This window comes from Dysidea avara, chromosome 5, assembly GCF_963678975.1.
Source record: "Dysidea avara chromosome 5, odDysAvar1.4, whole genome shotgun sequence".
Taxonomy (NCBI): Eukaryota; Metazoa; Porifera; class Demospongiae; order Dictyoceratida; family Dysideidae; genus Dysidea; species Dysidea avara.
The window spans coordinates 35,068,357-35,124,061 of record NC_089276.1 but is presented as its reverse complement, the minus strand read 5'-3'; the positions used below and the strand labels follow the sequence as shown (position 1 = coordinate 35,124,061).

Below are 55,705 nucleotides of genomic sequence, written 5' to 3'. Positions count from 1 at the left end.
AGGATCTATATCAAAACTGGAAAAAATCTATGGAGGGATATGCCACATTTACTTTACGAAGGAAAAGACTCCTAAAAGTTCTTTCAAACATTTCCTTGGTGAAGTAAGAATTACAGAGTATTTCATGGGCCATTCCAGTGGTGTGTTCCTCAATCCATTGTGATAGACCTTTCTTTGCTCCACAGAGTGAGTATGCACTGGTTAACAACTGATCTGGATAATGGCAGTATGTAGAATACGATTTTAGTTGGAGTCGTGTATTGCAGAAATGGCAGATGTGGAGACCCGATTGCATATAAAGACTTCATAGCTCCTCCAAAAAAACAGACTCATCAGTGATATGTAAATAACATCTTAATGTAGGCACAGAGGGTAAAGTGTAGGCACAGAGGGTAAAGTGTAGGCACAGAGGGTAAAGTGTATATATCAATCGAAAGCCTATCCATCGGGGATTCCATTAAACATTATCCCATCTCCATGCATTGAAGTATGCGGATATTCCAGAGGTTTGTACACGACCATGTTTTAGAGTCACTATAGTGGCATTCAAGGTTAAAGAGGTAATAACAGTCCATGGAAGTCTATCACAGTTTATACTAGTAATCCAGTCAATTCTGAAATGTGAATTGTGTGCCTCTAGCTATATTTTATACAGTGAAAGAAAAGAACAGCTAGGCCACACATATATGAATGTGCCTGCTTCTTCTTCAATATTTACATACAGTAAATAGCTAGATCATGACATAACCCTTCAAAGTTATGTCTGTTGAATTTGGTTTGATGGCCATTTCTGTTGTTCTCCTACATTTGCGTGCTGCTCCTAATGGATGATCATTTTGGTAACCTTGCAATTTAGCATGTAAGAGAGAACTTTCAATGACATATAAAGCACTCAGCATTTCAGTCAATTTGACCAAATTTGTAAGAAAATCTTCCACACACACCAAATTTTACCAACTTCCAATGATTCACAACTTTTATAAGCTATAGATTTAAATTTAAATTAGTGAGCCATAAGACAGAGCATGGGATAAAGAAAAATTCATATATATTTGTATGTTACTTTGAAACAAAGTTATTCATGCAATTGCAATTGGACGTGTGCAGTGGAATACACAAATACAACCATTTAGAGCATCCATCACATTATAATTATTGTAAGTGTGATTTGCAGTTGTTGTTTATTTAAAAGCATTTGACATTATAATATAACTTAAATGACTTCCCTGCTACCACTAATTTGCTCTACTAATGTTTTCCTTTACTACTGGCATTTATTCAACAGCACCAGCAATAGCATTCCATATGTATTATGTGTGTGGCACACAGCGTAGTTGGTTAGCAATAAACTAGATGCAGTATACAAACTTGGATTTGCAAATAATTCATAATAGTGCACACTGACTCTGCATTCTGTTTGTACAGTATCTGCACAGGGTGCATGCAGTGGCAATGAACTGTATTGTTCAGAGTTATAAACTAAAAATGTTGGTGTAAAAGCTGCTATCTAGTCACTGCAACAATTTCTTAATTAGTTGCTGCTTTTATCATTAAAGTCTGTCACAGCTTTGGCTATTCTGTTACAGCTTGACTAATCTGTCACAGCTTGGCTATTCTGTCACAGCTTGGCTATTCTGTCACAGCTTGGCTAATCTGTCACAGGCTAGTTAGTCACAGCTTGGCATTGATCTCATCACACACTACTTTTCACGTGCTCTATTCAAGGTTCAACAGGGCACCTGTGATCCTATTAACAGGTTTTATTGTATAGTTGAATATTATGAAGTATTGTGCAATCACAAATGTAATATAATACCTACGGTAAATCAAACAGCCATAAGATCAAAGGAATCAAATGAAACTTAGTGTATGACTTTGTCACATGATAGCTACATGCACTGTCTTTGTGCCAATTTTGAAGAAATTTTAGAAGAGTGGGTTAACATTTTAATTTCTCTGAAAAATTAACATGGAATAACTAAAATACTAGAATTTCCTGAATTAATATCCCATTTGCCCAATGCTGACAGATGTCCAGCAGGTGGTTTTGAGTCAGTAGTCCATAGTATGACAAAATATTTTGTGACAAAATAAACTATAGACCATATTGCAAGGTTCCACTGTGAAAAAAGAGGGATATAAGATGGTATTTCCAGTGGCTTATTGAATACAAAAAAGCTTGGTATAACCTGTATTATACTAACAATCCCTATAAGGCTTTAGTAAATGTGTTAAACATACTGAAACCTTATATGTGAAAGTATAGTGTGGGCATTATTTCAGATATAAGCTATTCCAAGTATTGTGGTAATTAAACTGAAACCATACATGTTATAGTATAGTATGCATTATACTAAAGTATAACATGAGTATAATACAGGGTTTATATTAAGCCTTATTTGTATTCAATAAGCCACTGGAAATACCATCTTATATCCCACCTTTTTCACAGTGTTCACCAAAAAGTCCCAGATTGTAATAATACAAAACAAGTAAACACTCATGCCAAGATCTATACACAAATACTTTGGGGAAAAGGCAACTGAGGAATTTATTGAGTAGAGTGTAATAACTTGCACAAGCCAGGCAAATAGGATTAACAGTTGATCATGAAGCAGATATATATGTCTTCCAATATGTAGTACTAGATTGCAGCAATGCATAGCAACACAATGTGATATAGCAAGTTATCAATAAAATTATACTAAGGCTGCTCTCTTACAGTCTTGCAGCGTTCTGAGCTATTTAGACACAGTATTCAGGGCTTGAAAGACCTGTCCCACATTGCATCATCAACTTTCATTGCACATAACCTTACATCATGTACTTCCATTGCACCAGCTGTAAACAAATGTATACATATACAGTCAAAAAAATTCTAAACTGCAACTATAAGGCATTTGTAGCAATTAATTCTTCACCCATATTTCCCCGGTAGCTATATTCTGAGGATTCTATGATTGTTTCATTATAGAGTGGGTGACTGTTTTGATCTATTATACCTCTATATTATATATATCTGATCCAAAACAGCCAAGCTGTAAAAAAGGTGCAGCCACCAATAAGCCATGACCATGGTGAAAAAAGATGTGAAATCCAAGTTGGCAGCCAAGAAATGGCTGTGATGGTAAGTAAATGGTAAAAATGTTAATAATGACAATTCAGGTGAATTTGTACTGCCTCCTCCAAGGACTTGACAACAAATTCACCTGAATTGTTGTTATTAAAATATGGTCATTTATCTACCATCACAGCCATTTCTTGGCCACCAACTTGGATTTCACATCTTTTTTTTTGTCATGGTATTTGGGGGGAGGGGGGGGGGGGGGGGGGGGGACTGCACACTTTTTTTTACCACTTGGCTGTTTTGGATTAGATATCACCTCCTTTTGTATTAATTTTGTATACTCCAAAGCAGGCCATAGGCCAGCTTTGGGGTTTCTATTTACCTGTCTTTTTTCTTTACTACAGGAAAGAGAATCATGATGTAAAGCAGTTGAAGATTAAACATACATTTTTTATTGTTTTACAAACTTTTATGTAAATGAACTTTTTCAACAGGCTAACAGTATGTGTAACTACCCAAGTTGTTACGATTTTGAACAGTTAATCCTTGTACAAATTACTATGTAACTAGTTATATTACTGTAGTTACCTTAATCTACTACTATAGGTGAGCTGCTTGTAACTGAATGCTCTACTAGATATCTTGTTTGAAGCTGGATTCTTTACTGGTGACTAGCTTATAGCTGAACTTTCTACAGGGCGATTTGTTTCTAGCTCAACTATCCACAGGGTGATTGGTTGAATCTTTACGCGTTGATTATTTTGTAGCTGAATTAACTCACTATAGGGTAGCTTGTTTGTAGCTAAGCACTCTACTGTGTGACTTGTTTGTAGATGACTCTCTAGAGTGCGATTTTTTGTAGCTAAACTCTCTACAGAATGACTTGTTTGTAGCTGAACTCCACAGGTGACATGTTTTTGGATGGCTTCCTTGTAGCTAGACTCTTTACTCAGTGTTTTGTTTGTAGCTGAATTCTCTACAGAGTGATTTGCTTGTGGCTGAATTCTACTGGGCGACTTGTTCATAGCTGAACTCTCTACTGAGTAACGTGTTTGTTGTTAGACTCTCTACTGGGTGAGATATTTGTAGCCGAACACTCTACAGGTTAGGGATGCCACAATAGTCGCAACATATGACATGTCATGACATAAAGCTCCATGATATGATATGACATAGGCTTCTTTATGTTGTGACATAAATATCTCCTAATAATGCACACTTCCATTCATTTTGATCAAATTTGATGCAATAATATGAGAAAAATTGACAAATAAATATGAGCAATTGTTGGTTGTTGATGCCATAGTTTATATTGCTGATGTTTAAGTTGATATTTTTGCATGTTTGAATCAAAATAGCTATACAGTTTCATAAGTAACAGCTTCAGTTGTGAAACTTTAAGAATTGCTTAGCTATGTTGTGACATACGACATGTCGTGACATAAACCTCGATGACATGTGACATAAAAATTCCTATGTTGTGGCATCCCTACTACAGGTTACTTGTTTGTAGCTGAATTCTCTATGGGGTGACTTGTTTTGCAGCTGAACTCTCTACTGTATGACTTGTTTGTAGCTGAATTCTCTATACTGGGTGACTGGCTTGTAGATGAACTCTCCACAGGGTGTTTTGTTGGTAGCTAGACCCTCTACAGGCTCTAAAGATGTGCTGAACTCTCTACACGGTGGCTAAGTTTTAGTTGAACTCTCCACAGGGTGATTTTTTGTAGCTGAACTCTCTACAGTGTGACTTTTTGTACCTGAACTCTCTACTGGATGACTTGTTTGTAGCTGAACTCTCTACAGGTAACTTATTTGTAGCTGAATTTTGTCTAGGAGACTTGCTTGTAGCTGAACTTGATTGGTTTGTAGTTGAACTCTCTACAGAGTGACTTTTTTTGTAGATGAATTCTCTACATGCAGTATGATTTTTATGGCCAAGCTCTCTACTGGGTGACTTGTTTGTAGCTGAACTCCCTACACGGTAATTTGTTTGTAGCTGAAATTTCTGGATGATTTGTTTGTAGCTGAACTCTACAGGTGGGCTTGTTTGTAGCTGAACTCTCCACAGGGTGATTTGTTTGTAGTTACATGAACTCTTTACAGTGTGACTTTTTATTTATAACTGAACTTTCTACCGGATGACTTGTTCATAGCTGATCTCTACTGGGTGACTTGCTTGTAGCTGAACATTCCAAAAAAAAGTTTGTAGCTGGTTCTACTTGTTTGTAGCTAAATTGTCGTTTTCAGAACTTTAATAACGACAATTCAGATAAATTTGTGTTGCCTCCTCCAAGTTTCACTATAATTTGGCTCTAAATTCACCTGAATTCTAGTTATTAATTTTTTTGCCATTAACCTACTACTATCATAGCAAATTTCTTGGCCACCAACTTGGATTTCACATCTTTGTTCACCCTGGCTTTTTTTGGAGGCCGCACTCTTTTTTACAGCTTGGCTGTTTTTGGATTAGATATCACTTCTTTTTGTAACTCCATACCTAAAGCCAGCATATGGCCAGCTTTAGGTATTTCTTTTAACTTGTCCTTCTCTTTTCTACAGGAATGAGGATTATGAGGGAGAAGATTTATTTAGCTACTGTACACATGGTTAATCAAAGCTCACTATATACAGGCTAATTATTTGCAGCTGAATACTCTATAGAATGCATAGATATATATAGCTGAAATTTCTACAGGGAAACTCATATCATAGCTGTACTCTTAAACTACATGGTGAATGGTTTGTAGTTGAACTCTCCTCCATCTCATTCTTACGTTATTTCCAGTATCCACTATCAAAATTCACGTATCCCAATATATTAAATACGCTTGTGAAGCAAACCAGTAGTTTCCCACGTGCACATGTGTATATAGGTGATTAACCCATGTGGCACATATTAGTTATACCACAGGCACTCGTGGTATATAACTTTTACATATAAGCATGACTGATTATTCATTAGGGACACTGCCATAATTAATTGTCTTATTTTCTTAGAAACTCTTCCAAATAATGCACTTGTCTCTTTGGATCCTTCAGATTCCATTGTAACAAAGTCCTGCAAATAAAGCTCCCATAAGAAGAAGGGGTGGAGTATCGATGCTAACAAATGCCCCAAAGAAATATGTATAGTCAAAAATGATTGTCCTGGAACCTGGCAGATTGAATGTAGTAAATGCAAACAATGGCATGAAAATATGCAAAAAGAAGAAAGCTGCTAAAATGGAATTTTTGTGTTGCAAGTATTGCTGATATGCACAACAGAGACAGAAACAATTATACATGCATATGTAATAGTAAAGATGTTGATGTTGTTAAACATGTGAAATGTCTTCTTAATAATAGTCATGTTTCTTGATGTAATCATGGACAAGGGTTCAATGTTATCAAAAAATAAAAATAAAATAATTACATCTATCTTGGAATATGTGAGGGAGGGGGCATGCACTGAGGATTTTACAAAATTAAGGGAGCAAGCAACTATGTCCTATGGCTTCTGCGAATAAAACTATGTGTTTTATATGAAGCTGTAAAACCAACATAGATACTGTTCTCCACCCCATGAATAAAGTATGTTTTAGCTGAGACATTGAACATCCTCTGAAGTATGTACAGATTATGGTGGTACAGTTACAAAACACAGTAATTTTACCACTAAAATTGATTCTCCTCCTACAGTTAATTGTGAACTCCCCAAAAATTCTTGTAGTGGCTTGCAATAACATTATCTTAAAAGTATGGAAAAAGGCTTTTAGAAATGACTACTATGGCTTTAAAAGAAGAGATTACTGTTTTTCATAAAAAAATTTAGAGAGTTCAATAGTTCATTTGATAAAGTACTTCACAAAATTACTTCCATACTTTTGTTACAAACATACTTAGGTAGCAGATGACAAAGTTTATGAAGTGTAGAACTAAAACTGTGAGACTAGATCCAAAATTTGTAGAATTCTCATTCTTTAGGTCTAAAATACTAAACTGAGTCTTAAAGTCAGTACTTCTAACTGGAGGTGGTAATTACCACATGCGAAAGGGGATGGAAAGCAAGCACAGATCAATGAAAACCAACATTTTACATGTGAAGACATAGGAATTAGTAGCGTGTCTCCATTTTTTTACCCCTTTGCAAAATTGAATCTAATGTTGTTTAATGTTAAAAGCCAAGACAGAATGGAACTGATTGTGATGTATGTCATACATTATTTATGACCCAGTCTGGGAAAACTGGTCTTATCGCCCATGTCAGCAGATTGGATTTTTCACCTAGAACACAAAGCTACATGAATAGACTACCTAATTTCACAATCAAAATCAGCTAGACTGGTTTTGTTGGCTGCTTTTCTCAAGCCCAGTGGCGATCCATACATGCAGTGTGGGGTCTTAATGAAGCCTGGGGATGGCTGTATGTGGCTGTACAGCTCCATGGTGTTGAATAAATATCTCTGCTGTGAATTTCCTTTCATTTTACCCCGTTTTGAGACCTGATTGGCCCATAACTTGGCTTAATTGATTCCTATGCCTTCCTTTCTATTTTTGAACAGCCTCTTTCCCTCCTTCCAGGCCCCCACCTCCCTCCCCTTTTGAAGCTCGCCTGATACAGTCAATCACGGTTTAAAAACTATCTAAAATGGCAAGAAACTTAGTTGTTGGCTACTTGCACAGTGGATGCTCCTGAAGGTGAGGAATTGGTGTAAAATGTGTGAAAATTTGGTACATATAGCTTCAACCATTGGTGAGCTACGACACATTAAATAAATACTTAAAACCGGCATTTCTTGATACTTTTAAATAGGTGATAAGACCGGTTTTCCCAGACTGGGTCACATTTACAATTACAAATTACTCTTTGCATTCACCAATTGTGATCCTTTTCATTGGCACATTTAACTGAAATAATGCACATGACTATTGTGATTAGTATAGTATGCTGTAAATTATTTAATTGTGAACTCCATTCCCCATAAATACGTACTTTCTATTTCTGCATGCATGCTAGAAAGTTGCTTTAAGCTGCATAACCTTTTTAACAGGACCATGGAGTTGATTCTAATTAGTGCACCAAAAGCTAAAGTATGTCAAATTAATAACTCGTTTCAACTATAATGTGCACTGCATGAAAAGTAAAATTTTCTGCTAGTGTCAGCATGTAGGATTTTTTCTGGTGATTTCCTATAGAATTTCCTGCTTGCAGGAAATGTTTTTGAGCATTTTCTGTACAATTTCATGTTAGCGTTACTAACGGGTGTATCCATTCACTGGACTGGACTACTGGACTGGAATACTGGACTGGTATATATTTGGTTTTTGCACATTCTGTGGTTAAAATTTATTGAGTCTCACAAGTCAAGGGTCCTGAGGGAACCTACAGCCCACTACTAAATGCTGAATATGAGCAGTAGAGTACATGATGCGATAACTGTCTTTTAATATTTTCGCTGTGATTTATTATGTCCTACAACACTTATTCCCTACCCTGGTGTACAGTAATGCTGTAGGGAATGTATATCAGCAATAATTAACCAGCGATTGACTTGCTAGTTGACAATATCCTTCAAGATATCCTTAGTGTGAGCTCAGGAATTGAGCTAGCATGGATGGACTTGGTTTCAGTGCCGCGGGACGCAATGATTATAATTAAGTATACGCTGAAAAAATTTCTAATCGGTAAGCCTTTTTCCAGAAGTAAAGGTCTTGCCACGCAAGACTATACTATATATAGCTTGCTCCTTGAGCTCACACTAAGGATATCTTGTCAACTGACAAGTTGATTGCTGGTTAACTATTGTTGATATACATTCCCTACAGCATTACTATATATCAGGGTAAGGAATAAGTGTTGTAGGACATAATAAATCACAGCGAAATTATTAAGACAGTTTTCGCATACTTCACTGCTCATATTCAGCATTTAGTAGTGGACTGTAGGTTCCCTCAGGACCCTTGGCTTGCGAGACTCAATAAATTTTAACCACAGAATGTGCAAAAACCAAAAATATGCCAGTACAGTAGTCCAGTCCAGTATTCCAGTCCAGTAGTTCAGTCCAGTGAATGGATACACCCGTTACTAACCTTGTTTTAACATTTACAAGAAATTTATATTTTGATTTTCACCACATTCATGACTAGTGAAATGCAGCTGTCAATGGTAACCTGGGACTTGGTTGTCAGAAGATAACAGTTAACCATAAAACAATAAATGCACTGATTGTATCATGAATACAACAAAGGATGTAGCTAACTGGCTATGAATATATACACAATAAGAATTTCCCTACTGTACTGAAAAAAATCAAAAAATACAGATTCTGAAGTACTTTAAAAATGCAATGTTTGAACATCAGTCAGGTAAAACTTTTTTGCTGGCATTTACTTGGAATCAAGACAGACGGTAGTGTGTCGTGCGGCCCAAGAAGCCGGCGCACCACATCGTGAGTATATTAACAGGAAGAAAGAAAACGCGGTTTTCACACCTTTGTAGCTCCGTGATCCCTTATCCGATTGAAACCAAATTTGCTACAGAAGTGCCGGCTGGGTGGGGGAGTCCATATTCCAAATTTGAAGAACATCGCTCAAGCCATTTCCGAGATACGAGCGCCCAAAATGTGGGTTTTTTTCTTCTACTTCTTTTCGCACACTTCGCAAAATTCGCCATAAAACACGAATCGAAGGTCTGTCACGCCCACAGGGTAAACCGCTTGAAGGAATGAGCTGACAATTGCTATGTAGATGGAGTAACTATCGTAGGAGTGCCTTTTTGTGGTTTTAAAGGAATCCAGTTAAAGGCCATCGAGATATGACACAAAACTCAACCTGTGTCACAATTACGCGATCGATTTTTTATGAATAAAAAAACTAAGGTAAGTGCGCCCAACTCCGGACAGTTTTTGCTTTCGGTGCTCTATCTCCGCCATGCAAGCGAATTTCTCAATCCTTAGAATATGGTGATAAAGCCTATCCTATGGTGCATCAGTCCTGCAAGTTTCATCAAAATATCTCCATCCGTCGATCGCGAGGAGCTGCACTCCAATATTCAACTATGTGTAAATTTCGCGCATGCTCCTAACTCCGGACACTTTTTACCACGCCTGATACAGCACTTCCGAAGTTGATTTCGAATTTTAAACATCGCCACGTTAAACGTGCATCTATTGCCCACCTCATACTCGATTTTGAGAGTCATAGTACCTTTCGTTGCCGAGTTATGCGCAAATATTTATGCAGCTTCAATGAAACTGGCTCTTACAAAATCGTCCATAGCAAGTGTTTGGCTGATTGTTTGCAAACGAAGCTTGGTACAGTGGTAAGTCATAGTTATCCCTCTGCACTGTATGAAAATCAGCTAGATAGCTCTTTGAGTATGGGAATAAGCAGCGATTATCGAAGAATTTTTGATAATTTTACCACACACGGCAATAAATAATCATCTCGTTTAGAAAAACTAGCATGACTTTTAAGCTGATTTTAGGATTACAGCATCATTGTAGACTATATGAAGCATTAACCGCCTAAAATTTTAAGTAAATGCTGTAGATAGTTTTGGAGACATGACGCCAAACATTGGAAGTGTCCGGAGTTAGGAAGTGTCCGGAATTAGGCGCACTTACCTTATTACTAGTTTTCACGCCTACCAGGCAAACCGCTTAGAGCAATGAGCTGAAAATCGGTGTGTAGCTGAAATAATTATCATAGAAAGTCCTTGCAGTAGTACAGAAGAATCGGATTACAAACCACTGAGTTTTGATTCCAAAGCCAACTACGTGTAGCACATGCGAGATCGAGATACTCTAATAGAACAGTCACCCTTCAGCTACGTTTATAACTTACTCCATTACAGAATTATATTACATTGCAAGTTATTCTGTAGGGAGTTCAGCTACAAACAGTTAATCTTATAGACAATTCAGCTACAAGCAAGTCACCTTGTAGAGAGTTCAGCTACAAATATGTCACTGTAGAGATTCAGAACATTATAAGTCACACTGAAGAGAATTCAGCTATAAACAAGTCACCCTGTAGAGATTTCAGCTACAACAAGCCACTCTGTAGAGAATTCAGCTACAAACAAGTCACTACGTAGAGAGTTCAGCTACAAAAGAGCTACCCAGTAGATCAGCTACAAACAAGTTACTTTATACATTGTTCAGCTACAATTAAGTCACTCTGTAGAGAATTCAGCTACAAACAGGTCACTCTGTAGTCTGTAGTACAAACAAGTCACCGTGTAGCTGGAGAGTTCAGCAACCAATCAAAAAAAAACACTCTGTAAAGAGTTCAGCTATACAAACATGTTATAACTCTATAGAGAAAGTTATAACTCTATAGAGAGATCAGCTAGAAACAAGTCATCCAGTAGCGAGATAAGCTACAAGACATCACTTTATAGAGAGTTCAGTTACAAAGAAACCAACATGTAGGGAGTTCAGCTGCAAACAAATCACCCTGTAGAGAGTTCAGCTATGAACAGATCACACTGTAGAGAGTTCAGCTAGAAAAAGTCATCCTGTAGAGAGATCAGATAGAAGGATCACTTTGTAGAGAGTTCAACTACAAACAAATCACCCTGCAGATATTTCAGCTACAAACAAGTCACCCTGTAGAGAGATCAGCTAGAAGAAGTTACCTTGTAGAGAGTTCAACTACAAAGAAACCATCATATAGAGTTCAGCTGCAAACAAATCACCCTGTAGAGAGTTCAGCTACAAACAGATCACCCTGTAGAGAGATCAGCTAGAAGAAATCACCTTGTAGAGAGTTCAGCTACAAAGAAACCACCATGTAGAGAGTTCAGCTGCAAACAAATCATCTGTAGAGAGTTCAGCCAGAAACAAGTTCACCCTGTAGAGAGATCAGCTAGAAACAAGTCACCCAGTAGAGAGATCAGCTACAAAGAAACCATCCTGTAGAGAATTCAATTATAAACAGATAACCCTATAGAGAGTTCAGCTAGAAACAAGTCACCGTGTAGAGAGATCAGCTAGAAACAAGTCATCCAGAGATCAGCTAGAAACAAGTCACCCTGTAGAGAGATCAACTACAAAGAAACCATCCTGTAGAGAGTTCAGTTACAAACAGATAACCTTATAGAGAGTTCAGTTAGAAACAAGTCACCGTGTAGAGAGATCAGCTAGAAACAAGTCATTCAGAGATCAACTAGAAACAGGTCACCCTGTAGAGAGATCAGCTAGAAACAAGTCACCCTGTAGAGAGATCAGCTACAAAGAAACCATCCTGTAGAGAGTTCAGCTACAATCAAGTTTCACTATAGAGAGATCAGCTAGAAACAAATCATCTTGTAGAGAGTTCGGTTGCAAACAAACCATCCTGTAGAGAGTTCAGTCACCCTGTAGAGAGTTCAGCCACCCTGTAGAGAGTTCAGCTAGAACAAGTCACGTTGTAGAGAGTTCAGCTACAAAGAAACCACCTGTAGAGAGTTCAGCTGCAAACAAATCACCCTGAAAACAGTTCAGCTACAAACAATGAGAATTTCAGCTACAGTTCAGTTATGTAAGAAATTACCTTATTAACTACTGTAACAGTATGTGATAATCATCATTCAATGTTAAATATACAAATATTTCATCAGACAAAAGCTATACACACAATTACTTCCTTTGTTCAACAATTCCTGCAGTAAAGAAAAAAAACAAGTTAAAAGGAAGCATCAAAGCCATATGGCCAGCTTTGTGGCTTGCAATACAAAAAGAAGTGATATCTAAACCAAAACAGTCAAGCTGTAAAAAAAGAGTGTGGCCCCCAAAAAGGCCAAGGTGAAAAAAGATGTGAAATCCAAGGTGGCGGCCAAGAAATGGTGTGATGGTAGGTTAATGGCAAAAATTTTAATTACGACAATTCAGGTGAATTTGGTGCCGAATCCTAGTGGAGGAGGCAATGCAAATTCACCTGAATTGTCGTAATTAAAATTTTTGCCATTAACCTACCATCACAGCCATTTCTTGGCCGCCACCTTGGATTTCACATCTTTTTTCACCTTGGCCTTTTTGGAGGCCGTACTCTTTTTTTACAGCTTGGCTGTTTTGGTTTAGATTAGATGATTACAAGATTACAAACCAATGTCTCAGTTACCACTTCTAGAAATTTGCACAATTGCATCATGCAATACTGATTCATGTACATACCATTGACCACTGAAGTAAATTCATTTCACTGGATGCTCCTCAGTATTGATAGTGGACCAAACCACGACAATCTCTTAGCCAGTGGACATGTCGTTTGACATTTTTGTCTGGCAATGCTTCAAAGTTGGTGGTGGCAAGTGTAACGGTGTATATTAGAAAGGGCAGTGTTCTACACCCTACTCAGTCCTTGGGTGATGGCACACACCTCTCCATGCACATTAAATTGCTGCCTTAGGAAAGGCAGTGCCAATTATATTCAAATGTTTGTAGACTTACTTTCAAATGTTTGTAGACTTACTTTAAAATGCTGTTGGTTTAACTATAAAAACTATACTCGAGTTTCTGGTTAGCTAATATGTGTGCACACCAAAACTCTGTTAAACAGTGTCTGCATGTCAGAAACATGCATTAAACAAGTAGCTTATTATAATCTCAGCTCAGATGCTCTTAAAATGGAAGGCAATTCATCCGTGTACATATGTCCTACTTAATTATGATCCTGCAACTTTATGATTTGTGTCCAAATTGTGTGTTTGCCAAGTGTTCATTATTGGTACAGTGGTATGTGAAGCATATTGAGTAAAGCTCTAATAGCTCTGGCACTGATGTGCAGCATAGTAACCTGCTCTATGAATTTGTATACTGGGTACCACAGCACATTATATCATTAGTGTTAATATGTTATATCCATTTAGTGGCTTAATGCAACATCTGTTTGTATTTGTGTCACCAATGGGAACTTTGCCTTGGAACAATATGCTTGGAAGGACTTTAAAAAAGCGCTTTGATACAGGTATGTGGTGTGACAGGCCTGGTACACATTGTATTCAATTATGATTTATTTAATGTTGCGTTGTGTAGTATGTGTGTGTGTGTGTGAATAGATAATAATCGTTAATTATCTATGGTGTGTGTGTGTTAGTCTCGCAAGCCAGCCTGTACTTTTCTTTTTGTCATTTGGTTGAAAAAAAGACACTCTGATATATAGTGCCAAGATTATTATTTACTCCAATATCCATAGCACTTAGTAGAGCTTATAAGGTTTGAGGTTGAGCTTGCAAGGTTTGAGGTTAGCCAACTCAATTTTCTGTCCATCGAAAAGCTCAGACAGCTGGCAATGTTACCAGACTGTCTTTTTCCTGACCAAATGACAAAAGAAAAAAATACAGGCTGGCTGGTGAAACTGTGTGTGTGTGTTAGGCTTTGCTTAGCTTTGTTAGTGTTAGTGTAGCTAGTGTAGTGGTAAAGGCAAAACGCACACACAAACTGTCAAGAATTAGTGATGAACCAGATCATTAGAAGAAAGTTGCACTCAACCCTATGACTCAACTGACTCAAGTACACTGTTAAAATGAGGTGTTAAAGGTACACCCATTGTAAAGGTATTCATGTACACCCATGGTATTTATAACACCCTAAGGAAGTATTGTAGCACTCAGGGTATTGTTGAATGCCAGAAATGTTATTTTACTCCCCATTATTAGCTGTTGAGCCACTGTAAGGGTGTTTGTCCAGTGCATGGTGGACAAAAGACTTATATATCTGCCAGTGATGAAGTTGTGATCACAACTGCACCAGCAAATTGTTGACTTGACGCCAATTGACTTACTCTACGGTTTGACTCATCATACTATTGCTTCCAAGGCAGATTTATGAACTGTTCAGTAGTCAGTAATTATCTATCCAAATACTCCACTGTGATGTCAGTAAATATGTGGGCAGTGCATGATGTCAACCATTCGGATGATGTACATATTTTGAATCTTTTGATAGCATAATTATAGGATGCATGATTTTGCGCATGTAATGCCTTCTTGTTTGTTACAAAGAATCGTAATGTTTGTAAACATGCATATTCAAAATGGACACAATAAGTGTTGCATAATTATGATTAATTAAGTACAATATAAAAGCTTGAATGTTTTATGTTTAATAAAGAGTTCAATATGATTAGCTATTAAGTAGAGAAGAGAGTACCAACTGCAGTACGTTCAGCAAAAACAGCAGTAGCTAGCCTATAGCTTTCTCTAACAACAAACACAGTGACTTAGCTAACACACTAACACAATACTGACAAAGACATGGTAGCTAGCTAACTAACCAAAAATCACACAAAAGTGAATTTGTACAGGAAATTTTGTGCAGGCAATTAGACACTAGCTCTTCTCTGTTAATTTGTCTTATGCATGCCATTGCTGTAACATGTAAAGTACGTTAATGAACGAGGTGGTCTATAGGTGCATTTTAATTGCAATTGGTCATGTTGCAAGGCTCCATCAGGATGGAATCCGTGTCTGTATACAGTGGCGGATACAGTCGGGGGGTTGCAATGGTTTCAGCTGAAATCCCCTCTGAAAAAATGCGCGCGCCCCTAATTTATTTACGACTTGTTTGAGTGATAAAATCACCAACAGTTATGCATAGTGTATCCTTTTCTACTGGCCAAACCTCATACTTTTACCTTTGAAATCAGCAAAAATCGTCTTGTTTCATCAAGGAAGCACAGAGCTACGGAGGTGCGAAAATTTCGTTTTCTTTCTTCCTGTCAATATACTCACGGGTGTTACGCGCCGGCTTCTTGGGCCGCACGACACACTACCGTGTGTCTTGATTTGATATTTAGACATATTAACACACAAACTCCAACTGAGAATCAAGTTTCTGTAATCCGATCATTAGATCGTCTACCAAATAAACAGTTTTGTCAACTCTGCTGTTTTGCATACAAAAATATTGAGAAAAATAAGTTAAGGCCCCTATTCGGTGATTATTAGTTTCTCATCCAGCCTTTCTAATTATTATGATGCGGGCGGGAGGGTATTACCATTATGCCATTATTTTATAATATTAACACACTGATGTACAGACCTTGTCCAAATTGTCTTTCTTTCTTACTACAAACATTTCCTTTACCAGCTGATTCTACTTTTCGTGATCGCCAACTGTTTTTCGACAGTCAACTGAAAGCCTGCTTTGATGAAGTCGATAGAGCACGATTGCAACTGGCACTGCAGCAATTTGCTAAGGAAAACAACAGTTCTCCTGGTGATATATAGCGCATTGTAGCGTTCATCAACAAAAATTATAACAGTTTGGTATCACGTGTTCTTCTGAGCATGCGCAGAGTAAATAATGGCTCACCATGCGGTAGCTTAAGAAGGATGCGGGCGGTGGATGAGAAACTAATAATCACCAAATAGGGGCCTAATATTCACATCACAAGATCTTGATGATGTAGGCATTGATGAGAATCAGATTAACAATATTGGACTATTAGTAACTGCTCCTAGTTTTTCCATATTTGGTATTGAAGTCATATAATTTCATGCACAAAACAGTACAAGAATTTGTGCAGCATTTTCCGGCATTACTGCGTTGAAGCGTGTTAAGCGCCTCTAAAAATAATTATCGATTTGGTGTTTTGTTTCAAAACTTTTTGCGAAGGCCTGGAGCAATTATGAAACAATGTTTTGGAGTGATTTTTATGGATCTATGTAGCTATAGGCTACTTAGTACAGCAGATTGGTGAAAGAATCGTGCTTTTGATGATAAAAGCATAAAATTTGGCACAATGGTAGATTTTACTCTTATGAATATTTTTAGCTATAGGGGCATCTCAGATTTGACCTTTAGTGACCTTTACGGCCATATTTATGTTGAAAAATAAGGTTATTTGCCAATATATTATGTAGGATTAATCTAACATGTAAAAGTAAGGTACCAAATTATAGGTCTCATTGAGTAGAACATTTCAATGTTTATTCCAAGTCCATAGCTTACTCTGTTCCTGAGTTATGGACTATTTAGTATTTTAAAAATTACACACCCCTGCAATTATTAATGAATATGTTATATATACAGTTCTGTGTTAAACATGTGATGTATTCCTGTACTATTTAATTAAGGAAATTGATATAAAGGTATTGTATGGTTATTTCTTTAACTAATTAACAAAGGCAAACGTAAACAATCATTATAGTAAGAAGGTAGTATCATTCACCACATAGTCCACCACAAAAACAAAGCGTGGTACACTGCAATGCAGCTAATCAACATTTGCATCGTCCCCGACATCCTTTCTTACATCCGCAGCATATAAGTTCCCTACACACTTGTGATACCTCTGGTAATGCTGTCCAGTATACTTCCCAGTACATTTCTGCACCATCCCTAGGTATTTGGTAATTGAAGCGCTGGAAATGCAATCATTGCTTGGTTCCAGCTTGGTATACAGCTATTTTTGATGTGCTGTATGAGGGCAGCCGGTGTTGGAGGAAAGGCATCTATTGCTCTACCTTTTGAAAGTTAAGAGCTCCTTTCTGGCTTCATTGACATGCTCTTTATCACTAGTGCGGTCATACAACAACACAACAACTCGTACTAATAAATGCAACCAATTCTCTATAGTTTCTACACTTGGGCAGGCAGTTAAAGCACTAAATACTGGAGTGACGTATTCATATGCTTTCCAGGTTTCCCATGCAGTCTTCTTTCCTCTTCCCCCAAAGCTTGACACTGTGTCACAACCAGTAAAGGCATGAAACATTGGTAAAGCAAGACAATGTTGTAGTCCAAGTACCTTAGCCATCTCATGAATGGCAAAATTACCAGTATCAAATGTAATCCACAATTCTGAAATGTCTGGATGATCAACTGCTGCAATAGCTAGAACTACAACACCAGTGTCAACTGTACGTATCAATACTGTTTTGTATTCTTTTCTTGCTGCATCCTCTAGATGAAGAATGATTTTAGTATTGGCCTCTTCATGTGTGCATGGAGCTAAATCTGAAACATCTGGATGATTTATGCACAGCACTCCAGAATCTTGAGTTGTGATAAATTCTTTGTTAGTTTTAATGCGAGCTACACTTAACATTGCAAGAAGTAAAAATAGTTAATTTTTTGTTGTCATTGATTCGAAGAAATTCCTGCCAATTACCTGGGATTGTGCTAGAATGCTCAATACGCTTCCTTATACCTTTCCCTCTCGTGTTTCGAGCATCTGTTTTCAAGCTATCTGGTTGGTAAACATCCCAGATGATGTCTAATCTGAGCAAATTCTGAAGTTATGTTGTGACTTAGGGTATAAAAACACATTTGGTAAAATCATCAAATGTCCTTGCGGTACCAGGTTGCAGCATGATAACTATAGCTACACCATCAAGAATGCTCACTTGTACTGTGGGTGATAAAAACGATTATTTACAGAATTTGCTTCTGCTAAACAGCGCAATAGATCTGACTTCTTTCCAGTTCTCAATTTACCCATTTGTGATAGTGTGATAGTGATGGTAGATAAGACTGATTTTTTATGCTTAAAAAGTTCATCCAAATCACCATTGCGTGTTTGAGAGGCTACATACAGTCTAGAAAAAAGAACAACCAATTCTAAGAGACTTTAGTTGCAGCTGTGATTTCCCTTTGACTGAAGTTGGCTGAAAAGACAGAGGTTGTACCTTTAATAGGATCCATTATTGGTACTTAACTAACCTTTCAGTGACGCACAATTCATACTGGTCATGTCCCAGTGTCTCAATACAGCGCACTGTCTGCCATTGCAGAGTCTATAATGTTTCTACTATCCAAAACAAGATCATCACTACATTCAGCAAAAGGATTCCCCATTTGCTGTATGAAACACTGTAGACTCTGCAGTGGCAGACACAGTGTGCTGTATTGAGACACTGGGAGGTGACCAATATGAATTGTATGTAACTGAAAAGTTAGTTAATCAAAATGTACCAATAAACAGATTCTATTAAAGGTAACAACCTCTATCTTCTTCAATGATTTCACATCTTGTGGAGATGTTTCTTCTGTTCATGGTGACAAAAATCTGAACTCTGCAACTTTTGAATAGAACATTCAAATTCATCAATTAAATGAGCCATTTCTGAACCAGATACCATCCATTGATGTAAAGCAGCTGGATTCTCTGTTAAGCCCACTGTACTGCTATCACCTTTTACTGATGCATTATTTTGCTCATGAACCTGATCAATAGCGATAGCTGAGAATACCCTCCTGGATTTCCTCACAGTGAAATTGCCTTTCACAAACCCTGCATAGACATCTGGATGGTACTCAGTGTTGGGAGTAACGCGCTACTTATGTAACGCGTTACGTAATATTATTACTTTTGTGGTAACAAAGTAATATAATGAAATACGCTATAAAAACAGGTAATATAACGCAAGCTACTTTACTTACAAATGTAACGCGTTACCTAAGTAATATAGTTACTGTAACGAATCTAATATTACGTAATATTATTACTACAAGTAACGAAGTTACTAATCTCGTTAGTTATCCTCTGAGTAATGCCTAGCCACAGCGAAGTAACGAGGCCTACTGAATGAAGCTCATTCACCAGCTTCTTACTTATAACCAAAATTTGCATATTGTCCAACAGCGCAATCATGTCACGTGATAAGGTGGTAGTTTCACACGTGACAGCTTAAGGCTGTGGACACAAAGTAATATAATATGTAATATTATTACAGTTACTTTATTTTATGGGTAATATGTAACTGTAACTAAATAGTTCAGTTGCAAGTAATATGTAATATGTAACTAGTTACTTTTACAAAGTAACTTGCCCAACACTGATGGTACTCTAATAGTGAAACTAAATCACGTAAATGAATTGGTATCCATCTGGCATGGTCTAAAGCAAAAAACCAAGGAACAATTTTGGTCAAGGCTTCAATGTATAGCTGGAAATCTCCTTCCCGTATTGCTCTTACTTATATAAGTACAAACAATTCCAATTGTAATACAATGTGCCAGAATTGAAAGTGTGGACACATACCAGCTCTATCTATGCACCATTTCTCCAGTGATGACACTTTGTCACTATCCTCTCGAATTCCCTTGCAATAATCACTGAATGAATTTTCCAGAAGTATAGACTGCTAGCAGTCACTTGATGTGCTCGTCTGGTGCGTGTGAGATGGGAAACCTTTAGAAATGATCCGCTGTCCCATATGTGGAAACTCCAGCCTGAACAAGTGCCTCTGTCCATCCACTGCATTCCAACAGATCACCAAGAATCTTAAAAGCTTTTAGGTAAACCCTCTACAGGGTGACATGTTTCTAGCTGAATTCTCTACAGGGTGACTCGGTTCTATCTGATCACTCTAAAAGGTGATTTGTTTCTAACTGATCATTCTATGGGGTGGTAAGGTTTGTGACCTGTCCCATCAGAAGTACACTTAGACTCAACTGGACAATGGAGCACTTCAGATGTATATTCCTGACACAATATGCATAGGCTCCAATCTGTTTGATTAGAATCTGATGATATGCTAGGTTGTCGAGGATCCACAATCTTATAAATTTTAGCCATTTTATCATAACTGCAACATTAAAAATACAAAAAATTCACTACATGTCCATTCTAGTTAATGCACTTTTGTTTGACAGTGATGGATCAAGAAATACAGATAGCTATCTTCATGAAAAGTTCACATTCTGCTAATTGTGTATTATTAGATACAGTATATGCTGTTGTATGATGCACTCACCTTAATGAGTAAAGGAAAGACTACATTTTTCCAATATCCCAATGGCAGTTAAAATTGGTTACTAAGCACATGGTAAACAGCTGCTTGTAGTACAAGGAAGCAGCTGCTTATCATCATGCAACAATATTAGTGTTTATAAATTTTTTGTATTGATATTAATGATTAAAATTTTTCATATCCACAAAACTTCTGTACCAGAAAAAGGGAAAACCCCTTTTTGTCCCCTGTGGTGTTCACCCATCTCCATTAAAGCTAAGAACAAACATATTCCACTAAAATTAGCCACTGAATATACTGAAGTTTTGGCTGCTATGTCTGATTAAAAATCCAGATAGCCTAAAAAGTAGCCATAAAGCAAGTGTCACGCCCACAAATAGGACAAATCTGGGATGCCCCTATAGCTAAAAATCTTTCTAAGGACATGTCCTAACACTGTGCCAAATTTCATGTTTTTATCACAAAAGGCACAATTCATGCAAAAATTGTCACAAATCTGCTGTACTAACTGAGCTATAAGACTGAGTTAACAACCCCAGCAGGACTATTGCTAAGTGGGATCACAGTTATTGAAAACTTCCTGACCCTGAAACCCCCTCTGAAAATTCCTAGATCCGCCACTGGTATACTTCAACCTTTTACCATACTGTTTCTGTCCAGACCTTCCGGAATCTCCCTTATTCATAAGAATTAAAAAATAAAAGTAAATATCCCAAGCGGAATTTCCCGTCTGACGGTCTGCCGTAAAATAGACACGCCCTTGTATCTACAAGCCAAGCTACAAGCTTTACAATATCATGGAGGAGACAATGGTGAGGTCATACGACCCTCTAGCCTACTATGTCAACAATGTAGAGGATCTAGACCCAGAGATACGCCAAGCACACATCGACAAAGATACTTCAAAAATCGCTGAGCTGACGGCTTCAAGAAAGAGCAACTTTGATGTCTACATCTGTGTCAACAGGCATGCCCATGCCTTTGTACTCTGTGCTCCCATAGGGGACCTTGATGGCCCATTTGCTGACGTGCTTTCAACGGATGTTAACCTGATTCCAGGCCTCACCTTGTGCTGGAAGTTTGAAGTTTGCTACGAAAATATCGAGCTGAAATTGTACAAAATCAAGAAAGATTTCGAGCTCTTCAAGGAGATTGAGAAACAGATAAAGTACTCCTACCATATTGGCCGCTACAAGAACACCTCCCCCAATGCCCTCCAGTTTGCAGCTCTCAGGGCCGCCCCTCATCGCTACAACGTGCTTCTTAACGACTGCGTTGAGTTTGCCAAAGAATTCTGCATTTGTCTGCTCAGCTACTGCAGCAACTACAAAACATTGGAGCCTGATGTGACTAGTAGAATCCGTGAAGCCTCTGCGACTGGACTGAGTATTGAGCGTCTATCTAGAAATGTCTACTCATCTGGTCTCCTTGGTAACTCGTTTCTCGTGGGCATGGACATGAGTGCTTTGACAAAACGACTTGGACCGAGGGGCATGATTGCTCTGGGATTGGTGATCCTGCTGATGCTGTTCGTATACCCGATATTCGTCGCACTTGCCATTGTCTACCTCTTCAAATTACCCCAAATCTATCCGCGATTGGAACAATTTACCAACTGACACAATAGAATCCCAATCTCTACAAGTATTTTTAGATAAATTATAACTGACTCATCTATGTGATTTGTAATGTTTTTTCCTTACCTGAACATATCAGTTTGTAACTGTGTTTTCAGTAATCATAATCATAATCATAAATGATCACACGACTGTTTCATTAGTTAAGACACTCTGCTGCATTGTAGTTCGTTTAGTAATTAGTTATGACCACAACCGTGATACCTTCATCCCATAATTACGTTTAAGGTGGCTCGGAACAGTTTTCATAAGGTTTCAACGGTGTTATGCAAGCAATCACATTAGCTATGAGGCTTAAATATAATCATTACTGTGGTTGACCACCAGTTGCAAATGAATATAATTATGTTGCGTAAGCACACATCATCACAGCATTTAACAAGATCGCCGCGCGCTATTATTACAAGCCTCCATACAAAAATGAACTAGTTGCCGGTTTTTCAAGATACGACTGTCGAATTTTGGATGGGCAAGCAGTAGTAAATAAGCTGCAATTGTGCGGAAGCCGATTTTTAGTATTCGCTTCGACCTGGCAGTGGCGAATTTAAAAAAAAATCCGTTTCAAATCTTTGTGTGACATGGGTAGAATTAACGCGTGAACTAAAGACCTGGTAGGAAAAGTACCTCCGCACAATGATAGATAATCAGGTAAATAGTGTCATAGATAATATATTCTATGATAGTGTCTAACAGCGAATCCAGCCCCATAGCGCCAAGCGCGGAGGAAGAGTTCACTTTGAAGGGCTAAATTTGTAACTTGCGCTACACGCATCCCAGAGAGCTCCTGTTTGTTGTATTTAAAATGGTAGAGAACAAACTACTTCATAGATTTCTGTTAGTTCAATGCACTTCGTGAAGATAGCTTGCTTGTTTTAGGCCCTGTAAATTTCATGGTGAAGCCATACGGAAACTGTTCCCAGCGACCTTAATTGCTGATGAACCTATAAGGCCCCTATTTGGTGATTATTAGTTTCTCATCCACCGCCCGCATCCTTCTTAAGCTACCGCATGGTAAGCCATTATTTACTCTGCGCATGCTCAGAAGAACACGTGATACCAAACTGTTATAATTTTTGTTGATGAACGCTACAATTCGCTATATATCACCAGGAGAACTGTTGTTTTCCTTAGCAAATTGCTGCAGTGCCAGTTGCAATCGTGCTCTATCGACTTCATCAAAGCAGGCTTTCAGTTGACTGTCGAAAAACAGTTGGCGATCACGAAAAGTAGAATCAGCTGGTGAAGGAAATGTTTGTAGTAAGAAAGAAAGACAATTTGGACAAGGTCTGTACATCAGTGTGTTAATATTATACAATAATGGCATAATGGTAATACCCTCCCGCCCGCATCATAATAATTAGAAAGGCTGGATGAGAAACTAATAATCACCGAATAGGGGCCTAATTGCAAATTTGTCATATACTATCTCCATGAATACAACCTTATGATGTAATTTCCCCCACCCTTTGCAGGCTGGTACTACACAGAGGCTAGGTGACAATCTGCATAGCTGTTGTCTACAGTGAATGTACATTAATTTGTGTCTTTACTGTTTGCATAATTATAATCTAATCCAAAACAGCCAAGCTGTAAAAAAAGAGTGCAGCCCTCAAAAAGGCTATGGTGAAAAGAGATGTGAAATCCAAGGTGGCGGTCAAGAAATGGCTGTGATGGTAGGTTAATGGTAAAAATTTTAATAACAACAATTCAGGTGAATTTTGTGCAAAGACCAAGCGGTACCAAATTCATCTGAATTGTCGTTATTAAAATTTTTACCATTAACCTATCATCACAGCCATTTCTTGGCCGCCACCTTGGAAGCGGCACCAAATTTATCTGACTTGTCGTTATTAAAATTTTTACCATTAACCTATCATCACAGCCATTTCTTGGCTGCCACCTTAGATTTCACATCTTTTTTCACCATAGCCTTTTTGAGGGCCACACTCTTTTTTTTTACAGCTTGGCTGTTTTGGATTAGATAACAATAAATTAAAATACAGTAATCTATTGAACATAGAGACTAAATTCAGTTTGAAGCTGCCACTCTCACGAGTCTTCTCTAAGACTGCCCTTCACGTGATCCACACTTGCGGATATTCTTGGATACCGATGTCTGGACTCCACACTTCCCTCCTCCTTTTTTGGCTGATCCATTGGGAGAAGCCACTTCATTAAATCGTGCTGATGGGCGAATCACTCGTCCTCTTCTGGTGACTGCGACATTTGTAGACTGTTGCTGTGTTTCACTCACTACTGACTGATCTGTAGAGTTAGGTCTAGCTGTCTTCCTGATTTGTCTCCTTCTCCTGGATCTACCATGACCCATCCATGGTACTTCTTCAGATAACTGTCTGTCACACTTTGACAACCTCTGTAAAGAGACATTCAGTTTCTCAGAATCAGGATCATTAACCTTCTGTATGATGGCATTAGTAGAGGTGACATCCAACACTCAATAAGATCCTTTGTAAGTGCGGTCCAAACGGAACTTGGGTTCAACCTTCATCATTACTAGATCTGCACACACTATAGGAGATTCCTTACTAGTCTAGTCATAGTGATGCTTTTGGTTCTGTTGAGCCTTAACAATGCATTTCTGTGCAAGCTGTCTAGCCTGTATTAGCTCCTTAAATAATTCCTTAGCATACTGAGACTCTTCTGCTGGCAATGACATTGCTGGCTGGTAAAAGTCCATACTGGTAGGAACCCTAGGGTCTCGACCATACAACAATGAAAAAGGTGTCTCACCTGTACATGAATGAGGTGCAGTTCGATACGCTAACAGGACAGGTCCCAACAGTTCATCCCAGTCCTTGCCTCCTTTGGTAACAATTTTAGATAGCATCTGCTTCAATGTTCTGTTAAGTCTCTCTACAAGCCCATCTGTCTGCGGGTGTGCTCCAGAAGTTGGTAACTGGGTCAAACCAAATATCCTGGCAGTCTCCTGCAACACACCACTCATAAACTCAGCTGCCCTGTCATGGATAATACGGTTAGGCACACCATGTTTACACACAAAATCAGTTAAACACTTAGCTACTGTCTGAGCTGATCTGTCCTTCACAGCATAGACTTCAGGCCACTTCGTTAAGTACTCTTGGAACACAAGAGCATACTTGTTCCCACTCTGGCTCAGATTCATCTCTTTAAAGTCCATTCCCACAATTTCAAAAGGACCTGACACAGGAATATTCTTCAATGGTGGCTTGGATCGTCTACCTTGACCCTGAACAGAAACACATACAATACAAGATGTACATTTCTTATATACATCTCTCATCATGCCTGGCCAGTAGCATAACAGAGCAAGCTTCTTCTTCAACTTTTTGGCTGAGAAATGGCCAGCAAATATAGCATCATGATTCTCATCTAGGATTTGCTGTCTCAAATGTTGAGGTACCACTATCCTTCTTCGATCAGGCACATCTGAACTCTCATAATACAATATTCCATCAACAAGGTAATAACCTTTCTTTCCCAAATTGACAACTCGGACAGCTTGTTTTGGATCCTCTGGTAAAATCTTGTCCTGCAGGTAAGTGATAAGCCTCTTTAACTCTTCATCTTTCCTCTGTTCATTCTGTATTTGATCAACATGTTATCTGATCCATCCATAACAATCACTAAGCATACGTTAGCCACTTCAGTTGGTGATCGTGATAATGCATCAGCAGCTCCGTTAGTAGTTCCTGGTTTAAACTGTAACTCAATGTTAGGAAGAAATCTAGACAACCTGAGATACCAACGTGCCAATAATCCTTTTGTTTGACTTTTCAGGTGAGTCAGAAAAGCAGATACTAAAGCTTGATGGTCTGTAAAACGGTGACTTTGTTTCCTAATAAGTATACTTCAAATTGTTCTACTCAAAAAACTAATGCTGCCACGTCCAATTGAGTGGGAGCATACTATTTCTCTGCATCATTTGTCTGTCTGCTGACATAAGCTATAGGATTATCCTCACCTTCTTGCTCTAAAATAGCCCCAAACCCTGCTTCGCTAGCATCTGTCCACAAGAAGAACGGTTTGGACAAATCTGGGCACTGAAGTACTGGAGCGGTGATTAGTAACTTCTTAAGCCTCTGAAATGCCTGCTCACATTGAGGCGTCCAATCAAAAGCAACCCATCCTCCACTGCTCTTATCTCTTCTGGTCAATGCTGTGAGAGGTCTGGCAATAGCTGCTAAATTAGGAATGTGTCTCCTATAAAAGTTAACAAGACCAAGAAATTGTTTAACAGACTTACAGTACTTTGGTTGTGGGAACTCCTGAACAGCTCGAACCTTCAGACTGTTCAGTTTCACTCCTTCTGGTGACAGAGTAAATCCCAGATATTCTATCTCCTGTCGAGCAAACTTACACTTGCTGGGTTTCAGTCTCAGTCCAGCCTCATCCAGGCGACACAATACTTTCCTCACATGAGCTATATGCTCCTCTATTGTAGCAGAAACCACTAAAATGTCATCTAAATATATAAACACAAAGTTCCATTCATCATGATCACCACAAAACAACTTGTTCACAAGTCATTGAAATGTAGCTGGGGCGTTAGTGAGCCCAAACAGCATACGACGATAGTGAAACAAACCAAGATGGCAAGTAAATGCTGTCTTACATTTGCTATCCTCAGCCATCTGAACTTGATGATAACCTTTCATCAAGTCTAAGGAAGTAAACCACTTTCCTTTACAATTTCCAACAGCATCAATGAGTTCATCTATCCTTGGTATCGGATATCTGTCAGCAACTGTGTCTCTGTTAAATGCACGGTAGTCTACACATATCTTCAAATTCCCATCCTTCTTGCGCACTGGAACTAAACCAGAAACATATGGACTGTTTGACGGTTCAATGCACTTTGTCTGCAGTAGCTTCCTCAACTCTTCTTCTAGTTCAGCTCTTAGAGAGTACAGCAATCTTCTAGGGATAGTCTGGGTTGGTTTGGCTTGCCCTGTGTCAATCACATGTTCTACTAGTCCAGTCTCACCTAGTTCCTCATCTGTAAGAGCAAATATGTGATTCAATGACAACAAGCATTCAATGAGAGACATTCTCTCCTCTTCAGCACAATTATTACCCACATATAACTGCCTCTGTAACTCTTCTCTTCTGACTTGCCCATCACTAGTTGCCTGAGTAGAATCCACTCTACATAATCTGGGTACTTCACTGGTGTTTGTCCACAATGTATCTTGTTCCTCAACTAGAGATACTTCTTCCAATCTCCCAACAACAGTTCCATTCTCTAGTACCACTGGTTCCTGAGTCCAATTGGTCAGGGATACACTAAAAGCCTTCTTACCATTCTATAATTCATCAGGGAAGTCACATAACCTTTCCTTCATAAGGTCATCAGAAGGTGACAACACACCAGTTTGCATTGTATTTGTAGTAACCTCATCAGACAAACTTACATCTGTTGTTTGTGTTTGATATGGGCCAAGTCGTAATGATTGTTGTAGGGTAACACAAAACATTGATTCCTACTCAACCTCAGCTTTACTTTCTACGGGTGACACTACTGTGCCATCTATGTGTGTTACAGTGAATCCTAAACTGGTTAAGGCATTCGTGCCCAAGATAATACTACAGTTTCTCACTTCTCCCTGTCATATCGGCTTACTAGAGTCGAGCACATAGCAAGGAATTAGTTCACTTGCTCCTGTCTCCTCTACCTCAATTGGCAATGATACTAGAGCTATTGCTCCTAAAGGTCTACCACTTGCTCCAATAGGCTGCACATCAAGAGGGAGATTATGAGCATGAAATTGCCCCTTGGACCACCCTAGTTTCTCTATTATCATTGGCAGTAACTCTTTCCTTGCCAATGTAACTTGGGCTCCATGGTCAAATAAACCTCTCGTTGGCACACCACCAACAATAATGTCTACCCTATATGTTGGCCCTTTAGAACTCACTTGACACTTGCCAACAGTAGCATCCATGATAAACACACCACGAACCCATGGATCTAGAGGGGAATCATCAGTTTCTTTAGTTACCCTTTTACTAGACTTCCTGGGCAAAGGACACATCTTTGCCAGGTGTCCCTTCTGATTACAATTAAAACATTTAACCCTTCTCAAACTCATTTCGGTAGTAGAAATGCTTGCAACTTGTTCTTGCTTTCTTTGTGACATCTGTCCCACTTCAGGGCTTGGATAATTCTGAGATTTGACACTTACTCCAGTGAAGCACTTCTTGGAGGTCTGTTGCAATGTCCGTCTTGTCCTTTCCTGTAACACAGCTTCAGCTCTTAGGAGTCTGTGGAGTAACTCCTGTGCAGATCCATCAGTGATTTCTTTCACCTTCTTCTGTAATTCTACTGGTACCTTATTCCAGAGTATTGACTCCAGTGTTTCATCAGTCAGTTTCCTTGGTGCCATGTGTTGATAATCACGCATTGCATCTAACAAGCCCTGGGCTGAACCAAACTGCTCATAACGTAATTCATGGCATCGCTGGTAGGCTGTACGGGGATCCAAATGGATGCCATACTGGCCACGGTAAACTTCAACAATTCTTTCCCAGGATGCCTTATCAGTGTCCTTCAATGATCGTTGCCATGCAGGTAGCCTTAGCTGGACCACTAAGAAACCATGAGAACCAATGGGCTCTTTGCTCATCCGTCCATCCACAGTCAGTAGTAGCCTCCTTGTAATCTTCTACCCACACTTCAAAGTCATCATTTTCACCCTTCCCACTGAACTTGTCTATTCTAAAACGAAGTTCCTTAAATCCTCGAGGTTGCAATCCTCTTGGATGTACCTCTGCCTGAACAATAGTTGGATGCTCTTCATTACTGCTACTACTGCTGGGATCTTCTAATGGGTTCATCTCATGTGACAGCTGTTCAACCAGCTCACCAGTCATTGTACCCACATCACAGGCACTAACAGCCTTTTGTACAGCAGGTTTAGTCACGTGGTGCCTAAGTTCATGACACTCCTCCTGCAAGCGTGCCTTCTCTTCCTCATGCTCGACACGCAGCTTCTCGAGCACAAGTGTCGTTTCATGCAGTGATTGCACACTGGCCAGCCACTCATCGCTTAAATGTGCATTTTCTAGCTCAAGCTTAAACAAACGTTGTGGGAGTGACCCTTTTGCCCGACATCTCGTGCACACATACAACAATGCCTTACTACGACTACTAGAGTAAGCCACCAATGTTCAACCACCATAGGCTCGGACGCGATTTTTCTTTACATCTGCAAAGAAAATTTCTGATCTTGCTATGCCTTTGGAGAGGTCTAGGCCATAAACTCTTGCATGCAAAATTTTAGACCTGCAGCTTTCTTTGTCTGGCTGCAGGAGCTGCAAAAGTGACCTGTCCGAATGTTCTCAATTCTCGGACAAAAATATCTATTATCGGTCGAGTGGCACTGCTCGTAATGCTTGAAGCTGGTCAAGTCTTTTTGTGTTTGATATGAAAGAGCATCTCTTATACTCTCCAAATATATGCAGATATTTGGCTTAGTCCTTATTGGCTGTGAATTACAATGCTCCAAAGTCACCTCTGTCGTGCAATCTTAAATTCAGCCAAATATGAAGCTCGTGCAAATCAAATAGTTACCTATATCGAATTCAAAGCTATTTTTATGAACATTGAGAGCATCAGCTATTATTTAATAGTAAATAGATACATGCATTATGATCACACCTTGATTTTTGCCCGAATAGCTACATTGCATTTAGGCTTCTCTGACAGTAGCAGACTGGCTACTGCACCCAGCACACACATACACAATCCAAATCCACTTAAATGGGGTTTTTACTAACTCCTGTCTTAAAAATGTCAAAAGTTTCTCTCCAAAATGTCCATAACATTATCCAGATCGAAACACTCTAATAGAACAGTCACCTACTATACAATTGGAGCAGTCAGAAAATCTGAGGGTCACGCCCAGGCATATTCACTCCAATAAGACTATTACTATGTGAATTTTGGTGATTATAACGCTTAAATACTGATTACATGTGATAATACATTGGCTGATTGTTATATTAGAGTAATTGACTGCTCTATTAGAGTATTTCAATCTGGCTAATGTCCTGGACATTTTGAACAGAAAATTTTGACATTTTTAAGACAGAGGATAGTCAAAACCCCATTTAAGTCGATTTGGATTGTGCATATGTGTGCTGGGTGCAGTAGCCAGTCTGCTACTGTCAGAGAAGCCTAAATGCAATGTAGTTATTCGGGCAAAAATCAAGGTGTGATCATAATGCATGTATCTATTTACTATTAAATGGTAGCTGATGCTCTCAATGTTCATAAAAATAGCTTTGAATTCGATATAGGTAACTTTTTGATTTGCACGAGCTTCACATGTGGCCACATTTAAGATTGCACGACAGAGGTGACTTTGTAGCATTGTAATTCACAGCCAATAAGGACTAAGCCAAATATCTGCATATATTTGGAGAGTATAAGAGATGCTCTTTCATATCAAGCACAAAAAGACTTGACCAGCTTCAAGCATTACGAGCAGTGCCACTCAACCGATAATAGATATTTTTGTCCGAGAATTGAGAACATTCGGACAGGTCACTTTTGCAGCTCCTGCAGCCAGACAAAGAAAGCTGCAGGTCTGAAATTTTGCATGCAAGCGTTTATGGCCTAGACCTCTCCAAAGGTATAGCAAGATCAGAAATTTTCTTTGCAGGTTTAAAGAAAAATCGCGTCCGAACATTGGTGGCTTACTCTAGTTAATACATCATACAGAGCATTGTCTAACTTGTCTGGACCTCTCAGACATCTCACGTGCTCCCATGACTCACAAAGGTCGCACTGCATGGCCTTGTCGTCTTCTGTAACCTCTTTCTTGTAGCTCGAACACTGGAACGCCATTTATCCTCTGTCTGTTCTTCTTCCACGAAGTCTCCGTCGAGGATATCCCTGTTTCAGGCGTCCAATCTTGGTTATTGTTATTAGCGCTTTACAGTGACCAGCACTGAAGGTCTGACAGCAACATGTGCTGCAGCCTTAGGATTACCTAACCTTATTACAAGGACTTAGACTGGTAGGACCTCCAAAGTTGTAAGGCACTCCCCGTGACTGCCACCACCTGCTGTGCGTACCAACAATGACTTAATTGAGTGGCTTAATATAACAATAAATTAAAATACAGTAATCTATTGAACATAGAGACTAAGTTCAGTTTGAAGCTGCCACTCTCACGAGTCTTCTCAAAGACTGCCCTTCACGTGATCCACTTGCGGATATTCTTGGATACCGACGTCCAGACTCCACATAGCAATTTTCAGTTCACATGATTCCGGTTTACCCTGTGGGCGTGACAGACCTTCGACCTTATTTTACGCAAATAATCGGTCATAACTCCGTGAATGTTCATCGGATTTCTACCAAACTTGGTACTGAGATTCTCCTTAATGAGCCCTTTAAGTGTGCCAAATTTCAGCCCGATTGGAACACGAATTCGTGTTTTATTGCGGATTTTGCAAAGTGTGCGAAAAGAAGAAAAAACCCAAATTTTGGCCACCCGTATCTCAGAAATGGCTGGAGCGGATTTCTTCAAATTTGGAATGTAGACTCCCTACCTAGCCAGCAATTCTGTAGCAAATTTGGTTTCAATCGGATAAGAGATCACAGAACTACAAAGGTGTGAAAATCGCGTTTTCTTTCTTCATGTTAATATACTCACGGTGTGGCGCGCCGGCTTCTTGGGCCGCACGACATACTACCATGTGTCTTGATTTTAATTGTAAAAAAAAAGCTATTCGTCAAGTTTCAAAATTAATCAACTACTTTTCCTTTGGCAAAAATATATATGTCATGCTTTCTTGGTTTCCAGTGAATATGCAGTACAATTAATACCTAGACAAATAAATTTAAATATGACATCTACATGGACATTAATTTTCATGTTACATGGCTAACTATTACAGCATGATATCCTACTCGTGTTTTACTTTTAAAATGTTATGCACCTACTGGTTCTACAGACTGAAAATTGATAGAGTTAATAGTACGTATATTCGGTGATGTTCTTCATGGAAGACATGATGGATCATCACTGCTGGTAGGACGGGGAATTACTAAATGATAATTCACACAAATTTAGTACACAATACAAGCTGAGTACACAATACAAGCTGAATAATTATAATGTTATACAACATAAGTTTTGTAGCTAGTCACTGTTGTGTGGATATACATATCATCAAGGTCACATTCAATGTGATATTGTATATTATAATAATATTTCAGTTCATGTAAGACTTCTTGGATTACAGAAATGCATCCTACACAAAAGGGAAGCTTACAAGATTACCCCAGAATGGAATACACTTTTATGAATAGATTATGAACATGCAGAATGACTTTGCAAGCAATGGTTTGTAGCCTGTATTCCTAAATAACACAAAAATTTCTTTGTAGGTGAGTGAACAAACAATATTATATAAAACAACAATTTTTTTTATTTGGAGTAATGTATTTCACAGACTGGACTTGCAGACTGAACTCATGGACCAAGCTGGAAACAGCTTGTAGCTAAACAATAATCCAGGCATTATCTATCTCTTGGACTCCACTATTGAACTACAACTGCTGGCATTGCTCTTCCTTACAAGTCATGAAACTAGCACACACACTAATTAATTAGAATACACTTACGATACATGTATACTAGCAGTAATAAAGCATGATAGAGGCTATCATTTTACCATAGATGTTTTCCTTTGTTGTTTCAATACTTAGTACTAGTGTCAGGGCTGTAGTGATGAACCGGTTTAACCTTTAAACCCGCATAATCCAGAAAACTGAATTTAATTGAAAATGCACAATACTTTTGCCAATTTACACAGGTGATTACAAACAGGCATATCTCATGAAGCATCCGCCGATCACTTAAAAAAAAACAGATTTTATCATTGGCAAAGTCCAGTTAGCTGAGGCCCATTCGAGATACTCTAATAAAGTAGTCACCGTAATACAACAGCCATGATCAATATTCTAATAGAGCAGTAATGTGTGTATACCATAGCTTAGGTCATAACAAATGTACAGTTACGCGTATGGCTTCTGAGGTTAGCACAGCTGGAGTTTACTAATGGATTCCCATGGTCACCAGTAATTATCTAATTAGTCTGTGGCTTGTTTATCGCGTGGCTTGTTTATCGCGTGGCGCGCCCAACAAGAAAATGTCTTTTATGATGAAATAACCTGCCACAAACGAAGAAAGAAGAGCGATATACATGAAGGAAGCGAAGTAAGTGTTGTATCTTCTTCATCGTGGTCTAATGAATATAGCGATCCGTAATTTACCGACTATCTTTCGGTTACGCAATTAAGAAACAATAACTGTGGCCACAGAACAGCTGCGGGCGCCTCAGTTTCTACACCTTGATACTAAAATTAGAACTAGTTCGTCATTTTAGACCCGATAGGCATGAAAATTTCAGATGGGCAAGCATGGTATTTATGCATTAAAAGAGCGTTTGTCGTTTTTTGATAGCTCCTTCTGGCAAAGAATGGCGTGGAGGTAAAGAAGACTGATTAGTGCCAGCACAAAAGTGGAAGAAGAGTATCTGATGACTGAGAAGCCAGAGAACGAAAATAGAAACGCACGTTTGTTTGTACAGTTTTCAATAATGTATTTTTAAAGAATCAAGTCTCTAGGGCATAAACTGTGGGACTAGTTCTAGTTTGAAGCGAAAATTTATAAGTCACCTTCTACAGTGAGTTAAGACATGGGATATGAACTAAAATGTGCAGTAGTGATAGCTTATTGCAAATAAAAAGAGTTTAGTAGAATAGTTCAATCCATTCGTAAGTTATAGGAGAAAATATAATTTACGGGAAGCCATACGCGCAACTGTACAGAGCACCCTTAACAAACTAGTGTAGACAAGCCAAAACACAAGACAACGTACAATATTATTAAATAAAAAGTGCATCAGTATTTAGTTACATATGCATTTATATTCCCTAAGTATACTCACCAGTGATAATGATAGGATCTAGGTTATAAAAAGAGGTATAATAAAATTGTATGTTTGTCCCATTATCACTTAATTTGACTGGCATGAATGACAGAACAATAGTTCTACTAGGTTGTTCAAAACCATAACACTGATTATACTCTAAGCATCCAATTCGCCCTTTGCTGCTATGAAAAATAGTTGCACAGTCAGGTGAAATGGTCTGTGGAGCATATAAACCAAATGTTCGAAATATAACCAAAAGAGTAGCACCTTCCATTATGTTACTAGCATCTGACTGAACTTCATTATTGACAAGAACTTTAATGTCATAATACATCATTGTAGCCGCTGCATAATCTGTAGAAAGCACAATAAAATATGTAATTACCAATTTGACATCTTAGATTAAAGGAATTCCAGAGGATACATTTGCCATGTATACCTCTTTACAGGGAAACTTCTAAATATCCCAGAAAAGTGGTTGCACTTCTAAAAAGAGCAAGCCACTTTCATCAAAGCAAGCATGGCCTTGATTAGAGCTGAGCAATAATACAACTATCACTGTCACGATTGATATTAACATTTATATCACGATAACAGTAGTATCACGATGGTACTAGCAGTTATTTTAACCTCATGTAAATAGCACATAAATAATCCAATTACATACCTTGTATCTGCTTTTTAACACTTGGTTGGTAAACATTGCTACATATTACAATTGTAATCTTTGTTGTGCATGATCAACTAGACTTGCATAGTTTCCTCAAACTTCAATACTATCCAGGGGCATAGCCAGAACCCGGGCCCAGGCCCGGGCATCAATAATTCGAGATACTCTAATAGAGCAGTCAAGTCAAGATTATTATTATTGGTAATAGATAAATCAGTCTCAGTATTCAGGGAAGCAGTGTAGTAAGCTACGTATGTAGTTATAAATAAGAAGGCGAAGTTGGTGGAGGGGAGAAGATCAAGGACATAGCCAGGAAGGGGGGGTTGGACGAACCCCCCTTTCAGAGGCAGAATCTTTTAAAACTAAAAATCACATCAAATCTTACAGCCCTGGAGCTGTCCAGTAGTTACTTGCACACTAGCACTCCTCTGTACTACTCTTGAGGGTCGCACTGTATTAGTGCTGAACAAAATTAATCATCGAGATCTGTTGCATCACATGATCAGTAGCGCATGTGATACATGGTGGAAATGGCGAAAGAGTGTTGATTGGTTGATGCAGACATATTACAAGGCAGCAGCTGCAATAAACTTGAGTGGTCATGTTATAAATGTGTGAGGTGAGCACAAACTGTGAATAGTTGATGTATGTTTATCTTATGAATGGTTTATTTATTTGTCACATGTTGCGGGCACGTGATGTCTCAAATATACATTGGAGTACAAGCCAAGTCTAAAGTCATTGACCATCAACAGGAGAACCAACCAAGAATAATGTATACCCGGAAGGAAGTATTGCCAACTAAGCGACTCAGAGTGTGGAGGGTTCCCGCGTGTGTTAGAGAATTTGAAGTTGGCTGTCACGGTCTGGAAGTGAAGATTAAGTTAGTATTAGCTACAATAGGTTTATAGTTTCTATAAGCTGCATAAACAGCAGTGTGTAGGTTTTAGTTAGCTAGATGCACAAACAGCACCTTTTAATGTTACTGCCTAAGGGCACATTTTGTGTATGCATCATTTTCGTTCAGATGTGGTCTAAGGGGAAGCACCCAGGACTTCTCCCAAGAACATTCCACTTGACTTTCTTTTGGTCTTTAGCTTACAGCTAGGCCCTGGCATCGCCAAAAGTCTGGCTACGCCCCTGATACTGTCATGTTTGTTTCTGTTATCCATGCTTTTTGACTAAGCACAGACGTGTTTAATATATCGTGATAGTATGATTGTAGACTATCGTATCATGATTGTTACTTACTATCACGATAATCAACTACTATTTTAAAAATTGTTTATTTAAAACTGAAGTAGGGATCCAATGCAATAAAAAGTAGTGAAACAAGAGACGAATGATAGTGTTACAGCCAGAGCCGCCCATGGGGGGGGCAACTAGGGAATTTTGCCCCGGGCCCCAGCCTGAAAGGGGCCCCGGGAGGCCACACGAAGGGCTCCTTGAATACCTGTTTAAAAGATTGATATTCTCTAATAGAGCAGTCAGATCTAGATACTGTAATAGAGCAGTCACAGTATTCTTCAGAGGAGCAGTGTAGTAAGCTTATAAATAAAGGAATATGGTTGGTGAGGGGGTAGCTATTGCCACTATCAGCGTGTAATGACCTTTTTCTTTTTTTGTCTTCAACTTACAGCTTGGGTGAAGTTGTGATTCAGAATGGAAACCTCCTTGCCCTTGGGGCCCCACTTTTAATCTTTGCCCCTGGGCCCCTTAATTTCTCTGGGCGGCCCTGGTTACAGCATAGCTCAGTGGGAAGTTCCTACTTTGGCATTGAACAAAATAGTAATAGCTAATGTGCCAAAGTAGGGACTTTCCCACTGAGCTATGCTGTAACACTATCATTCATCTCTTGTTTCACTACTTGGCAGTGAGGCAGTCAGCAAGACTAAAATTCAAATTTTGGCGATTTTTTCAAATTCTATATCTGGCCACCTGTAAGTGTTTTGTTGTATTTAATGCTGTAGTATGTATTATATTGACTAGTACAATTCCGTAAAGGTAATTTTTGTTGCGTAAAATGTCTCTGGGGTGATTTTTGAAGGCAGAATTTTGGGCGGTGCACGAAAGTTTCACTGCAATCCCTACTTAAACAGTACAACCATACCGTTTGATAGATCGCAACTATTGCTCAGCTCTAGCCTTGATGTGGATGAGGTACTGGTACCACCCTCTGTTTGTTTTATACAAACTTAGATTTGTGGGAATAAATTAATGCCCACATGATGATTACCACAAATTGAAGTGTTACCACAAGAAGCACTCAAATGAAGGTGTTTCAGTATCCTTGCTGTTCTACATGTTGCAAAATGTTACTTAAAGGTAAGAACTGGTCTCACAAGCATTCAGCACATTTTTGAATGCGACATTACGGATGACACAAGTTAACCACTCTGTAATGAAGCTTACTCCCTTTAGGTCTTTAGTATATGTCTTAAACAACACAAAAAACATTAATACACTTTTAAATTCTCCCTACTCAACTTTTCCATGATATATATATTAGGGCTGAGCGATACTACCATTTTAGTATCATGATCGATACTAAAGCCACTATTCACGATACTGAATAGTTCATGATACTTACAAATAAGTCAATCATAGCTGGTGCCACATAGCATATTGCTCAGCATTCCTGCAGGAAGTCCTTATAGGTGATAGCAAACTAGCCACTATCATCCTTGCTTACAGTTATTGTAACACATGCTTTGAGGTTGTTATGGTGTTCACACCTCTCTGCAGGGGAAACCAGATGGGTGGACTTTATCATTTACAAGGATTCTTAGCCAAGTACTGCATAACAAATGGCTTTTAAAATGACACTAATGTACAAGCATGGTATCACGATAGTTAATAACAAAATATCGTGATATCGATACTTGCAAAATATCGTGATATATCACAAAAACGGTAGTATTGCTCAGCCCTAATATATATAAATTTCTTTTTTGTCATATCCCAAGTAATTGTGTTATAACTGTTATATTCTACACCCAGTAGAAGAAACGATTATAGATAGCAAGGTATAGTGAAACAGTCAAACAGCACCTGTTGAGTAGACATCCTTGATGGATCAGATATTTTAGATTCTTTAACAGTGCCACGCCCATCTATTCGCAATTAGTGCTGGAAGGAGACAAGAGTTAGTGAAGGAGACAAGAGTTCATCAAAAATCCTCCTTGCTCAGGTGAATGATTCTAGGCTCTTGTCAGTATTAGAGGCTTGAAATCCTTGATGGATCAAGCGTTTTAGACTTTATAGCGGTGCCACACCCACGCGATTATTGAAGTTAGTGAAGGAGACAAAAGTTCATCAAAAATTGCTCAGGTGAATAATTGTTGGTTGATTTAGGTGCTTGTTATTAGAGACTTGTTTACCGTTTAGATAAGGATTTAGCGGAATGTGTGAAGTTACACCATATATGGTAAGTGTAGCCACAAAACATGGTATATCAGTTATATACCACAGTTTGCTGTTGTATCAAACAGTACGGTAGTACTGCTTAAGTAGGGTTTGCATCAAAAGTGATGCGTGCCGCCAAAAATACCACCTTTAAAAACCAGCTTAGAAACTTCCTATGTGACGAAAATCACCTTTACAGAATAAGATTAGTCCATCTAACATCAAATGAAGCATTAAAAACAAGAAAACGATTACTGGCGGCCAGATATAGAATTTTTTTTTTTAATCGTTAAAACTTGAAATTTCGTCTCACTCACTCACTCACTGACCACAGTTGCAAGCCTAAAGCCCAAACAAAGCAGCGCACAGTCATCATTTTATGCCACAACAATAAACTCACCGGTGGGATGTGCCTTTTGGGGTTCCAATGAATGCACGCCCTGTGCATCTTGTCTTTTCTTTTATCTTCAATCAGGCTGCTTGTCTTCTTCATCCAACGAAACCATATCAAGGCGTTAATTTTCCATATCAACACTTTCTTTAAGCTAATATAATTATAAATTTTAAAAAATGAAGTAGGGTTCCAAGCAATAAAAAGTAGTGAAACAAGAGAAGAACAATGGTAGCTATTACAGCATAGCTCAGTGGGAAATCCCTACTTTGGCATTAAGTCCCTACTTTGGCATTGAACACAAAATAATTGTTATAGCATGCCAAAGTAGGGATTTCCCACTGAGCTATGCTGTAATAGCTATCATTGTTCTTCTCTTGTTTCACCACTTTTATCGCTTGGAACCCTACTTCATTTTTTAAATTTATAATGTTTAATATACTAGTATCTATATATATATATATATATATATATATATATAAAGCTGAAAAGCCATCCATCCGTCTGTCTACATTCCATTCAGGTCAGTCAGTTATCTCACTAACCACCGCACGTATCAAAGCAGTTTGTTTGCTTCACGAAACGCTCATCATCTAGCTTCACCAAGTTTGTTAAAAGGCATTTCTAACTGCTGCCGTTTGCCGTCTACAGCACATTGAATGCAGGGCTGTAGAGCAAAACTCACTGGAATTTTTGTATAAACCGCATGGTGAACCGCAAGTAAACACCTAAGCCATTCAACTTATGCACACCTTTATAACCAGGTTTTACTCAACTTTTATCCCAAGTGTTGTTTGGCTAAATGGGTAGGGTGTGTGCTTCATAACAGTTAGGTAGTGAGTTCAAATCCTAGATAGAACAACTGGTTTTTTTTGTTGTTTTTTTTTGCTTTGGCAATCTTTTTAGTTACTCCATTGCTTTTGGCTACAACTTTTTAATCTGTGATTTTTGATGCACCTTCTTTGAAGCAGCATTGTTATGTGTACTTTTTCATGTTACATGTGTAACTATAGACATGTTCACCATATGCTTTTATGGTGGCATACAGGTGAATGATGACATTACAGTTGTAGGGTGTAGGGAACTGTATAAGTATTCCTTTAGTGCATTAGCTGGAGTTTACATGGTTCAGTGCTGTACACATGCTTTTTAGTATGTTTGCTTTGTATACTAACTACTAACTATATGGGCAATAAAATTGGACATGCACAGGTGACATTCTATCACCCTACTTGGATATGTAACATGTTCACTGACTAGGCAAACACCTTTTCAGCTTGGTACAACTGGTTTTGTCTTCTTTCATTGTATACAGTTCATGTCACCTCATCCATCTAGCTTATATTGCATGACTGTACCTTTTTTCAGTTTTCAGTGTTTGTAAGCTTTATGTCACTGTACATAATAGCTGTATCCATTGCACGTGCATGCAATATTGATTCATTGAGGATGGCACAAATAGCTACCAAACTTTTTAATACAAAGTCTCTTGTTAAAAAGTATAGCTACTGACTAGAGCAGTATTATAATAGTCATACATGTATATGATAAGATTGAGTTTCACTTAATGTCACAGTTCTCTCTTCTGCACTTATATAACAGCTTCAAACACCAAGTGTTAAAGTACGTACTATAGCAGTAAGGGTTGCCTGTTCAACGTATGTGCACGCTCACATGCATAATTTCAGTGCACTAGAATATACGTATCCACTTTAAATGTGACAAAATAATGCATGCATATGCTACAGGGGCGGAGGAAGTAGTTGATATGAGGGGGGGCTGGGCTGACCCATACTTATGGAAGTGAGGTATTACATTGTCTCTGGTTTGGTAAGGTGAGACCCAAAAAAAAAAAAAAAAAGGTCACAACCAGCTAACAATAGCTGCCCACCTCACCAGCTATGCATTTATAGCTGATAAACTACATAAAAATCCTTCTACACACTGCTCTAATACTGCGGCTGCTTTATTAGAGTGACTGCTCTATTAGAGTATCTCAATCTTCATCACAGTTTTCAGCCCCACTCCAAGAAGGATAATTTCGGCGTGATGTCATTCTGAGGGGGGCTTCAGCCCCCTAGCCCCCCCTTTCCACCGCCTATGATATGCTATACATTATACTGTACATGAAATTAGCACTGCATATCGATAGCTTGGTTCCCATTTTAAAAACTTATTATTGCATAGACAGTACTGCACGTAGGGCAGGTACCAATGCTATGTACTATAAAGTGATAGCACCAGCCATGCATAATGTTGAATGTGTGGTTATCAATGTGTGAATTTTAGTTAATCTGGAAATAGTCCTGCACGTAGAGCAGGTAATAATGCTAGTCGGTTATATACCACAGCGCGGTGCTTTTGATCTCAACCACAGGTGTGGTATATATATCTGTAGGACTCGTATGTTTATTATAAAAATCGTAGCTACAACGTTACTTGCTGCCTAACCATAATCAAATCTTTCAGGCATGCATATAAAATGAATCTAGTTGTTATAGTCATTATTGGCATCAAAGCTATCAGCCTGAACTGAAGTGTTACATATTAGCTGTAACATGGGCACTCGTGATTTGCCTGATATGTATGCCTGCAGCCCTCGGGATTTGGGCATACATATCAGGAAAATCACTCGTGCCCATGTTACAACTATAAAATAAATTACATACAATAATGCACAGCATTAATAGAATCTGTGGACTAGTTATACTGTTATTATATTGCATGTGTACATTTGGGGCTTTATAATGTACAAAAAGAAGTGAAATCCAGACAAAGGCAGTAGGAAAAAGGTGTGGCCTTTATAAGCTAAAGTTGCAAAATCAAAGGTGGCAGCCAAGAAATGGATGCAAGGATGCTAATTTTAAATGGCTGTAGTTTTGCATTATTAAGATTTATTTTCATTAACATCATTGCAGCCATCTCTTGGCTGCCACCTTTGATTTTGCAACTTTTTTCACCAAACTTATAATGACCGTACCATTTTTCACAGCTTGGCTGTTATTGTATGGTAGACAATTACAGAATTTCTTTTATTAGAGGGAGAGGCCACATTCACCTGTACAAGTTTTGAAAATTTTGGTCTTAGCAGCACCATGCACAAGAAAAAAAATTCATAATAATTTTGTCTAGTGTTTGGTTAACATGTTAACGGTGTGGAAGCTGGGTCGAAGGAGGTGTCTGAATGCTAGTTTTGGGGATATCATAGACAAGTAGTGTACACAAGGCTCCAAGTAATCAACATTCTGTAAATGCCTACATTGTGGCAAACCAGAGGAAGAAGTAGGGATATACATTGAGGAAAACCAAACAAATCAATACTGGTTATTCAGATACAGTATAACATCAACATTAATGGTAGGGATAAGAGCACTCTTTGTTCATTTGTGAGAATTATGGATGATCCCTAACAGATAAAATGTTTTAGTATATACAGTTGGTATGACTGAGGCACTGAGAACAAAGATTTAGTTGATGTTGCTTATTATTGATAGCAAAGTTGATACAACTGATATTCTGAACAATTAGAAGCAAAACTTTGATTGTGGATTATATACACAAGTAGAAGGAGAATTTTAAGCTGGATTAGGGATCAAAGAACAAAAAGCAGGGAAACAAGGGAACAGCTAAAAAGTTGCGAAACAAGGGAGGTTGCCTATACCTGCAGATATACTAGTGGACAAGTAATCCCTAGTTCAGCCGGTTATAGACTTAATTTGAGATAACATGTCCACTAGTATATCTGCAGGTATATGCAACCTCCCTTGTTTCACAACTTTTTAGCTGTTCCCTTGTTTCCCTGCTTTTTTGTTCTTTGATCCCTAATCCAGCTTAAATTCCTAATTTTTCCTTCTATTTGTTTGTTTACTTTTTTATAACATAATTATGACTACTAAATCCACGTGTACCACATTAAAAGAAAGAATGGTGCCAGGCATTCCATAATAATTTTGCATCTGAACGCATGCCTCAATAATCAGTCACGCACTGAAAAGTGAGATGGCCATTACACTTCATTCATAGTTATGCTCCGCTCATTACACAGTGTTACCAACAAAGAACAGTACAAGAACCTCCTCTGCAATGAATCCAGAAAGTGTGATTGAAAAGCATGATACAGCCATAGAGTCGTATCGCGCTATCACAAATCGACACCTTGCATTGTCAGCAAAAGAACTGGAACACAAAGGAGGACAAAGGTAAGTCCATGATACGTGTATTGTACGTACTGCAGTTGGTGAAAAGGCACGTCTCAGGCAAAGCGACGTCAAACAGAGAAGAAATCAAGCCCGTAGCCTTATCCATTGTTGAGTTATGCTTGGCTGAAGGCATCAGTTAGTTAATTAGAATAAAATTCTGTTAAATAAGAAAATTTTTAAATTCCACAGAATCTGTTGGGTCACTCTGAAGACATTTTTGGGCTTGGCTATGCCTAACCAATACTGCCAAGCTGTTATGAAGGAAATTTGAGACTGGTTTTAGGGTGATATTTTTGCCCAAAACTGCGTGATCCCTAATATACAGTACTACAGTACTGTATGATAAAAAGTATTGAAACAAGTGAGGTCGCCTAAACCTGCAGATGTTCTAGTGGACAGTTAATCCTGTTTATTTCTGATTCCCAATCAAACTTTTTGTTTGCATTTGTTGGTGTGATATAATGATACTGGCCAGTGGCTGATGAGAAACTAGCAACCTACTTTGTCTATGAAGTACTGACTGAAACATCCCTACCAATCAGCAAGAGTTCATAATAAAGAGAGTGTCTAACTAGGACACTGTCAGGTAAAATCACTGTGTAACTTAGAGGGCATCCATTCTATCAACAGTTCTCTATCAAGTAAAAGTATTAATGTGTTCAAAGATAACTATTATTATTATGAACTCTTGCAATCAGTATCCCATAATTGACAACATTTTATTGCATGCATGTCAGCAGCAGCAACAGCAGCAGTACAAAGCGGTAACACACTGACCTAACACTAGGGCCTAGCTGTTCAGTTTTTTTTTTGTTTTTTTCAGTAGTAACCCTTTCCATTAATTACCAGTGAACAATGAATGACAAGGGGTAGTTACTACCAATAGTATGGATCATAATCAAATCAAAAAAATAAGGTGCACTTAATCAAGCGATCCTTGACAGTGGCGATCAAGCTAGCTTGAGAATTTTGTTAAATTGCCACAAACATTCAAGACCCCTTTCAGGTGAAATCAAGCAATCAAGATACATTTTCACCGATCAAAGTAGTCATATGTGATTCTACAGGGCTATTGGTAATGATTACCCCTTGAATGAATAGCTAGCTACATAACTAGTCTTTCTATAGACCGAAATTGTAACACATTGGACTGTGCAGTCACTTACAGACAAGTCACTTACAGACAACAACTTCAGTTGGAACTACTGCACCATCTTCTGTGTTACAGTCGAAATAATACTTGCCGGGAATTACATGATTTGCTGACACGTAAATGTTAGAGGTCATTCTAGTTGGTGAGGTTTGAGTCATGACACAAATTCCATCTGTACTTTGCATGTTCCTTCCAGTGTAAATTCCATGGCATTCTTCTATAATGTATCCTGGAGGTGGCCTATGAAGGTTGATGCATACGACGTTGTGGGTATAGGTGATGCTGGCAGAATTTGACATCCCGCGCACTACAACGCAAAGGAATAGAATTCGTTACACATGATTTATGTTTCAGTGCACCTCACACTCAATTAATATACCATACGTATAATATAACACACGCTTTAGTTTACCAGGTTTGCATGTGTTGTCCTTGCAGGCACGGTCGTTACATGAAGGCAGTTTGTTATGGTCGTTGGCGTTACTGCTGCACATGTAGTACATGCTCATAGCGAATAGAAAAACTATTACACTATTAGTTGTCCACATTTCCATGGTCGATAGCTATGCACGCGTCGGGATACTAGTACGCAAAGTCCAGTTCACTTAAAGAGAGCCTGCTGCCGATTACGAGTCTCGTGTGGCCCATAGATTATATTATATTCCCTGGAAACCAAGGCAATTGACACCAATCAACAGGCCTAGGTTGTACGTGTAACGGCGCAGTAGTGTACGGTTACGGTGGCCGGTTCCGCGGTCGTTTCCCGGGAAATTCTCGAGAATTTCTCGAAATATTTCCCATTTCTCGGTTATTTCTCACTTATTTCTCTCTTACTTCCCGACTATTTCCCATTTCTCATTGATTTCTCTCTTACTTCCCGGATATTTTTCGTTTCTTGATCATTTCTCTCTTATTTCCCGGATATTTCTCACTTCTCGGTCATTTCTCGACTGTTTCTTGACGATTTCCCGCCTCCTTCTCGGCTATTTCCCTTCTACTTCTCGGATGAGCTCCCAAGTCAAGTGCTAGTTGGTAATTACTCAGTAGTTCTACGGAGTCCTCTAGCTAGTATAGAGATGACAAACTATGATGAGTTTACAACTAACTTGATATCACACTTTACAACAATCAACACCACATTAGTTAGTATATAATTGCACCTAATACTGTGATTCCCTTTTTTTTCCTGGGCACACCAGCTGTGCTGACTGCCCAGTAATCATAAATAAATAAATAGTAGTTGACAAGTGAGTTTAAACATATGTTCACTCAGTTCACTATGGTACAACATCAGAGATGCCAACCTCTGAACAATTTTAGGAGTGAGACCTCAAACACTACCAGCAATGTGGACCAGATTCAAGTGCAGCTCCAGGATTTTTGGTAGTGAAGACCAAAAAAAAAAAAAAAAAGGTTGTCGCATGTTCTAAGTACAAAATTAAGCACAGGTCTGCCCAATTTTAAGCACAGGGCTAATTACAAAGCAGATCAGGCATGAGAAATGCGTGAGAACTAAGCTGAAAGAGTGAGAAACAGAGGGTTAGGCGTGAGAGCGTGAGATTACTAGCCAAAGAGTGAGACTCACGCCTAATGCGTGAGAGTTGGCATGTCTGCAACATGATGATCAAACTTTGATAGCCATCCTGTAAGCCTGGTGCCAAACCGTGTGTTGCATTGGATCATTTTATTCCTTTGAGAACAGCTGCAGCTACACTCACGTCAACCGTATATAACTTGTAAAAGTATCAAAAGATAAGACTTTCTTATGCTTAATTTAGTGGTGCAGAAAACTCCACTGAACCCCAGTGGTATGGTTGGAAGACCATCATTACTGTTTCCTGTCATTTTTTATGTAGATGCACATCATGCACCACATTATAATTATGTAATTATAGATCATGTGAATTAGGGTTGGGAGGTATTTAGGTATTAGTAGTTAATAAAGGTACTTTTCAAATACCGAAGTGGTTTTCTAAGAATACCGAATTTGACATAGTAATTAATTTTTGGTGGTTTAGTGGTGACCGTACATACGTGAAGTCAAGCCCCATACAACCATGTTTACGCTGTGCAAGCACAGAGCTATGTGTGTTGAAGTATTCACAATGGTTTTTACTTTTTGGGATACTTCAAAACTTACTTTGTGACACAATGTTATTGTTGTTTCATTTGATCCTTTTAAAAGACTAAGAGCGCAATGTGGGTATAAGTAAAAATCATAGCTTACCCATGTTTTTAGTAAGAGTGTAAAATATACAAGGTATTTAGTGATACCAAGGTATTTTTCCTAGTACCATACCGTTCTTCAAGAATGCAATACTGCCCATCCCTAATGTGAATGTCTCTATTCTTAGCAGAGGAAGGCACAGATGACTTAGCTATGCATATAAACATAGCAGAAAGGTAACTAAGGCGTTGGAGTCTGTACACTAGTTCTTGTTCAACAGGTAGGGTGCACTTCATCAAGATTGCTATATATACTCTAATAGAGGAGTCGTAACATGCAAACTAGAGCTTTAAATTACTGAAGCCTTCTTTTGTCAACTATTTTGATGATAACTGATAGAACAATCTAAAATAGTAGAGTGGCATAGTGCAAAAAGTTGGGCCATTTTGTGCACTTTGTGTTAAAATGTAACTGTCTCTGGGAAAACTGGTTCTACAGGGGCGTAGGCAGGATTTCCAAAAGGGGGGTTCTGCCCTAAGTATAGAATCTCCACAGCGGGGGTCTGGGGCCGTGTACACGTGTACACGTGTACACGTGTATTCTTATAAATTTATTCGCAATAGCGAGTAGAGGTACTTGAATTCCTCTGTCTGAAGACCTGTAGCTACCCATTTCAGTGGATTTGTGTAAGTTAATTCAGTTCTAGTTAACCAGTATCACGATTTAAAAAACTTAACTCTGAAAAGGGGGTTCATCCGAACCCTTTGAACCCCCCCTGGCTACGCCCCTGTTCTATCACCCATTTACAAGTATCGAGAAACACCAGTTTTAAATATTCAGTGTTGTAGCTTGCCAATGGTGGCAGCTACGTGTACCAAATTTTCACACTATTTACTACCTTTCAGATCATCCAGTGAAGAAGTAGTAAACAACTGAGTTTCCCACCATTTTAGCACTCGTGATACTACTTCGCTCATCCAACTGCTCAGATTTTTATCTTATTTGGTGGGAAACTCTACTAGTAGCCACAAGTACTAGAAGTGGTCTTAAAGGTAATAAATTGATGCATCTTTTGTATAAATTTCATAGTGTGCTTACTTTTCTTGGCAAGTTATAATGGCTTAAAATCTTCAAAATAGTTTTTCTGGCACAAAATTTTCGAAAATTTCTTGGGAGGCATGCCCCCAAACCGCCTAGCTTTTGCATGCTTAGCATGCTCACATACCTACACCACCAAAATGGTCCACTTTTTCTTTAAAAAGAATGTTTTTCTAAAATTCCCCTGAGGCATTATTGTACACTGGCTTCAAATTAAAGGTGTTGATCTAAGAAACAAGTTGACGTATTTTGAAGTGAATAGCTCATTCCACTCCGATACATTTTATTAGTCATTATTCATTGAATGTATGCACCCTTGGGGTGTAAATTACGAATGAGCAGTAAACTTTATAGAATTTCATGACACTGAAGCTATTTTCAACTTACCCTTATAGAACATTCAGCAAGCGGTCAACTACTGTACAAGAACAATTTAGCTGGTGGTGTAACTAGTTTGTGTCATCAAACATTAAAAACGTCCTTGAAGAGGATTTGGCCAGCAAATGCATAACAAGGTAATGTTTATTGATAGAGCTGAAACAAATTACATGACAACCTATTGGAGCTTGTCAACATGTCAGTATACTCCATGTTGATGAAATTATACACTTACACAGGTGCTGTTGTGGAGACTTTGATGACATGCACTAGAGAGAACCTCGATTATCTGAACACCAAAGCAACTGGGTATTTTGTCAAAGAGTATGCTCTATTAGTGTAATCAAAACAAAACTCTGTATCTTGCTTTACATTATTTGAACATTTCCACTCAGATAATAGTAACTCTAAGGATGGTGGTAGTAGTTCATTTGTCAGGGGCATGCTGAGGAAGATTTCCTGAAATTTAGCAAAGCCCAGGCCAGTGTGTTACTGCTGAATTGTTAGCAAACACAAATCACCATGAGTACATCAATCTACATTATTAAAGTGGCAAATCTGTGGGGGAACAGCCCCTCCCCAAACGCTATATAGTTATACAAAAGCGAGATACTCTAATAGAGCAGTCAGTGAAATACTCTAATAGAACAGTTATCACTTACACTTATCGTACTGATGCTTTTTTGTTTACTGGAGGTCGTACCATCTTTTCTAGTGAGGGGACTACCCAGGGTGATCCTCTCGCTATGGCTATGTACACTATTGGTACTTTGCCCTTGATTTCTCGTCTTACTGGTCTAGTAAAGCAGTGCTGGTATGCTGATGACTCTGCTGCTGGTGGCAAGCTTTCCAAGCTTAAGCAGTGGTGGGACTTATTATATCTTCCGTAGGGCCCCGTTATGGCTATTTTCCAAATGCTACTAAAACTATCTTGATAGTCAAGGAAACTGTTTTAACTGATGCTAGAACAATTTTTGGAGACTGTGACATTCAGGTTACTGCTGAAGGACACCGTTATCTGGGAGGTGTAATTGGCACTCCTGCCTTTGAACAGCTATTTTTGAGACGTAAAGTGGATGGCTGGATTGATCATGATCTTAAGACCTTGAGCCTCTTTGCCGAAACACAACCTCATGCTTCCTATGCTGCTTTTTGTCATGGTCTCTCTTTCTGATGGAACTATTTTTTTCGTGTTTCTTCTTGTTCTACAGACCTTTTCCTTCCTCTTGAACATTTTGTTAAATCAGTTTTCCTTCCTAGTCTATTGGGTCGAACTGTCCCTGGTGATGTTGAGAGAAAGCTATTTGCCTTGCCTGTGCGGCTAGGAGGCCTTGGTGTGTTTGATCCTTCGATTGTTGTGTCACAGCAGCGTTCCTGCTCTGTAGAAGTAAATGCTGGTCTCGTTGGCTTGATTATCTCTCAGGTACATCAACTAGGTGACTGTCTTGATGCACAGGTTCAGTTGCTATCCAAGTTTCACTCTAGGAGCCATCAAGAGCAACTTCAATCTGCCAATCATTTGTTCGATGAACTTCCTCCTAGCATGCGTTCCTCAGTCATGTTGGCTCAGGAGAAGGGTGCATTGAATTGGCTCTCTTGTCTTCCATTGAAGTCGCATAATTTTGTGCTTCATAAAACTGCTTTTCGTGATGCAATTGCGCTTCGCTATCATTGGCTACCATCTGCCTTCCCTACTTCCTGTGCCTGTGGTCACTCTTTTACCATAGAACATGCTCTGTCTTGCCCAAAGGGTGGGTTTCCTTCTCTGAGACATAATGAAGTGCGTGATCTAACTGCCAATTTACTTTCCGAGGTCTGTAACAATGTTGTCACTGAACCCCACCTTCAGCCTCTTTCTGGTGAGACCCTTCAAAACAAAACAGCTAATCGTGATGATAACGCAAGGCTTGACATTGCAGCCAATGGTTTTTGGGGAGGACGATTTGAGAGGTCATACTTTGATGTCAGAATTTTTAACCCTAGTGCACCCTCAAATCAACCCCTACACTCTGCATACCGACGTCATGACAAGGAAAAGAGACGTGAATACCAACAAAGGGTTCATGAAGTAGAGAATGCCTCATTTACTCCCTTAATTTTTACTACTACTGGTGGAATGGGTGATGCTGCTACTCAGTTTTATAAGAGATTGGCCAACCTTTTGAGTGCAAAGCACAGTCTTTCCTATGGAATAGTGATGGGATGGCTGAGATGTAAATTGAGCTTCTCTTTGTTGAGGTCTGCAATTATGTGCATTCGCGGTGCCAGGTCCAGTTTGCGCTGTCCCATTACTGAGGCACCGATTGCTGTGCAGGTCGCTGAGGCCCATATGTAAGATAATTTGTTTTTGTTTATTATGTACTGTTTTATCTTATGTCATTAATTTGTAAAAAAAAAATAACTTTACAGACAATTATTAATCTGAACTACATTATCACTGCAGATTAATCAAGGGGGTGACACACAGGCACTCGCTGTAGGTAGATCTGTGACTATGGTCAAACTCGTAAGTCACAGGTCAAGGCCATCAAATTCATGCCAAGTCAACGGCAAAAATTTCAACCCACAATCAAAAATTACTGGAATATCACACAGGTCACACACTGGAAAAGGCGCTTAGTCACAGGTCAAAGCAAAATTTTAGCTGGTCAAGACTATGACCACAGTCAAATCTACCTATGTTAATGGGCGTAGCCAGGATTATCTGGATGGGGGTTCAGATTAGATGTCTTGGGGGAATACCTGGGTTTTCCCCCAGACCATGTTTGAACGAAAATAATGCATACAAAAAATGTGCCCTTAGGCAGTAACATTAAAAAGTGCTTGTGCATCTAGCTAAAACCTATGCACTGCTGTTTATGCAGCTCACAGATACTATAAAACTATTGTATTTCTAATTAATATTTACTTCCAGATAGCATACTGGCGCCAACTTTCACTTCCTGACATACTGGGCCCTCCACACTTGATTTATCAGAACTTTAATCCGAAGATAAACATTATTCTTGGTCATCCTGTCCTTTTGTTGGCCAGTAACTTCAGAGTTGACTAGTACTCCAATATATTCGAGGCATTGCTTGAAATTAACACACTGATGACCAACTTTCATTTTCAGGCACACCGAAGCTCTCCACACTTGAATCCGTGGCTTTGAAAATAAACATTATCTAATCCAAAACAGCTAAGCTGTAAAAAAAGTGTGCGGCCCTCAGAAAGGCTATGGTGAAAAAAGATGTGAAATCCAAGGTGGCGGCCAAGAAATGGTTGTGATGGTAGGTTAATGGTAAAAATTTTAATAATGACAATTCAGGTAAATTTTGTGAAGTGGCACAAAAATTCACCTGAATTGTCGTTATTAAAATTCTTACCATTAACCTACCATCACAGCCATTTCTTGGCCGCCACCTTGGATTTCACATCTTTTTTCACCATAGCCTTTCTGAGGGCCGCACACTTTTTTTACAGCTTAGCTGTTTTGGATTAGATTTCATTTCTTTTTGTATTTGTATACCCCAAAGCCGGCTATGGCCAGCTTTGGGACTTTTTTAACCTATGTTTTTTTCTTTACTACAGGAAGAAGAAAAGATGAAGTAGATGTACTTTAAATATTTTATCAGTAAATGTACAAATTATATATATATAATACATATGTGACCGGATTTGCGAAAGGGGTCTTCCACACACATCCAATTTGCCAACTTTGACAATTGATAACTTCAGATTGGAAAGAGCTATTGTCTTGAAATTTGGGCTGTGGTGAGCACCACTATAGCTGAATACATGGTGAAATATTCAGGTTAATATGTTACTTGAACACTGAGTTATGGTCTCCAACGCTTACGGAATTGGATGTGTGTGGAAGACCCCTTTTCGCAAATCCGGTCACATAATATTGATTACAGAAATCTCCATGGTGGTTTCTTTGTAACTGAATACTCTACAAGGTGACTTCTTCTAATTGCTCTCTCTACAGGGTGAATTGTTTGTAGCTGAACGATCTACAAGGTAACTTCTTCTAGCTGATCTCTCTACAGGGTGATGTGTTTGTAGCTGAATTCTGTACAGGTGATTTGTTTGCAGCTGAGATCTTTACAGAATGGTTTATTTGTAGCTGAACTCTCTAAAAGGTAACTTCTTCTAACTGATCTTTCTACAGGGCAATTTGTTTCTGGCAGAATTTTCTACAGGGTGATTTCTTTGCAGCTGAACTCTCTACATGGTGGTTTCTTTGTAGCTGAACTCTCTACAAGGTAATTTCTTCTAGCTGATCTCTCTACAGGATGATTTCTTTGCAGCTGAACTCTCTACATGGTGGTTTCTTTGTAGCTGAACTCTCTACAAGGTAATTTCTTCTAGCTGATCTCTCTACAGGGTGATTTGTTCATAGCTGAATTCTGTACAGGTGATTTGTTTTAGGGATGCGGCGATTATGCCAGCATAATTTCGGGAACAATAGGTATGTGTGGGAATCAGGAATTATGCTAGCATTTTGAGGTGATTGTAAAGCTTTAATAGTAGGAAAATGTACAGATTGCACAATTCCGTTAAAAATGATTGAGATACTCTAATAGAGCAGTCAGAAACTCTAATAGAACAGTCACTGAATATCATTTACTCTAATAAAGCAGTCACAATGAAATGAAATACTCTAATACAGCAACCAGCTAAAGAATTAACGACTATCTGAAGTTCAAACATCAATGAAAATGGTCTGATACAGCATTAAACTGGCATTATTAGCCAATTATGGTGGCATAATTTTGGGAATAATGGGCAATTCTCAAAAGCATAATAGGTGATTTTTGAGCACTGCTCAAAAGCATAATGCTCAATTTTTGGAGCATAATAGCCTCATGCCTAATTTGTTTGCAGCTGAGCTCTTTACAAAATGGTTTCTTTGTAGCTGACCTCTCTCCATGGTAACTTCTTCTAACTGATCTTTCTACAGGGTGATTTGTTTGTAGCTGAACTATCTACAAGGTAATTTCTTCTAGCTGATCTCTCTACAGGGTGATTTGTTTATAGCTGAATTCTGTACAGGTGATTATTTGCAGCTGAGCTCTTTAAAGATTGGTTTCTTTGTAGCTGAACTCTCTACAGGATGATTTGTTTGTAGCTGAAATCCCTACAAGGTAACTTCTTCTAGCTGATCTTTCTACAGGGCGATTTGTTTGTAGCTGAGTTCTCTACAGGGTGTTTGTTTGCAGCTGAATTCTCTACATGGTGGTTTCTTTATAGCTGAACTCTCTACAAGGTGACTTCTTCTAGCTGATCTCTGTACAGGGTGATTTGTTTGTAGCTGAACTCTCTACAGGTGATTTGTTTGTAGCTGAACTCTCTACAAGGTTATACTTCTAGGTGATCTCTCTACAGAATTCCTTGTTTCTAACTGAACTCTCAACAGGGTGATCTGTTCTTAGCTGAACTTTCTATTGGGTGATTTGTTTGCAGCTGAACTCTCTAAATGGTGGTTTCTTTGTAGCTGAACTCTCTACAAGGTAATTTCTTCTAGCTGAACTCTCTACAGGGTGACTTGTTTCTAGCTGATCTCTCTACAGGGTGATCTGTTCATAGCTGAACTTTCTACAGGGTGATTTATTTGCAGCTGAACTCTCTACAAGGTGAATTCTTCTAGCTGAACTATCTACAGAGTGATTTATTTTTTGCAGCTGAACTCTCTACATGGTGGTTTCTTTGTAACTGAACTCTCTACAGGGTGATTTGTTTGTATCTGAACTCTCTACAGGGTGATCTGTTCGTAGCTGAACTCCCTATAAGGTAACTTCTTCTAGCTAATCTTTCTACAGGGCGATTTGTTTGTAGTTGAGTTCTCTACAGGGTGATTTGTTTGCAGCTGAACGCTCTACATGGTAGTTTCTTTGTAGCTGAACTCTCTACAATGTGACTTCTTCTAGCTGTACTCTCTACAAGGTGACTTGTTTCTAGCTGAACTCTCTACAGATGATTTGTTTGCAGCTGAACTCTCTACATGGTGCTTTCTTTGTAACTGAACTCTCTGCAAGGTGACTTCTTCTAGCTGATCTCTCTACAGGGAGATTTGTTTGTAGCTTAACTCTCTACAGGTGATTTGTTTGCAGCTGAACTCTCTACATGATGGTTTCTTTGTAGCTGAACTCTCTACAAGGTAATTTCTTCTAGCTGATCTCTCTACAGGACGATTTGTTTGTAGCTGAACTCTCTACATGATGGTTTCTTTGTAGCTGAACTCTCTACAAGGTAACTTCTTCTAGCTGAACTCCCTACATGGTGGTTTCTTTGTAGCTGAACTCTCTACAGTTGATTTGTTTGCAGCTGAACTCTCCACATGATGGTTTCTTTAAATTTGTAGCTGAACTCTCTACAAGGTAACTTCTTCTAGCTGATCTCTCTACAGGGTGATTTGTTTGTAGCTGAACTATCTACAAAATAATTTCTTCTAGCTGATCTCTCTATAAGGTAACTTCTTCTAACTGAACTCTCTTAGACTACAGGGAGATTTGTTTGCAGCTGAACTCTCTTCATGATGGTTTCTTTGTAGCTGAACTCTCTACGAGGTAACTTCTTCTAGCTGAACTCCCTACATGGTGGTTTCTTTGTAGCTGAACTCTCTACAAGGTGACTTCTTCTAACTAAACTCTCTACAGGGAGATTTGGTTGCAGCTGAACTCTCTTCATGATGGTTTCTTTGTAGCTGAACTCTCTATGAGGTAACTTCTTCTAGCTGAACTCCCTACATGGTGGTTTCTTTGTAGCTGAACTCTCTACAAGGTGACTTCTTCTAGCTGATCTTTCTACAGGGTGATTTGTTAGTAGCTGAATTCTGTACAGGTGATTTGTTTGCAGCTGAGCTCTTTACAGAATGGTTCCTTTGTAGCTGAACTCTTTACAAGGTAACTTCTTCTAGCTGATGTCTCTACAGGGTCACTAGTTTGTAAACGAATTCTCTACATGGTGGTTTCTTTGTAACTGAACTCTCTACAAGGAAACTTCTCCTAGCTGATCTCTCTACAGGGAGATTTCTTTGTAGCTGAACTCTCTACAGGTGATTTGTTTGTAGCTGAACTCTCTACATGATGGTTTCTTTGTAGCTGAACTCTCTACAAGTTAACTTCTTCTATCTGATCTCTCTACAGGGTGATTTATTTGTAGCTGAACTCTCTACATTCTGGTTTCTTTGTAGCTGGACTCTACAAGGTGATTTCTTCTAGCTGAATTATCTCTTTCTATAGTTGCATGAATTCCCTACAAAGTAACTTCTTCTAGCTGATCTCTCTACAGGGTGAATTGTTTGTGGCTGATCTCTCTACAGGGTGACTTGTTTCTTGCTGATCTCTATACAGGTTACTTGTTTCTAGCTGATCTCTTGAATTCTCTTCGGGTGACTGCTCTATTAGGATGACTGCTCTATTAGGATGACTGCTCTATTAGGATGACTGCTCTATTAGAGTATCTCGATCTCGCACTTGCTACACCAAGTTGGATTTCGTGTTATAACTCCGTGGCTTTAAGTCTGATTCTTCTACACCATTGAAGATCCTTTCTAAGATGATAACTCCATCTGTACAGCGATTTTCAAAGCATTACCCCAAGCGGTTTTTCTGGTAGGCGTGACAAGTAGTCGTTTTTTATTAGCTAATCTCGATTACGTAATTGTTACACACTGTTGGTTTTTTCGTTGTATCTTCCTGGTTTTTAGCTAGATTTCTTTCAAACCACAAAAGGTTTGAGGTTCAATAGTTAACCTATTTACCCACCGATTTTCAGCTTTTTCCCATACGCGGTTTACCCTGTAGGCGTGACAACATATTGGTGTTATTTGTCGTGAATAATCGCTCATAACTCTTTGCCTGTTTATCGTATTCCAGCCAAAGTTGGTACAGAGATGCGCCTTTATATCCCCCTTCTGTGTGCCAAATTTCAAGG

At 38.7% G+C, this 55,705-nt stretch overlaps 1 long non-coding RNA gene across 1 annotated transcript; it reads left to right on the top strand.

Moving 5' to 3' along the window:
• Positions 1 to 22,723: 22,723 nt before the first annotated feature.
• On the top strand, positions 22,724 to 33,039 carry LOC136256317 (uncharacterized). Its single transcript, XR_010701433.1, has 3 exons — positions 22,724 to 23,017; positions 32,627 to 32,771; positions 32,837 to 33,039. It is a non-coding gene; the product is annotated as an uncharacterized lncRNA (long non-coding RNA).
• The last annotated feature ends 22,666 nt before the right edge of the window (positions 33,040 to 55,705 follow it).